This window comes from Phyllobates terribilis, unplaced genomic scaffold (assembly GCF_046119375.1).
Source record: "Phyllobates terribilis strain yellow unplaced genomic scaffold, ASM4611937v1 Scaffold_4__5_contigs__length_816908805, whole genome shotgun sequence".
Taxonomy (NCBI): Eukaryota; Metazoa; Chordata; class Amphibia; order Anura; family Dendrobatidae; genus Phyllobates; species Phyllobates terribilis.
The window spans coordinates 263179200-263251288 of record NW_027362764.1 but is presented as its reverse complement, the minus strand read 5'-3'; positions in this window follow the sequence as shown (position 1 = coordinate 263251288).

Here is a 72089-nt window from a genome sequence, read left to right as displayed (position 1 = left end):
CCCACCCACCCCCAGGCTGCAATACCATACTGCTTGCTTGCTTGAACTTGAAATTGGGTCTTTTAGGCATGTGGAGGGGGAATCTGGCCACCACGCCATGGCTGTGTTGGCGGCCTGGAATCCCTACTCAGTCCCCAGCCGCCCGGCGGCCGGGTGTCCATACTCGGTCCCCAGCCGCCCCGCGGCCGGGTGTCCACGCACGGTCCCCAGCCGCCTGGGGCAGCCGGGTGTCCATAAACGGTCCCCAGCCGCCCCTATTTCTCCTTGGAACATCCCCCCACACACTTTTCTTAGCCCGGCCTGCTTTAGGCAGCATTGGACGAGCCCACCAGAGAACCAGACTCCTCCGATGGGCCCTGACTTCTCCATCGGTGGAGTTGAGAGTGCCAAGGTGAGGAGCATGATGATGATGACAGAAGTTAGCATCTGCTATGTTTTCTTTTAATGGAAGTGTATGTGTGCAGCCTGCCACCCACCCACCAACAGACTGCAATTCCATACTGCTAGCTTTCACTTGAAATGGGGCCTTTTAGTTTGGAGGAGGCCGAAGCTGGCCACTACCTCATGGCTGCTTCGGCAGCGAGGTATCCATACTCAGTCCCCAGCTGCCCATATTTGTCCTGGTGTGCCTCATACATAAGATTAAGCGCGTATACCAAAACATTGCCTGTGCCCTCCCCAGTGCATTTAGTGGGAAGGAGAGGCTATTCCGCTGTAGTGTGTGCATGCCAAACCCCTGTTCATGGTACATGCGAAGATGCCTCCCACCTTGCACCTGTCGTTGCAGACTTGCAGCTATCCCCATTCAAGTCCTTGTCCCAGGGCAGTGTTCAATTGTACCTCTCCCATTCCTTGCAATGCAAGCGCAAGTATGCAGCCTGCCACCCACCCACCCCCAGGCTGCAATACCATACTGCTTGCTTGCTTGCACTTTAAATTGGGCCTTTTAGGCATGTGGAGGCGGAATCTGGCCACCACGCCATGGCTGTGTCGGCGGCCTGGTATCCATACTCAGTCCCCAGCCGCCTGGTGGCCGGGTGTCCCCGCTTGCTCCCCAGCCTCCAGGGGGTGGCCGGGTGGCCATACTCGGTCCCCAGCCACCCCTATTTGTCCCGGTAACCTTTCCCACACTTTTCTTAGCCTGGCCTGCTTTAGGGCAGCATTGTCCGAGCCCACCGGACTATCAGACTCCTCCGGTGGGCCCTGGCTTCTCCATCAGGGGAGTTGAGAGTGCCAAGGTGAGGAGCATGATGAGGATGATAGAAGTTAGCATCTGCTTTGTTTTGTTGTAATGCAAGCGCATGTATGTAGTAGCGGCTAGGCCTGAGGTGGTCAGCGTTTTGGCGCATATCCTACCTCCTCCGAGGATTGCTGGATGTTTTCCTGCTACTATCCAAGTTCTATGACTCCCGTTAAAACAAAGCTTCAGGTGATAAATGATGGATGAGGTAGTGGCAAAGGAGAAAGAGCAGGAGGAACAGGGACCATTCACATCAATATCAGGCCAGTCAACCAGATATGTCTTGTAGGATATGTTTCTGTAACAAAAGGAGCGGTTCGGCTACACAGTTATAGGGCATACAGTGAGTGCAATGCCTACCAAAAATTTCGAGCCACTCCAATGCCCCTTGGAAATGACATGGAGGTCAGAGGACGTTAACTAAACCTTTTTTTCCATTTATAACAACTGGGTCTCCCGTGCACTGTTGGCCTAAGCAGTGAATGGAAGGCTTTCCAAAAATTCTGAGGAACTGCAATGCCCCTTACAAGAGCCATGTGTGGCACCCCAGGGGTCTGGTCACCACAGTAATAGAGATATTACGTCGGAGAGCAAGTGGGAGGTTTCCTGGTCAGGACCCCTTAAACATGCAACATCCTCCTGCCCCAATCCTGGGAGGGGAGAATTCTGCCCTTATAAACTGGATCTGGGGCGGGGTTGAGTGAGTCAGAGAGCAGTCAGAGTCAGAGTAAGAGCAAGGGAAAGTAACAGCAAGGAGCTCTGTAGGAGCTAGGAGCTAAAGACCAGGGGCTGGAAGCTGAGCAGAGCTCGCCCTGGCAGAAGACAATAGGAACCGGACACAGGAGTCCGAAGCTGTGAGGACTTATATATCCAGCAGCAGAAACCAGCCGGCAGGGGATTTCAGGTCCTCTGGCCATAGAAGCCCGGAGGCTCAGTCACAAGCAAGGGACCAGCACCGCCGTCGTGGAGCGGAGGCTAACAGAAGGCCCCAAGTCACCAGCCATACGGGTGAGCACTACACGGTACACTCAGGGACGTGGGCTACTTCTACCCGCTTACAGCAAGGTAGCCAGGAAGAGTGCAGACAGACGGGGAGGCCTACAACTCCACCTGGCCAGGGGAACTCCTGCTTGCTCACAGACTGACCAGGCCTCTTATGCTAGCCAGTACTCCCGGGAGGGTCTACCTTATAATCATCAATAAAGACCCTGAACTGCACTGCAAAGACTCTGAGTCATTCCTGCTGCGCTCGTGCACCATCACCCCCATCATCCACACTCACTGCCCTGAGGCTATACTCCTCCCGAGGGGAGTTTTGCTATTCTATGCTGCGCATACAACACCAGCCTCAGCGGTCTGCCTCGCAGTGGTGGTACTCCCTGACCGCAATCCACGGGTGGCGCAGTCGGACAATTAACCTCAAAACCTAAGAAAGACTGCCACTGGTTTGACCAGCCTGAGCCACGGGACCGGGTCACCGCCACGTCGACTACAGACCCCAGAGAACCGGCACCGGGTATCCCACACACGTGTACACACGGCCCAGGGGGCGCGTCACATGCAGTACAGCATATTACAAACATAAGTCCCATTATTGGGGAGTGGGTGTACCATGGTATTTGCTTATGCTTTCCAAGCAAAAGCTGCCAAAAATTAGGACGGAGCAACTTGCAATGCCCCTTACAAGAGCCATGCAGAACAGCATATTACAAACATAAGCCCCATTATTGGGGAGTGGGTGTCCCATAGTATTTGCTTATGCTTTCCCAGCAAAAGCTGCCAAAAATTAGGACGGAGCAACTTGCAATGCCCCTTACAAGAGCCATGCAGTACAGCATATTACAAACATAAGTCCCATTATTGGGGAGTGGGTGTCCCATGGTATTTACTTATGCTTTCCCAGCAAAAGCTGCCAAAAATTAGGACGGAGCAACTTGCAATGCCCCTTACAAGAGCCATGCAGTACAGCATATTACAAACATAAGTCCCATTATTGGGGAGTGGGTGTCCCATAGTATTTGCTTATGCTTTCCCAGCAAAAGCTGCCAAAAATTAGGACGGAGCAACTTGCAATGCCCCTTACAAGAGCCATGCAGTACAGCATATTACAAACATAAGTCCCATTATTGGGGAGTGGGTGTCCCATAGTATTTGCTTATGCTTTCCCAGCAAAAGCTGCCAAAAATTAGGACGGAGCAACTTGCAATGCCCCTTACAAGAGCCATGCAGTACAGCATATTACAAACATAAGTCCCATTATTGGGGAGTGGGTGTCCCATAGTATTTGCTTATGCTTTCCCAGCAAAAGCTGCCAAAAATTAGGACGGAGCACCTTGCAATGCCGCTTACAAGAGCCATGCAGTACAGCATATTACAAACATAAGTCCCATTATTGGGGAGTGGGTGTCCCATAGTATTTGCTTATGCTTTCCCAGCAAAAGCTGCCAAAAATTAGGATGGAGCAACTTGCAATGCCCCTTACAAGAGCCATGCAGTACAGCATATTACAAACATAAGTCCCATTATTGGGGAGTGGGTGTCCCATAGTATTTGCTTATGCCTTGCAAGCAAAAGCTGCCAAAAATAAGGACGGAGGAACTTGCAATGCTGGCACCCTGGTGGTATAGTGGTGGTGGAGGCTGAGGATAAGGAGAAGAAGATTAAACAGCCGAAACGAGGAAGCGTATACCCATGTGTGGGTGTGAAGCCGTGCATGTGAATACACCTCCCGAAATAACACAGTGGATTTGACTTTATGTTACTCTGCTGTCATTTAGTGGTGATGAGAAGTCTGGCCCAATCCAGCCCTTGTTCATTTTGATAAGGGTCAGCTTGTCAGCATTGTCAGTTGACAGGCGAGTGCGCTTATCAGTTATAATTCCCCCAGCGGCACTAAGAACACGCTCCGATAACACGCTAGCGGCAGGGCAGGCCAGGACCTCCAAGGCGTACAGAGCGAGTTCATTCCAAGTGTCCAGCTTGGATACCCAATAATTAAAAGGCACAGAGGAATCACGGAGGACGCTGGTACGATCGGCAAGGTACTCCCTCACCATCTTTTGAAACTTTCCACTCCTTGTGAGAGTACCCCGCGCCTCAGGGCCTGTAAGCTGGGCGGGTGTCAGAAAACTGTCCCAGAACGTTGACAGTGTTCCCCTGCCTCTGCTGGATTGGAGTTGCATCTCTCTTGCCTGTACGCCTTGGTTGGGCAACGAACCGTGACCTCTGCCGCTAGCGTGTTCAGATGGGAATTTTTTTAAGAGTTCTGCAGCAAGGGCCTTCTGGTATTGCCCCATTTTTGTAGACCTCTCCACCTCAGGAATAAGAGAGTGAAAGTTCTCCTTGTAGCGGGGGTCTACAAGTGTCACCAACCAGTAATGACTGTCACCCAACATTTTGACAACGCGAGGATCACGGTTAAGGCAGCGTAACATAAAGTCAGCCATGCGTGCCAGACTGGTAACGGGCAAGATTTCCGTGTCCTCACCAAGATGAAGACTGACCATGCTCTCCTCCTCCTCCTCCTCTTCCTCCTCCCCCCTGTCCTCAGGCCACCCACGCTGAACCGACGGTATGACACTTGTACAGGTACTACCGTCTACAACGAATGATAGCAGCTCCTGTTCTTCCTCCTCCTCCTCCTCTCCCTCATTGTCCCCCAATGCACGTTGGGATGAGATGAGGCTGGGCTGTGTGTAATCGCCCGCTACGGCTTCTTGATCCATCTCATCATACTTTGGCTGCAATGCCTCCTCTTTAATTCTCTGCAGAGAGTGTTGCAAAAGACAGACAAGTGGGATGCTGACACTAATGATGGCGTCATCGCTACTCACCATCTTGGTGGCCTCCTCAAAGTTTGTCAGGATGGTACATATGTCAGACATCCAGGTCCACTCCTGAGGTCTTATGTGTGGAGTCTGACCTGAATATCGACGGCCTTGTTGCAGCTGGTACTCCACAACTGCTCTCTTCTGCTCACAAATCCTTTGCAACATGTGGAGGGTAGAGTTCCAACGTGTGGGGACATCACACACCAGTCGGTGTGCCGGAAGCTGCAAACGCTGCTGCAACACAGCAAGGGCGGCGGAAGCTGTAGCCGACTTGCGAAAATGAGCTGACAGGCGGCGTACTTTCACGAGCAGATCTGGCAACTCGGGGTACGATTTAAGAAACCGCTGAACCACGAGGTTAAGCACATGAGCCAGGCTTGGTACGTGTGTGATCTCACCTCGCCTCAGAGCCGCCACCAGGTTACGGCCATTGTCACACACGACCATGCCGGGATGTGGGTTCAGCGGTCTCAGCCACAGATCTGCCTGCTCTTTCACAGGTGTCCACAACTTGCAAGCAGTGTGAGGTTTATCACCTAAGCTTATGAGTTTCAGCACAGCCTGTTGCCGCTTGGCGGAGGCAGTACTGCAATGATTCCAGCTTGTAACTGATGTGGTGATATCTGAAATGGAGGCTGAACATGAGGAGGAGGAGGAGGATGCGCAGGAGCTGTACACTGTGGGGGCAACTCTGACTGACATAGGGCCTGCAATCCTCGGTGTGGGGAGGATGTGTTCCGTCCCAAGGTCCGACTGGGTCCCGGCTTCCACTATGTTTACCCAGTGTGCCGTCAGAGAGATGTACCTCCCTGGCCACAAGCACTTGTCCACATGTCCGTTGTCAGGTGGACTCTCCCAGTAACTGCGTTGTTGAGGGCACGGCAGATGCTTTGGGACATGTGCTTGTGTAGTGCGGGGATGGCACACCGGGCAAAATAGTGTCGGCTGGGGACCGAGTACCGAGGGACGGCCACCGCCATAAGATTGCGGAAGGATTCCGTCTCCACCAGCCTAAAAGGCAGAATTTCCAATGCAAGCAGTCGTGAAATGTGTGAATTTAGGACTGTGGCCTGTGGGGCGTTAGCTGCGAATTTCCGCTTTCTTTCAAAGGTCTGGGATATGGACAATTGAACGCTGCGGTGGGACGTAGACGTGGACGTTGATGCTGTTTCTTGAGAAACTGCCATAACAAGTAAAGACTGAGAGGAGGGGGCATCTTTACATGCAGTATGGACAGGGGATTGCCTTGCACACACAACAGGGGGTTCTATTGCACGCACAACAGTGGAAGAAGCAGTGGTGACACCCGCTGACACTGGTCGTGGACCCTGGGTTTCGCCCCACAAAGTCGGGTGCTTTGCTGCCATGTGCCTGATCATGCTGGTGGTGGTCAGGCTGGTAGTTTTGTCTCCCCTGCTGATGCTGGCATAGCAGGTGGAACATATGGCTTTTTTGGGGTTATCAGCAGAGTCTTTAAAAAAATTCCAGACTCTGGAAGACCTACCGCTTGTACTGGCAACGTCCCTCGTGTTGGTGTTACGGGGAACGGTTGCCTGCCTTCTGTCTGCGGCCACCACACTGCTTCTTCCTGCCTGTTGGGTTACTCTGCCTCCTTCCCCCTGAGTGCTGCTGGCCTCACTCTGCATGTCCTCCTTCCACGTTGGGTCAGTTACTAGATCATCCACCACCTCCTCCTCTTCCACTTGCGCACCACGATCCTCCTCCTCACTTCCTGGCAATTGTGTCTCGTCATCGTCCACCTCTTGTGACAGATTGCCAACGTCGACTTCCTGTGGCCGTGGCTGTTCAAATATTTGGGCATCGCAACATGGGATCTCCTCTTCCACCACTTCAAGCGTATCAGGCGAGGTGCCCAAATATGGAAATGGACCAGTGAACAGCTCTTCAGAGTGTCCAAGTGTGGGATCACTTGCTGTCTGACGACACTCGGCATGGTGAGAGGAAGGAGCATCAGGGTGAGGAGGAGTATGCGGTCGAGACTCACGGCTACTAAGAGTTGACCGTGTGGAAGACAGACCGGAGGTGGTGGTGCCCAGGTAACTGGAAGTATTATCTGCTATCCAATTAATAACCTGTTCACACTGATCAGTTCTCAATACTGGTGTTGTTCTGTGCTTCCCTAGTAATTCGGTCAAGAAGTGGGAGCGAGAAGATGTGGCTGTTGGTTGTGGCACATTTTCACCTTGGCCACGGCCCCGTCCTCTGCACGAACCATCACCAGAACATCCACTTCCACGTCCCTTGCCACGCGCCTTGCCCATTGTAAATGAAGTAAAATAGCTTACACTTGCACTATCAATGGAAAAAGGGTAATAAAGAGTAGATTAGAACCGTGGAAGAGAAAAACCACAGTTATTGTTTACTGGGGTATACCACACTTTTTTAAATAGAGACACTGGGATGTCGGGCCTACACAAGACTATTTTCAACAGATATATTTTTGTGTCACAACAGTCAGGAGACACTACTGTTTTTCTTTACGGAAAAAACTACCAAAACCTGAATAATAGAGATTTTTTACCGTGGGATGGCAAAACCACAGTTATTGTTTACTGGGGTATACCACACTTTTTTAAATAGAGATATTTGCAGCTGAACAGTGAGCGACACACTCAAACTGCTTTTTTTTAGATACCAAAGGCCCAAAACTGGATAGTACAGCGATTTGACCCGTGGAACTGCGAAACCACACTGGGATGTCGGGCCTACACAAGTCTATTTTCAACAGATATATTTTTGTGTCACAACAGTCAGGAGACACTACTGTTTTTCTTTACGGAAAAAACTACCAAAACCTGAATAATAGAGATTTTTTACCGTGGGATGGCAAATCCACAGTTATTGTTTACTGGGGTATACCACACTTTTAAATAGAGATATTTGCGGCTGAACAGTGAGCGACACACTCAAACTGCTTTTTTTTTCGATACCAAAGGCCCAAAACTGGATAGTACAGCGATTTGACCCGTGGAACTGCGAAACCACACTGGGATGTCGGGCCTACACAAGACTATTTTCAACAGATATATTTTTGTGTCACAACAGTCAGGAGACACTACTGTTTTTCTTTACGGAAAAAACTACCAAAACCTGAATAATAGAGATTTTTTACCGTGGGATGGCAAAACCACAGTTATTGTTTACTGGGGTATACCACACTTTTTTAAATAGAGATATTTGCGGCTGAACAGTGAGCGACACACTCAAACTGTTTTTTTTTTAGATACAAAAGGCCCAAAATGGATAATACAGAGGTTTGAACCGTGGAAGTGCAAAACAACACTTCTGTTTCTCTAGCCTACACCAGACTATTTTCAACAGTTATATTTGTGTCTGAAAAATCAGAGATACGCTTTTTTTTGGGGGGGGGGGGGCACACCAAAAGGTTAATAAGACGGGTATTTGTACAGTGTGAAGGAGGAAAAAAAAGGAGGATTTAGATGAAAAAAAAAGGATTTTTCCTGGCCCCCGACACCTGGTGCTAAGTCCAGCAATTTCAGCAACAGGAGCACACAGGACTGTAATGCAGCGTTTGCTGGTATAACCACTGTGTCTCCTATACAGCCTGCCTGCCTGCTATCTGGGATGGATATTAGTCCTGAAAAGGACTGTTTGTTTGTTCTGGCAGCCTTTACAGACCGTACACTAACTATTTCGCAGTTTATATCTCTCCCTAAATCAGCAGCGCTGTCCCTACACTGTCTAATCCGGAGCGACTGTGTCAAAGATGGCGGCGCCCCGTTTTAAATACTCGAGGTGACGCTGTGCGGCCAGCCAATCACTGTAATGCCCACAACCAACATGGCTGCAGCATTACAGTGACTGGCTGGCAATCCCTGCATGTTCATTGGCTCTGTAAAGAGCGCCAAACATGCAGGGCGGAGACCCGAGCTCCCGCCCGAGTAACCCGGAAATGCTCGGTGCTCGCCGAACATCCCGAGTAGCGTGATGCTCGGGCGAGTACCGAGCAGTGTCGAGCATGTTCGCTCAACACTAATAAATATACTTTCAACTAACTTTTTAGCTGTCCAGAGGAAATACATAAGGAATCGCATAATTTTGGACATTAAACAAGGGAGTATATATATGTATATATATATATATATATATATATATATATATATATACAGGTCTGGCAAAAATTAAGAGACGACTGCCAAATTTTCATTTTTTCTGATTTTTATCTTTATAGGTATATTTTTGAGTAAAATGTACATTGTTGTTTTATTCTATAAACTACTGACAACATGTCTCCGAAATTCAAAGCTAAAAATTTTGTATTTATTTGCAGCAAATGAGAAATTGTCAAAATAATGAAAAAGAAACAGTGCTTTCAGACCTCAAATAATGCAAAGAAAAGAAGTTCTGATTCATTTAGAAACAACAATACTCATGTTTTAACTCAGGAAGAGTTCAGAAAACAATATTTGGTGGAATAACCATGATTTTTAATCACAGCTTTCATGCATCTTGGCATGCTTTCCACCAGCCTTTCACACTGCTTTTGTGTGATCTTATGCCAATCCTGGCACAAAAATTTAAGCAGTTCTTCTTTGCTTGATGGCTTGTTACTATTAGAGATGAGCGTTGTTCTACTCGAACTGTTCGCCAATCTCAAATTCGAGCTGTTTTGGGCGGTGTTCGAGCCGGTCGGCGAACACGAACAATTTGAGAAAAATTCGGCTGTTCGAGGTTATGTTCGATAACTGTTCGTGCACCAAAATCATAACTGGATTTTTTCTCAGTAATGATGAAAATTAATGTTAATACGCAGTTTGAGTGTACAGCGGGGCGGGGGGAGGGGCAGGGGATGGATCTCTGCAGGAACAATGAAGATCTCCATTTTTTTTTCTCTTTCCCGCATTTGCAGTGGGGAGGTGCAATCTGTCAGCCTATCAGCAGCGCACACACGGAGCGAAGTGCTTTTTTTCACACAAGCAAGGGCATGTGTGATTGGCAGTGTATGTCACATGTCCTTGCCCTATAAGACCAAGCCATTTTCCCCGTCGCCACCATTTTCTCACTGCTGCAGCTGCGTGTTAGACGGCACCGCTGTTGCTGTGCGCGCTATACCTTGTTAATTTCAAGCCAATTTTCGCACAAATATACAGATAGCTTGGGAGTAGGGAATAGTTGTGATTGCAGTCCTTTTAAGGACTAGGTTACAGCATTTCCTACGACTTTTATCAGGCAGGTCTGTGCTCTTAAATAGATAGATTGTGGGAGTAAAGACTAATTGTAATTGGAGTCCTTTTCAGGACTAGGTTACATCAGTTCCTATCAGTTTTTGCCAGGCAGGTCTGTGCCAGTGCTGTGCAAGTTTTTTTCACAGCATTTGGCTGAATCTAGCAAAGCTAATCCTTTTTGGCCTATTGCAGAGTGTGTTAGTCAGTGGAGTAGCCTATCTGTGTTGCAAGATATACCACCTGTGTATAGAATACCAATTTTTTTACTGCACCTAGTGAAGTAAAATCTTTTGGGCATAGCATCATTCTATTAGTCCATCTATACTGACCTCCATCAGGTTGCAAACTGAATATAATTTTTTTCTGCATCTAGCTCTGAAAAAATATTTGGGCTTCTAGCAGTGTGTGGGACTTGGTCTATTAGTCCATCTATACTGACCTCCATCAGGTTGCAAATTAAAAATAATTTTTTTCTTCATTTAGCTCTGAAAAAATATTTGGGCTTCTAGCAGTGTGTGGGACTTGTTCTATTAGTCCTTCTATACTGACCTCCAGCAGGTTGCAAATTGAATATAATTTTTTTCTGCATCTAGCTCTGAAAAAATATTTGGGCTTCTAGCGGTGTGTGGGACTTGGTCTATTAGGCCATCTATACTGACCTCCATCAGGTTGCAAATTAAAAATAATTTTTTTCTGCATCTAGCTCTGAAAAAATATTTGGGCTTCTAGCAGTGTGTGGGACTTGGTCTATTAGTCCATCTATACTGACCTCCATCAGGTTGCAAATTAAAAATAATTTTTTTCTTCATTTATCTCTGAAAAAATATTTGGGCTTCTAGCAGCGTGTGGGACTTGTTCTATTAGTCCATCTATACTGACCTCCATCAGGTTGCAAATTAAAAATAATTTTTTTCTGCATCTAGCTCTGAAAAAATATTTGGGCTTCTAGCAGTGTGTGGGACTTGGTCTATTAGTCCATCTATACTGACCTCCATCAGGTTGCAAATTAAAAATAATTTTTTTCTTCATTTATCTCTGAAAAAATATTTGGGCTTCTAGCAGCGTGTGGGACTTGTTCTATTAGTCCATCTATACTGACCTCCATCAGGTTGCAAATTAAAAATAATTTTTTTCTGCATCTAGCTCTGAAAAAATATTTGGGCTTCTAGCAGTGTGTGGGACTTGGTCTATTAGTCCATCTATACTGACCTCCATCAGGTTGCAAATTAAAAATAATTTTTTTCTGCATCTAGCTCTGAAAAAATATTTGGGCTTCTAGCAGTGTGTGGGACTTGGTCTATTAGTCCATCTATACTGACCTCCATCAGGTTGCAAATTGAATAAAAAAATTTTCTGCATCTAGCTCTGAAAAAATATTTGGGCTTCTAGCGGTGTGTGGGACTTGGTCTATTAGTCCATCTATACTGACCTCCATCAGGTTGCAAATTAAAAATATTTTTTTTCTGCATCTAGCTCTGAAAAAATATTTGGGCTTCTAGCAGTGTGTGGGACTTGGTCTATTAGTCCATCTATACTGACCTCCATCAGGTTGCAAATTAAAAATAATTTTTTTCTTCATTTAGCTCTGAAAAAATATTTGGGCTTCTAGCAGTGTGTGGGACTTGTTCTATTAGTCCTTCTATACTGACGTCCAGCAGGTTGCAAATTGAATATAATTTTTTTCTGCATCTAGCTCTGAAAAAATATTTGGGCTTCTAGCGGTGTGTGGGACTTGGTCTATTAGTCCATCTATACTGACCTCCATCAGGTTGCAAATTAAAAATAATTTTTTTCTGCATCTAGCTCTGAAAAAATATTTGGGCTTCTAGCAGTGTGTGGGACTTGGTCTATTAGTCCATCTATACTGACCTCCATCAGGTTGCAAATTAAAAATAATTTTTTTCTTCATTTAGCTCTGAAAAAATATTTGGGCTTCTAGCAGTGTGTGGGACTTGTTCTATTAGTCCTTCTATACTGACCTCCAGCAGGTTGCAAATTGAATATAATTTTTTTCTGCATCTAGCTCTGAAAAAATATTTGGGCTTCTAGCGGTGTGTGGGACTTGGTCTATTAGTCCATCTATACTGACCTCCATCAGGTTGCAAATTAAAAATAATTTTTTTCTGCATCTAGCTCTGAAAAAATATTTGGGCTTCTAGCGGTGTGTGGGACTTGGTCTATTAGTCCATCTATACTGACCTCCATCAGGTTGCAAATTAAAAATATTTTTTTTCTGCATCTAGCTCTGAAAAAATATTTGGGCTTCTAGCAGTGTGTGGGACTTGGTCTATTAGTCCATCTATACTGACCTCCATCAGGTTGCAAATTGAATAAAAAAATTTTCTGCATCTAGCTCTGAAAAAATATTTGGGCTTCTAGCGGTGTGTGGGACTTGGTCTATTAGTCCATCTATACTGACCTCCATCAGGTTGCAAATTAAAAATAATTTTTTTCTGCATCTAACCCAGCCAATAGTTTTGGCCTAATACCACAGTTTGGCCACTCAGCTCTGCTCGGTTACCATCCATTGTTTTTTTGTGCAAACAACTCCAGAGTTGTGAATTAGTTAACCACCAAAATGAGTGGAAAAAGGCCTGCTGCTGGTGGAAAGGGGAATAGGCGTGTTGGGAAGGGGAAAAAAGGTTGTGTCCGTGGGGTAGGTGCAGAAGAAAGACCATCTTCCAGCCAAACTAAAATGTCTACTTCTTTTAGCGGACAATGTGATAAGATCCCTTTCTTACGGCCACGCCAATCGCTACAAATTCCAGATGAGGCACAAAAACAGCAGGTGCTTCAACGGATATCAAGTGCTCCTTTAAGTGGGCTCTCCTCCACATCAACTTCAACATCACAAATACTCCAGTCCTCAAAGGTGTCACCCAAATCGCACTTGCTTCCTCACAGCTCCCAAATCTCCAGCTGCCCGTCTGAGTATGAGGTAGAACAGATGGTTGAGTCTGCAGAGCTGTTTACTCATACTATAGCCTGGGAATCAGAGGTCGACTCCAGCGCTTCTGTGAATCCAGACGAGGAAATGATCTGCACTGATGCCCAGAATCTTTATGAGTCGGATCCAGGACCAGACGCAGAAGGTTCTGACCATAATGTAGACCCTCATTCCCAAACTGTAACTCCTGTTGGTGGAGACAATGAGGAAGACGATGATAAGACTCAAATACCTGATTGGAGCGACAACTTTAGTTTTTTGTCAGGGCAGGAACAGGTTGGCTCTGAGGACGACGGGTGTGATAACGCACAGGGTGATGATGATGAGGTCGGAGATCCCACTTACTGTCAACCCACAGTCAGCCAAGAGATGAGGTCAGCAGAGGAGGTGGAGGAAGATGCTAGTGACGACGAGGTCAGGTTGCGCCTTCCTGGACAGAGACGTAGTACTGGAAGCACGTCAACAACTGCATCCTCAAACACAACTCTGCCTCTCACCACAAGTCGTGGTGGCTCTTCAGGTCGCATGGGTGCTAAGCCTTGCATAGCCTGGGCATTTTTTCAGATCGATAAAGATGACCCAACTCGTGTTATCTGTAACATTTGTCAGCAAAAGCTAAGTAGAGGCCAAAAAATACATAGTTTGAGTACTTCATGCATGAACCGGCACATGGACATGAAGCATAAGTTGCAGTGGGAAGCTCAGTGTGCTACAATGCGGTCTAGCCGGCCGGGCCAACCACCGTCTGCCATATCTTGTGCATCCGCGGCCTCTTCATCCTCTGTGACTGGGGGGACAGCAGTCACACCTGTTTTGGGGCGCAGACCTGCCACCTCTTTACCCGCAACAGCCAGCGTGATTGGCAGGTCATCATTTTCTTTGGAGGTGGTAATGACGCGCCCCCTGGGCCATATTCGTTAGTGGGAATATCCGGAGCCGGATCAGATGGGGGTTGTAGTCTTCCATGTGGCTGTGACCCGGTCCGTGCCCAGGGTGTCAAACTCAGTTGTATGTGGCAGTCCTACAGATGTTAATGAGTTCTTAATGTCGACTATGCCACCCGTTGTGTTGCGGTCACTGTGGCCGCCGCTGCAGCAGGGTCCGCTGAGGCTGTTGGTGTAGGTGCAGCTTTGGTGATATAACCCCCAACGGGTGGGGTATAGCCTCAGGGGATCAGGTGCAGAGGATGGGAGTTGTGGTGATGCAGTGTAGACGGCAATCAGAGACAGAGTCGGGTTATGCAGTTTAGGATGTTTTACTCACTGCTGATGTTCTGGTCACTCCAGCTTCGAGTGACCTCCCGAGCCGTGCTGCGTCCACCAGGTTCTGGATCCAGCCAACTCCCAAATAAGTCCGGAGCGTGACTCTGAGCTCTCCTTCAGTCCTTTCTCTGGCCGTCCCCACTATTGATCCACCCAGGTCCAGCTCCCTCGGGCCTTCTGTTGGGAGACCCTTGGCCTTGGGTTCCCTGACCCTCCTCGTGGTATGCCTTCGTGGTGGATGTGGTGGGTGACCGTGGCAAACGCTGCCCACGGTCTCCGGTCTCTGGCTGGGGAGTGTTTTTACCCCCACCAGCTTGGGTTCCGGTACCCTGGTGCCGACTCTTCACCCGGGGATTTAAGTTGGGATCTTGGAGTCCTTTTCTGCTGTTTCCCCCTCTGGGTCTCTCTCTCTTCTCCTCTCTCACTCTGGGTCTCTCTTCTCCTCTGCTCCTGACTTTCTCTCTGCAACTGACCCTGTTCTTAGTTGGTGCCCACCTTATATACACCCTCTATGTGTGAGCTCAGGTGACCAGCACCCAATGAGCTCCTATCTTTACCCAGGCTGCTCCCCCTATCTGCCCCTACACTACTTGGGATGTTCCACCCCCCTCCCACTCCAGCCAGGAACAGACTCGGTCGTACCTGCACATTTCTAAGTGGGAGTACCGTCGGTCTGCTCCTCGGAAATGGGATGTGTGTAGTGCATGCAGCCTACCGAGCTCCGATCCACACTCCATCCTTACCCGGGAGTGGAATATCACACCTCTGGTTTGAGGTGCAATACCCCTGTAGCAGCCGAATCCTCAGGGTGCTACATTCCCCCCTGGTAAATCACAGCACGTGCTCGGGCTGTAAGATAAAAACAACACCAAAACATACAAAATTTTCATATAAACATATAAAACATATAAAACATTATATATATATAAAACTTTTCATATAACATTCTCGTCGTCTCTTGTTTCTGGTTCCTCCTCCGGACACTGTGCAACGTGTGTCCGGGAAAAGTGCGACAGTCTCTTAGAAAAACTGGTTTTCCTATAAAACCGGTAGGGGGCGCTTTAGGACGCGCAACTATATACAAGGGATATGGCCGCTCTCAGTCCTCGGCCAGGTAAGGAGGGAAAGGGAATGGCTGCTCACAGTCCTCAGCCTGTGGGATTAAGGGTAAACGGGTAAACAGTTCACTCAGCTGGTCCCAACGGGGACTATATTTGCAGTAACAGTTTCTTTATACCCCGATCGGGTAACTATTTACAGCACCTACTCCGCTGTACTCAACAACGTCTTCCTCCTGCTCCTTCTTTGGGGATCTCAGCTTCAGACCCGTCCGGATCCTCTTGCTCTTCCTCCTCACATCGCAGCTCCTCCTCTGTCAGGCGATGCACATGGAGGGCGTAAGGTCCTTTGGCACACTTGTGCCGGGAAAAGGTGACCTCGTCCCCGATATAAAGGTCACGACCTCTGTGCCCCTCCGGCAGATGGGACTCCACATCTCTGCGCGTGACAAAGACGTCGCCGGGGGTGTTGTGGTCTCTGATGAAGCCCCACCCATGCCGCATGTTGAACTTAATTACAGTCCCGGTGGTGCGGGGACTGTGCGCTGCACGGGGGTCCCTCCTGGTTCGGCTCTTCTGCTCGGCGCTCCTTATTTGGGCCTGTTGTTCCCGGACCCGCCTCTCTCTCCGCTCCCTCGCAAACTCCTCGAGCTGCTGTCGGCAGTACTCAGCACGCTCCGCTGCAGCTGCCCTGGTTTCTTGAGTGAACCCCATTAGGTCTTCTCCGGTGGGGTCCCACTCAAATTGGGTCTCTTCAAGCGGGGGCGAGATCCTTATCACGGGCTTCGGAGCCGGAATCAGGGGTGCACACATGGCCCCTACTCTCCTCTGGTGCTCCAGTTCATAATATTTCTGGGGCCAGATGAAAGGCTGCCCGTCCGGCCACGTGTGCTGGGCAAACAAGTCCTCTCCCAGACGCGGCACCCTTGGTTTTACGGGTGCGGGCGCGGTGGTGGTGGCGCCCAGGTTGCCCAGGCCTTGAGGCCAGGCCTGGGGCACCTGGAAGGTGAAGGGCACCGTTAGGACGGCGGCACCCTGGGCTACCTGGCCTTGCGGCCAGGCCGGAGGCTCCGCGGAGGTAGGGGGCGCTGTTGGTATTGCGGCGCCCGGGGGTACTAGGCCTTGCGACCAGGCTGGTGGTACTTCCTGCTTGGTCACGCTCGGGGTCGAGGCGTGTGACGTCACAGGGGTCGCGGCGGCGGCTTCCGGTTGGGGCCTAGTCTGCGTCGGTGACATGGCGTTTTCGGGCACAGCAGGGGGACTTTCGGGCTCTGCGACGGGGAGCTGGGGCAGGTAAGTGGTGTCCCGGCTTGGGGTATAGACGTCCCCTTTACCTGCCTCCATGCGTTCGGCTCCCTTCTCGGCGCCGTCTCCGGCCTTGGGTCCTCCCGCGCCATCCTCAGAGGCGGTCTGTCTCCTCATCTTGGCTGGCGTGCTCCGGGTCTTGGTTTGCTGGGCCATCTCTCGGCTCCACTCCGCCAATGTCTCTCGCTGTACCCGGGCCATCCTCCTGGCGAGGCCCTCCAGGGCAGTCTGTGCACACTCCCGGTCTCGGGGGAGCTGTGCGAGGACCTCCACTAGGCCTAGTGGGGTCGTGGTTTCCAGCAGGCTCCTGACCAACGGGTCGGTGCTGCTCTGCTCTTCTTCCAGCAGGCTCCTGGCCAGCGGGCCGGTGCTGCTCTGCTCTCTGGCCATCTCCGGGTGAGCTTCTCTGCTACTCCTCTCCCGGCTTCCTGCCTCCGGGTGCGCTCGCTCCAGACTGCTCCAGGCGGCACCCATCTTCGTTCTTTTTTCTCTCGTCTCCTCCCCCTTCGAGGGCGGTCCCGGGGCCACTTGGTGACTGTCAGCTCCAGGGGCTGTTCTTTCACGCTGACAGACACCTCTAACATCACAGTCTCTGTTGGTGGGGGCGGTTTCCACTTTTGGCGCCATTTTCGGTCCTGGCCCACGATGGGAGGTGGCCTCTCGCCACCTTCTGGCACGCCCATAATGGCGTCCGCTCCTCCAAGGCGGGAAACCTTTGGAAATGGCGGGAATCGCTTCCCAGTGGCGGGAAACTCTGCAGATGGCGGGAAAAAGTTGTTAATGGCGGACAACCGGCTGGAATCGACTGGTGATGGGGTCCGATGGCGGGGACCCTCCGGAACCGGCAGGAGACTTCTTTTTGAGGTAAACTCGTTCTTTTCTTCAGGCACGCAGTACCCGGGTGTTGCGGGCACGTAATCCTGCCGACTACGCCAAAGTTGACGCGCCCCCTGGGCCATATTCGTTAGTGGGAATATCCGGAGCCGGATCAGATGGGGGTTGTAGTCTTCCGAGTGACTGTGACCCGGTCCGTGCCCAGGGTGTCAAACTCAGTTGTATGTGGCAGTCCTACAGATGTTAATGAGTTCTTAATGTCGACTACGCCACCCGTTGTGTTGCGGTCACTGTGGCCGCCGCTGCAGCAGGGTCCGCTGAGGCTGTTGGTGTAGGTGCAGCTTTGGTGATATAACCCCCAACGGGTGGGGTATAGCCTCAGGGGATCAGGTGCAGAGGATGGGAGTTGTGGTGATGCAGTGTAGACGGCAATCAGAGACAGAGTCGGGTTATGCAGTTTAGGATGTTTTACTCACTGCTGATGTTCTGGTCACTCCAGCTTCGAGTGACCTCCCGAGCCGTGCTGCGTCCACCAGGTTCTGGATCCAGCCAACTCCCAAATAAGTCCGGAGCGTGACTCTGAGCTCTCCTTCAGTCCTTTCTCTGGCCGTCCCCACTATTGATCCACCCAGGTCCAGCTCCCTCGGGCCTTCTGTTGGGAGACCCTTGGCCTTGGGTTCCCTGACCCTCCTCGTGGTATGCCTTCGTGGTGGATGTGGTGGGTGACCGTGGCAAACGCTGCCCACGGTCTCCGGTCTCTGGCTGGGGAGTGTTTTTACCCCCACCAGCTTGGGTTCCGGTACCCTGGTGCCGACTCTTCACCCGGGGATTTAAGTTGGGATCTTGGAGTCCTTTTCTGCTGTTTCCCCCTCTGGGTCTCTCTCTCTTCTCCTCTCTCACTCTGGGTCTCTCTTCTCCTCTGCTCCTGACTTTCTCTCTGCAACTGACCCTGTTCTTAGTTGGTGCCCACCTTATATACACCCTCTATGTGTGAGCTCAGGTGACCAGCACCCAATGAGCTCCTATCTTTACCCAGGCTGCTCCCCCTATCTGCCCCTACACTACTTGGGATGTTCCACCCCCCTCCCACTCCAGCCAGGAACAGACTCGGTCGTACCTGCACATTTCTAAGTGGGAGTACCGTCGGTCTGCTCCTCGGAAATGGGATGTGTGTAGTGCATGCAGCCTACCGAGCTCAGATCCACACTCCATCCTTACCCGGGAGTGGAATATCACACCTCTGGTTTGAGGTGCAATACCCCTGTAGCAGCCGAATCCTCAGGGTGCTACAGTAACACCAGCTGGTCTTGAGCGCTGTCCGACATCGATAGCACCACCTTTGGATCAAGGCAACCTAACATGTCCGCCTGCATCTTCCTCACAGACCGGCAGTTTGCCGGGGACACCCTTATCAACCCCGTCTAAGCACAATAGCCAGCCCTCGGTCCCTCAGATGTGGACAAGTAAAAGTGTTATGTTCTGCTACCAGAGCTAAGGAAAGAGAGGAGATCTGTCCCTACGATAGAACTCAGCTTAATCCCTACGATGTAACAGGGGACCTGATCCTGCGATCAGACCTGCTAAAGTCCTAAGCTAGTCTGTACGAAGACCTATAGATGTGGGGAGGGAATCCCTACAAGTACTAAGGACTGGGAGGAATATGGGACACCTCCTAACAGAAATAGTAGCAGACAGACGAACAAACAAAATATATAGAACATAGAGGTCAGTAGACCAAGCAAACTAACAGAGCAAGACACAGAGCACAGGCTAGCTAGAAAGTAGATATACAATGTAGTCCAGCAAAGCCAGAAGGGCGGAGCAGGATTAAATAGGCCAACAAGGTCATGTGACCAGCAAAGGAAAAAAAACCTAACAGCAAGGTTCTAACAAAAAGACCATTTCCTCCTAGCCATGAGAAAGCTAAGAGGTTGAATTTCACCATCTGCAAGCTCTTGGCTACAGAAATGCTGCCTTTCCGCCTGGTGGACACAGAGGATTTTCGAGACCTTATGTCCGTCGCAGTGCCCCAGTACCAGATGCCCAGTCGGCACTACTTCTCAAAGAAAGGTGTGCCTGCGCTCCACCAGCATGTCGCACACAACATCACCGCTTCTTTGAGAAACTCTGTGTGTGACAGGGTGCATTTCACCACAGACACTTGGACGAGTAGGCATGGACAGGGGCGTTACATGTCGCTGACTGGGCACTGGGTAACTATGGTGACAGCAGGACAAGGGGCTGCTGTCCAAGTCTTGCCGTCCCCACGAGTTGTGCGTCAATCCTCTTTATGTCATTTTTCCTCCACTGCTTCTGCCTCCTCAACCTCCTCTCGGTCTTCCACCTGCACCCAAAGCCTGTCTGGTCATGCCACAAGCTTTCTAACTGCGCAGAAGGGATCCTGCACACCTCCTTACTATGCTGGCAGTAGGGCTCAACGTCATCAGGCGGTTTTTACATTGAAATGTCTGGGAAATGTGAGTCACACAGCTGAGGAGTTGTGGTCAGCTCTGGAGAACCAATTTCATGAATGGTTGTCTCCACTGGACCTGAAACCAGGGAAGGCCGTGTGCGACAATGCTGCAAACCTGGGTGCGGCCCTTCGCCGGGGCAATGTCACACACGTGCCTTGTATGGCTCACGTGTTGAACCTGGTTGTCCAGCAATTTTTAGCCCACTATCCCAGACTAGATAGCCTTCTGCAGAGGGCACGGTCGCTGTGTGCTCACTTCCGCCGTTCGCATCCCGCAGCTCAGCGACTTACATCTCTACAGAAGTCGTTGGGCCTGCCACTTCACCGGCTAAAATGCGATGTGCCTACCCGGTGGAATTCAACTCTGCACATGTTGCAGCGACTGTGGCAGCACCGACAAGCCCTGGTGCAATACGTTCTGACGTATAGCCTGGGCCAACGAGATTCAGAGGTGGGGCAAATCACGCTGGAGGAGTGGTCTCAGATCAGGGACCTATGCACCCTTCTGCACAGTTTTGAAATGGCGACGAAGATGTTTAGTGCTGACGATGCCATTATCAGCATGACTATTCCGGTGATTTACATGCTGGAGCACATGTTAAACAGAATTCGGAGTCAGGTGGTGGCACAAGAGGAGGTGGAGGAAGTAGAGGAGGAGGAGTTGTATGCGGAAGGGCTAACATCTGCAAGGTCCAGACGGTCGGCAGCACCAGGGCGGCAGGCATGTGAGGGTGGGGGAGATGATTTTACCAGGGCGCATGGTAGCAGCCAAACTAGTGAGGAAGGTGCAGGAGCCCAGGAAGAAGTGGAGGACGAACTGATGGAAGACTCATCAGATGAGGGAGACCTTGATCACATTTCTGTTGTGCGAGGTTGGGGGGAGAGGACAGAGGAAGGAAGCATGATTGTTACCTCGCCACCAACACAACAGGGACTTGGTGCTCCTGGATGCGCAACACACATGAGTGCCTTCTTGCTGCACTACCTGCAACATGACCCTCGAATTGTGAGAATTAGAAATAATCCTGACTACTGGGTTGCCACACTGTTAGATCCCCGGTACAAAAGTAAATTTGCAGAAATTATTCTTGCCATAGAAAGGGATGCACGCATGCAGGAGTATCAGCAGAGACTGTTGCAGAATCTTACATGTGCTTTTCCACAAAATACCAGTGGTGCACGTAGTGAATCTCACAGTTCCAACTTGCCAACCGTGGGACCGTCAAGTGTTCAGCACTCAAACCGTAACAGAACCACAGTATCTGCTGGTAACATCAATTTTGCGGAATCATTTCACCACTTTTTTAGCCCATCCTTTGCAAGGCCACAGGAGACAAGAAGTCTGACACATAGTCAACGCCTAGAGACGATGGTACAGGAGTATCTCCAAGTAAACATTGAAGCCACGACTGTGTCACTGGACCCTTGCTCTTTTTGGGCTTCCAATCTGGATAAATGGCCGGAGCTAGCCACTTACGCCTTGGAGATCTTGTCATGCCCCGCAGCCAGCGTTCTGTCTGAACGTGTGTTCAGCGCTGCTGGTGGTGTGCTGACAGATAAGCGCACGCGGCTCTCCACTGATAATGTAGACAGACTCACGTTCATAAAGATGAACAAATCATGGATCCGAAACGACTTTTCTACCCCTGTGTCATCCTGGGGAGAGTAAAAGCTTGATGATTGGTTAAAATCACCCTACCAACCGTTTTAAGCTTTCAAATTACTAATCATGTTTATCTGTATCTTGACTGGAAAATAATTTGGGCTTTGTAGCAGTGTGCAGCACTGATCCTATTAGGCCATCTATAATAAGCTTCACCAGATTTAAAATTAAAAATAATTTTTAGCTGCATCTAGCCCGGAAAATAATTTTGGGGCTCCGAGATGCGCAAGACACATAAGTGCCTTCTTGCTGCACTACCTGCAGCATGACCCTCATATTGTCAGAATTCGAAGTAATCATGACTACTGGGTTGCCACACTCTTAGATCCCCCAAACTTTTCGATCAACCTTTTCATTTTAATAAAGACCAAAAAAATGGTCATTTTTGAAATTATAAGCATTAGCAGGTTGTTAGAAACTGAAATCAAACAGTTTTCAACTCAAAACTTTATTCTAGGTGATGTTACATTTTCACATAGGACCCCTTGTTCGAAAGGAGCTTCTGAACTCTCTCGTCCATTGAATTTGTCAGGTTTTGGATGGTTTCTGCTTCAATTGTTTTGCATGAGGACAGAATACCCTCCCAGAGCTGTTGCTTAGATGTGAACTGCCTCCCGCCATCATAGACACTCCTTTTAATGATGCTCCAAAGGTTCTGAATGGGGTAGAGGTCAGGGGAGCATGGGGGTCACACCATAAGTTTGTCCCCTTTTATGCCCATATCAGCCAGAGATGCAGATGTTTTATGTGCAGCATGAGATGGTGCATTATCATGCAGAAAAATGATCTTGCTGTGAAATACACGGTTCTTCTTCTTGAACCATGGCAGGAAGTGCTGTTTGAGAAAATCCACATACATTATGGAGTTCATCTTTAGCGCCTTCAGGGATCCTAAAGGGGCCGACAATCTCTCTCCCCATGATTCCAGCCCAAAACATTACTCCACCTCCTCCTTGTTGGCGCTGTAGCCGTGTTTGCGTGGGGTGTCCATCAACCAGCCATCCTCCACTCCATTCATCTGGACCATCGAGCGCTGCACGGCACTCATCCGTGAACAAAACAGTTTTGAAATCAGTCTTCATGTAATGTTTGGCCCACTGGAGCCGTTTCTGCTTGTGTGAAGTGGATAGAGGAGGTCGACAGGATGGCGTATGCACAGCTGCAAACCTTTGAAGGACCCTGCATCTTGTTGTTCGGGGGACGTTGGAGGCACAAGCAGCTTCAAAAACTTGTCTGCTGCTATGACAAGGCTTTTTTGCCGCTGCTCTTTCAACCTGACGTAATTGCCTGTAGGAAAGAGTCCTCAATTTGCCCTTATCAGCACGCACACGTGTGTACTGTGAATCAGCTACATACTTCTTGATTGCCAAGACACTTCATCCTGATCATCGCACAATGTTGATTGTAGTCATGCCTTGACCTAAACACTCCACAATTTGTTGCTTCTCAGCAGCCGACACATCCTTTTTCTTTCCCATTTTGGCAGAAAATGTAGGCTGCTTAATAATGTGAGAGAGCCTTCTTAAGTAGTCTTGCCTTTCATTGGACACACCTGCCAAACTAATTAGCACAGGTGTCTGCAATTGCTTACAGTGATATAAAGAGCCCTGACACACATCACCATCAATGAGTTTAACTGACAAACAAACAAATTCTTCCCTTATCACTCCTAAACACTTTTTGCATAATAATTTGGAACGCGGTGTACATGTGCTTTTCCACAAAACACCAGTGGTTCACGTAGTGAATCTTACAGTTCTAACTTGCCAACCGTGGTCTGTATGGAATTGTTCAATAAAGGGCCCAAAATTAAGATAACATAGATAGGAGAGGTCTCTATGAATAGGAATTCCTAAGTATTTGATACCCTGTGAGGGCCAGGCAAAGGGAAAGTTGGACTGGATGGAATCCTATATGGATTTAGGGAGGGAGACATCGAGGGCCTCAGACTTCGCTGCATTGATTTTAAAATTTTACCATGTAACAAAGTGATCTATTTCAGCCATAACAGCAGGGATGGATATATGTGATTGAGTGATATATACTAGGACATCATCAGCAAATAGAGAGCACTTGTACTCGGTGCCTCCCACCTCAATCCACCTAATATTGGGGTTATGGCGAATTGATGAGAGCAGGTGCTCCGTCACTAGGATGTATAAGAGAGGGGACAGAGGACATCCCTGCCTTGTCCCATTGGTGATTGTGAAAGGTGATGAAAATGTTCTGACGCACCCCCTGGGCCTTGGGACACCCGGAGCCGGACCCTTTTTGGTGGATGCTGGTGGTTGTAGTCTTCGTGGCGGCGATCCGGTTCCGTGGCTTAGGGCGGTCAAACCAGTGGCGGAACTATTTATGTGGTTTTGATGTTTAAATGTCCGACTACGCCACCCGTGGATTGCGGTCAGAGTGAACCGCCGCTACAGGGCAGACCGCTAAGGCTGGTGTTGTGGGTGCAGCAGAGCGTAGCATAACTCCCCACGGGAGGAGTATAGCCTCAGGGCAGTGTATGCGGAGGATGGGGGTTATGGTGCAGGGCAGCAGCAGTAACAACACGGAGTCAGTGATGCAGTTCAGGGCCTTTACTCACAGTTCTTATTATCCAGACCACGTCTGCAGGTAACGGCTGCCCACGTCGTACTGTGCTCACCAGGTGAGGGGCTCAGACAACTCCCAGATAACTTTGGAGCGCTTCACAGGACCCCCTTTGTGTGTCCTTTGTCTGGCCTTTCTTACCAACACTTCTGTCTGGCTGCCTCGGGCCTCCTCTTGGTAAACTTGGCGCCAGTTTCCCTGACCCTATGTGGTGCCTTCCTAGCGGGTGGAGCAAGGGGCTGCGCCACATAAAATGTCAGAGCCTCCGGTTTATAGCTGAGGGTCGTTTCCTGCCTCCACTAGTTCGGGGACCGGTCTCCCCCTTTGGCCTGACCCCTCCACGCAGGTGGATTCGGGCGTGCGGTGGCGACTCGCCGGTCCGCACCCCTGGGATCCCTTCATTCCTCGTTCCTGGAGCCTTCTCCGCTCCTCTTCCTTCCTTCTCCCTCTTGCAGGCCTGGGCCTCTGTTACTAGGCCCGCCTCCGGAGCAGAGCTCATGCAGAGCCCCTGCTCCCTGCCACTTCTGCTCAGACTTCTCTGCACTGAACTAAGATGGTGCCCACCTTTTATACTCCCTTCTCAATGCACCCAGGAACTGCTTCCTCCCTGCTCCTGCACTGCAGGGTTCCCCTTCCTCAGTGTTCCCTCCCCCCACTCCAGCCAGGGACAGGGACTGTCGTGCCCATCTCAGGGGCATATTGGTCGCCCTGCCCCACGGCAATGTGGTGTAATGCATGCAGGTGTCGGGTCCTGATCCACACTCCATCCTTATCTGAGAGTGAGATATCACACCTCTGGGTGAGGTGCAATACGTCTGTAGCAACCGAGCCCTCGGTGCTACAGTTCCATTTATCTTCAGCCTAGGTGACGTATTGTGATACAGGGCCGTGATTTTGGCTATAAAAGGGTCCCCTAGACCCCTACCCCAAGCTTTTTAAGAGAACCATATATGGCGTGCCAGGAGACTCTATGGAATGCTTTCTCAGCATCCAACGAGAGTATCTACTTACAAATTTTTAACTGCATCTAGCCCAGGAAATACTTTGTGCCTAGTAGCAGTGTCTGCTAGTCAGCGGATTATCCCGGCTGTTAAGCAAGCTACACCACCTGTAGTTTGGACACTTAATTTTTTCAAAGGAAATGCTTCGGGACCACGGGATACTTAGTGAAGAGCATCAGGAGGCACCCCAAGGCATAGGGGCTGGGACTGGCACTAGGATGCCTTGCGGTGGACAGCCGAGCTCGATCCTTATAAAAGCTTTTTAACTGCAGCAGCTTTAGTGGACGCTACTGGAGCTGGAATTACGCGGCTGCTGGCATGAGACTTGCCCTCCAATAGATCCTTGTAAATGGATTTAAAGTGTATTCATTCAAATTAGAGGGACAATTTAAATTAAAAAGCTTAGAGCTGCCTCCACCACAGGGGGGCTCTCTCGACCCACCAGCGGACAGGCACCAGTATTGGGAGAGGGGGGCTGGCCGTCAGGGTTCACCGCGGCTCTGGCACAAACCCGGCGACACGGAGGTGGCACGGGCAGGAGCGGACTGGCCGTCTCGGCTTCTCACTTTTTGGATTTTAGAAGGGCATGACATGCCTATATCTGTGTCTCCCCCTCCTTTTACTCCTCCACCTCTTTTCTTTTCGCATGACTATATGTACTTGTCACTTTTCCATGTGTTAGTTGTGTCTTCTGAGCAGTTTGTCAGCTTTTGGACACCTTTGAAGGTGTTTTCTATGTGTTTCTATGTGTTTTTGTTTGCCTGCCATTGGTTTTAACGGTGTTCGAAGGTGTTCGACGAACAGTTCGGCGAACACACGGGTGTTCGACGAACCGAACCGAACTCGAACACTACGGGGGTGGCTCAACACTAGTTACTATCCATCTACCTCTTGATTACATTCCAGAGATATTCAATGGGGTTCAGGTGTGGAGATTGGGCTGGTCATGACAGGGTCTTGATGTGGTGCTCCTTCATCCACACATTGATTGACCTAGCTGTGTGGCATGGGGCATTGTCCGGCTGGAAAAACCAGTCCTCAGAGTTGGGGAACATTGCCTGAGCAGAAGGACGCAAGTGTTTTTCAAGGATAATCTTGTATGCGGCTTGATTCATACGTCCTTCACGAAGATAAACCTGCCCAATTCCAGCCTTGCTGAAGTATCCCCAGATCATCACTGATCCTCCACCAAATTTCACAGTGGGTGCAAGACACTGTGGCTTGTATGCCTCTCCAGGTCTCCGTCTAACCATTAGACGACCAGGTGTTGGGCAAAGCTGAAAATTAGACTCATCAGAGAAGATTACCTTACTCCAGTCCTCTATATTCCAATCCTTATGGTCTTTGGCAAACTTCAGCCTTGCTCTCCTTTGCTTCTCATTGATGAAAGGCTTTTTTCTGGCTTTACATGACTTGAGGACTGCCTCTATGAGCCTGTTACAAACTGTTCTTGCTGTGTACTTCACACCAGCTGCCATTTGTCATTCCTTTTGTAGGTCCTGCGATTGCTGAGTGACATTTGAATAAGATGACGGTCATCCCGGTCAGTGGAGAGTCGCTTTCGCCCTCTGCCGGTCTGTAGCTTTGTTGTCCCCAATGTCTGCTGCTTGACCTTGTTGTAATGGACTGCCGTCTTCGAAATTTTAAGGATGGAGGCAACATGACGCTCACTAAATTCCCTCTGCTAGTAAAGCCAGAATTGAGCCCTTCTTTTCCTCACTCAAGCCTTTTTTTTCAACTCCTTTGGCATGGTTAAAAGTTATTTTTTCATTCAAACTACTTTTGGGCTATTCCTAGCACTTGTTTTGACATCCAGCTTGTCCTATTGCAAGAGGATTGTGAAGACCACAGCAGTGTTTTTTATACTTTCCATCGTTACATAAGATTTGGTTCAGATGATCACCTACTCAGAAGCACATTAAGTAGAATGAGGTGTACTTTGGTTGGAATTCAACTGACACTGGAATGGAATGGCTGTCAGACAAGTAGAGATGGTAATTTTTAGAAAACTGTGCAGTGGTCTCTTAATTTTTGCCAGAGCTGTATATATACAGAACAGACTAAAAGTTTGGACCCATCTTCTCATTTAAAGATTTTGCTTTGATGACTGCTTTGCACACTCTTGGCATTCTCTTGATGAGCTTCAAGAGGTAGTCACCGGAAATGGTTTTCACTTCACAGGTGTGCCCTGTCAGGTTTAATAAGTGGGATTTCTTGCCTTATAAATGGGGTTGGGACCATCAGTTGTGTTGTGCAAAAGTCAGGTGGATAAACAGCTGATAGTCCTACTGAATAGACTGTTAGAATTTGTATTATGGCAAGAAAAAAGCAGCTAAGTAAAGAAAAACGAGTGGCCATCATTAATTTAAGAAATGAAGGTCAGTCAGTCCGAAAAATTGGGCAAACTTTGAATATGTCCCCAAGTGCAGTTGCAAAAACCATCAAGCACTACAAAGAAACTGGCTCACATGAGGACCGCACCAGGAAAGGAAGACCAAGAGTCACCTCTGCTTCTGAGGATAAGTTTATCCGAGTCACCAGCCTCAGAAATTGCAGGTTAACAGCATTAGAGACCAGGTCAATGCCACACAGAGTTCTAGCAGCAGACACATCTCTACAACAACTGTTAAGAGGAGACTTTGTGCAACAGGCCTTCATGGTAAAATAGCTGCTAGGAAACCACTGCTAAGGACAGGCAACAAGCAGAAGAGACTTGTTTGGGCTAAAGAACACAAGGAATGGACATTAGACCAGTGGAAATCCGTGCTTTGGTCTGATGAGTCCAAATTTGAGATCTTTGGTTCCAACCACCGTGTCTTTGTCACATAGAGGAGGTGCATTGAGCTCCAGACAGGAAGAGGAAGAGGAGGAGCCTGTTGGTGCTGGGAGTTTGTGCTGCTGTAGGAGCTGGGAAGGAGGGAAAAATATCTCCAGGACTTTTTCATCTGACCCCTTCCCAGCTACAGAGAGAGCACGTGACCAGAAGTGAGAGCACGCGCGGGGTGTGAGCACGTGGGCTGTGGTGTGGCTGTGGTGAGCGGCGGGCGGCGAGGTCCGACTCGGCTCGCGGCCCTCCGGCGAGGGAGCCAGGCGGAGGTGACCGAGTGGACCGAGTGGACCGGTAGGAGGCGACTGGAGGGACGAGCGCAAGAGAGCGCTGTGATAGCGTGCAGCGCCGGCCGGCGGAGGGCGCCAGGTGGTGGTGACCAGGAGGTGACCAGGAGGACCGGTAAGAGGCGACCGGAGGGGCGAGCGCGCTGTGATAGCGTGCAGCGTCCCTAGAGGAGGTGAGTGAGGGGCAGGAGGCCGCGATAAGCGGCCCTACTGAACCCGAGTGTGTACTGTACTGTACTGTATTGTATTTGTATTTGTATTGTAATTGTATTATATTTAAGTGCTCCCCCCCCGGCCTTATTTAAATTAATCCCCTGTCCATACTTGATCGATCTCCCCCTATCCATATTTAATACAACTCCCCCGGCCATCTTTAGTGATCCCCCAGTCCATATTTAATTGATCACCCCCCGTCCATATTTAAATTGATCCCCTGATCACCCCCCGTCCATATTTAACTGATCCCCCTGACCACATTTAAATTGACCCCCATCCTCATTTAATTGATCCCCCAACCACCCCCGTCCATATTAAATTGATCCCCCCGACCACATTTAACTGATCGATCCCCCCCAGCCCATAATCAATTGATCCCCCTTGTCCATATTTAAAAGATTCCCCCTGTCCACTTTTACTGATCCCCAGTCCCTATTTATTTGCTTTATCCCATCCATATTTAATTAACCCCTTGTCCTTAATTAATTGATTGATTCCCCAGTCCACAATTAATTATTTCCCCAGTCCATATTTATTGATCCCCAGTCCATAGTTAATTGACACACCGTCCATACTTAATTAATCCACCTGACCTACTTAGCTGATTCCCCCGTCCATACTTGATACTTAATTGATCCCCCGTCCATACTTAACTGATCCCCCGCCAATATCTAATTGATATACTTGCACATCCCTAATTGATCCCCGTCCATACACCTATATATAAATAATTGTGTTTTGTACTTGTATATATATAGACTGTATCCCCATATTTAGAATGACGTCCATGTTGGCCGGAGCCGTGCAGTGCATCTTGCGCAATGTATGCATTCCGTGAGCAACCGCTCGAGGATCCATACTGCTTCGAGAGATGTGAGCATATCGTGCACTTGGAAGCCCAAATTCTGGATCTAAGTGCTCAGATAGCGATACTGAGGAGCATCGACAACATGGAACGGAGTTTGCTGCTCACCGAGCAGACACTCAATGGGTCAACACTGGGGGTGGAGCATAGAGGGGAAGTGCAGGCTGAACAGGCAGGGAGCTGGATAACAGTTAGGAGGGATAGAGGGAAGAAGTATAGGAAGGCTGGTTCAGAACCGGCATTATTGGAGTACGACAGATCCTCTGACCGCCGGGGGAGTGTATGCTCCAGTAATGAGGGGGAGGGGGGAAGTGTAGGGCAGGCAAGACAGGTCCTGGTAGTGGGTGACTCTATTATTAGGGGGACAGACAGGGCAATCTGTCACAAAGACCGGGATCGCCGAACGGTGTGCTGCCTCCCTGTCGCTCGAGTCCGGCACATCGCAGATCGGGTTGACAGGTTACTGGGTGGGGCTGGCGAAGACCCAGCGGTCATGGTCCACATCGGCACCAATGACAAAGTGAGTGGTAGATGGAGGGTCCTTAAAAATGATTTCAGGGACCTAGGTAAGAAGCTTAGGGCAAGGACCTCCAAGGTAGTTTTCTCAGAAATACTACCAATCCCGCGAGCCACACAGGAGCGCCAACGGGAAGTTAGGGAGGTGAATAAGTGGCTAAAGAGTTGGTGCAAGGCAGAAGGGTTTGGGTTCATGGAGAACTGGGCCGACTTCGCGGTCGGCTACAGGCTCTACCGTAGGGACGGGCTGCACCTCAATGGGGAGGGTGCAGCGGTGCTGGGGAAGAAGATGGCTAATAGGTTGGAGGAGTTTTTAAACTAGAGACGGGGGGGGAAACCAAGGAAATAGGTGGGATGTGAGGTAAGCAAGGGGGAAGGGGAGAAGTGAATATAATGAGGGTGGAGAGGGGGGTGGGGATAGTACAGTTAGATCGTTAGAGAAGAATAGGATGCTAAATAACCCCAAAGTTTTATCTTGCATGCTGACCAACGCAAGAAGCCTGACCAATAAGGCGGATAAGCTGCGGGCGCTTATATCGGAGGAGAGGTATGACATCGTAGGTATAACAGAGACTTGGCTAGACGATAGCTACGACTGGGCGGTAAATTTATTAGATTATAGTTTATTTAGAAGGGACCGGAAACAGGGCAAAGGCGGAGGAGTCTGCTTATATGTAAACCCAGACTAAGGGAAGATATAGGAGAGGGAGAAGAGGGGGTCGAGTCCATGTGGGTAGAGATAGAGGGGGCAAAAAATAATAATAAAATATTACTGGGGGTCTGCTATAAGCCACCAAATATAACAGAGGAGAATGAGAATCTGCTATTAGGACAAATAGACAAAGTAGCAAAACATAATGAAGTGATTGTAATGGGGGATTTCAACTACCCGGATATTGACTGGGAAACAGAAACCTGTAGATCTCAGAAAGGAAAAAGGTTCTTGACAAATATTAAGGATAATTATCTCTCCCAACTAGTGCAGGAACCAACGAGAGGGAAGGCCGTGTTGGACTTAATATTGACTAATAGGCCTGATAGAATAACTGAGGTACAGATAGGGGGGCACCTAGGTAATAGCAATCATAATATTATTGACTTCAAAATGCCCTTCAGTAGGGTTATCAATAAGGGAACAACAAAAACATTAAACTTTAGGAGGGCGAAGTTTGATCAGCTGATAGAAAACCTTCAACTTATTGACTGGGACAAAGTACTTAATCAAAGGAATACGAATAGTAAATGGGAAACCTTCAAAAGAATTCTAAATACTCAGTGCGAGACGTATATACCGTATGGGAATAAAAGGGCCAGAAATAAGAGGAAACCAATATGGTTGAACAAGAACGTAAAAGGGGCGTTAAATAGCAAAAAAGAGGCATTCAAGAGATTAAAACAGGAAAACAGTAAGGAGGCACTAATGTGTTACAAGGAAAAAACGAGAACCTGTAAAAAACAAATAAAAATAGTGAAGGAGGAAACAGAGAAACGTATTGCTAGGGAAAGTAGATCAAACCCCAAACTGTTCTTTACGTATATAAATAGTAAAATGATTAAATCGGATAATATTGGACCGATAAAAAGTGAGGAAGGCAAAATCCTAGAGAAAGATGAGGATAAAGATAATCTATTAAATAATTTTTTTTCGACAACTTTCACAAAGGAAATAGAACTAACAGGAGAAATGAGAAGTAACAAGCTTAATCTTACACTAAGTATGACAAATCTAACCCAAGCTGGGGTACAGAAACGCCTCAGTAACATTAAAATAAACAAATCACCAGGACCTGATGGCATACACCCACGGGTACTAAGGGAACTAAGTAATGTGATAGACAGACCGTTATATCTTATATTTAAGGACTCTGTTGAGACTGGGTCTGTACCACTTGATTGGCGACAGGCGAATGTAGTGCCAATATTAAAAAAGGGAGCGAAAAGTGACGCCGGAAACTATCGGCCGGTGAGTCTGACGTCCGTTGTGGGCAAAATTTTTGAAAGCTTCATTAAAGAGGCAATTACGGAGCATCTTGATGCTAATAATCTTTTAATCCCGAACCAACATGGATTCATGAGGAATCGCTCCTGCCAAACAAACCTGATTGACTTCTACGAGGAGGTTAGCTCTCGAGTAGATCAGGGGGAACCAGTGGATGTCGTGTATCTCGACTTCTCAAAAGTGTTCGATAGCGTGCCACATAATAGGTTGGTATACAAAATGAGAATGATGGGGCTGGGGGAAAATGTCTGCAAGTGGGTAGCTAACTGGCTAAAGGATAGAAGGCAGAGGGTGGTTATAAATGGAATATACTCAGATTGGGTAAGCGTCACTAGTGGGGTACCACAGGGGTCTGTACTAGGCCCAATGTTATTTAATATCTTTATTAACGACATAGTCAACGGGATAAATAGTAAAATATCAATATTTGCAGATGACACAAAGTTATGTAAAACAATTAATACAAAAGAGGACAGTGCAGACCTACAGAGGGATTTGGATAAGCTGGGTAGGTGGAGCATTAAATGGCAAATGAGGTTTAACGAGGAGAAATGTAAGGTCATACATATGGGAAGGAAAAATGGAAGTCACCAGTACTCACTGAATGGGAAATCATTGGGGAATTCAGAGATGGAGAAGGACTTGGGCATCTTGATTGATAGCAAACTAAATTGGAGTGCCCAAAGTCAGGCCGCTGCTGTAAGGGCAAACAGGGTAATGGGATGTATCAGAAGAGGTATAGCTGCAAAGGATGAGAACATTGTTCTTCCACTGTACAAAGCACTGGTCAGACCACACTTGGAATACTGTGCTCAGTTATGGGCCCCAATATATAGAAAGGATATAAATGAGCTTGAAAAGGTACAAAGGAGGGCAACAAAATTAATAAAGGGAATGGAGGGACTGCAATACCCAGAGAGGTTGGCAAAACTAGGACTATTCAGCCTGGAAAAGAGAAGGTTGAGGGGGGACATAATAAATGTGTACAAATATGTTAGGGGACAGTATAGAGATCTTGCCCGGGATTTGTTCAAAAGGAGGGATATTACGGTAACAAGAGGGCATTCACTAAGACTGGAAGAGAAAAGGTTTCAGCACCAGCATAGGAAGGGGTTCTTTACGGTAAGAGCAGTGAGAATATGGAATTCACTGAGTGAGGAGACGGTAATGTCGGATTCACTACACCAGTTCAAGCGGGGACTGGATGCATTTCTAGATACCAGGCAGATTTCAGCGTATACTTAAAAATAAAATAAAATAGTAGGTTGATACAGGGATTTATTCTGACTGCTGGTTTCAGAGTCGAGAGGGAATTTTTCCTCAGGTGAAGATTGGCTAAATCATTTGGGGTTTTTGCCCTCCTCTGGATCAACTTTAGCAATTACAGAACTAACAGGTCGAACTTGATGGACGCAAGTCTTTATTCGGCTTTACAAACTATGTTACTATGTTACTATGTTTGTGCGACGCAGAAAAGGTGAATGGATGAACTCTACATGCCTGGTTCCCACCGTGAAGCATGGAGGAGGAGGTGTGATGGTGTGGGGGTGCTTTGCTGGTGACACTGTTGGCGATTTTTTCAAAATTGAAGGCATACTGAACCACCATGGCTACCACAGCATCTTGCAGCGGCAGGCTATTCCATCCGGTTTGCGTTTAGTTGGGCCATCATTTATTTTTCAACAGGACAATGACCCCAAACACACCTCCAGGCTGTGTAAGGGCTATTTGACCAAGAAGAAGAGTGATGGGGTGCTACGCCAGATGACCTGGCCTCCACAGTCACCAGACGTGAACCCAATCGAGATGGTTTGTGTGAGCTGGACCGCAGAGTGAAGGCAAAAGGGCCAACAAGTGCTAAGCATCTCTGGGAACTCCTTCAAGATTGTTAGAAGACCATTTCCAGTGACTACCTCTTGAAGCTCATCAAGAGAATGCCAAGAGTGTGCAAAGCAGTCATCAAAGCAGTAGGTGGCTACTTTGAAGAACCTAGAATATAAGACATATTTTCAGTTGTTTCACACTTTTTTGTTAAGTATATAATTCCACATGTGTTAATTCATAGTTTTGATGCCTTCAGTGTGAATGTACAATTTTCAAAGTCATGAAAATACAGAAAAATCTTTAAATGAGAAGGTGTGTCCAAACTTTTGGTCTGTACTGCATATATATATTTGGTCAAGCCTTAAAAAAAACTATATATTTTCAAAGTCACACTATTTTATTCAACATAATCACCTTTCAAATCTATATATTTAATACATCAATCAAAAATTAGTTTTAATATTTTAGTTAAGAAAAATAGTTATCCTGCTCTGAAAACCATGACTCCTCAAGAATCAATACCCATCTTCTTTGTTAAAATTGTTTGTCTTGTCAATGAATTTAGGAGTTTCAGAAAGATAGATTAATCAGATAGGACCAGATCAGGAGAATATGGTGGATGATAGACAAATTCAAAGATGATTTTATTTAGTTTTTGAAGAACAATACGAGATGTTATCCTGTAAATAACAAGCCTTATCCTGTAAAAACAAGATGCCTTTGGAAAGTTGTTGCTGAAGTTTCAATCTTCACCTGTCAAAATGGAAAAAATGTAATACAAATGTATAAGATAAATACAATAAAGGAGATATTGGTTGATATTTTGGCCAAAATAGGTAAGCTCACTTTTTTCCATTTTTATGCAGGATGCAGCTGGGCCCTTTATTGTTGGTTGGGTGAATTGGGGCATCTGTCCTTGTGGGGTGCACTCATATAGTGCTGGACAACCCACCTGATCTAAAAGTATGGGCGTCATTAATAGTCTGTAAAGCCAGACACTGTGCATTACATGTATCTGTGTGACTGGCGTCCTATGCAAGCCCCATCTGTGTGCATGTATAATACTACACAGCCACACCCTCCATAAATTGGTAGGTTAGCGAGTGGCTGTTGCGTCAGTATTTTGGACCTGCTGCATCTTGCTGGTGCATTGGTAATCTGACCTGGTGTTGATAAGGCTGCATCTTTTTTTCTGTGATGTTTTTTGAAATGTTGTTCTATGTTAGCAATTTTTAATTCTAGTGTTAGGACTATTTATCTTATACATTTTTATTGCAGTTTTTTTCCATTTGTATGCAGGATGCAGCCGGGCCCTTTATTGTTGCTGGGTGAATTGGGGCATCTGTCCTTGTGGAGTGCACTCATATAGTGCTGGACAGCCCACCTGATCTAAAAGTATGGGCATCATTAATAGACTGTAAAGCCAGACCCTGTGCATCACACTTATCTGTGTGACTGGCATCCTATGTGTTACATCCCTGGCGGCGTGCTTGCATAGTGCACCACCTCCCACTATGCAAGACCGCAATCTTACCTGTCAGTCCCATCTGCAATCCCTGCTCCAGTTCATGCTATGTGCATTTCTCTTGACTGACCGCTTAGGGCGGCGGCCCAGTTACTTCCTGATTCTTATAGCTGCTGTGGGCGCACCCCTAATGCGTCCCAGCCTATTGCTGTGAGTCTCTGGATATTTAAACCCCCTCCACCCAGTAGGAGGCGCCTAAGCAACACCTTCACTCAGTTTGCCTTTGCAACTGTATTGCCAGGTCCTGTCCTGTTATCTCTGATTTCTAGTCTTTTTCCACCACTCTGGGGGCTGCATTCCCAGACCTGTTATCTGTGACTTCTTGTCTGTCTCCGCCATCTCTGGGAGCTGCATACCCAGACCTGTTATCTGTGACTTCTAGTCTGTTCTGCCTCTCTGGGGGCTGTATTCCCAGGCTTGTTCTTGTATCTCATTTCAGTAGCAGTTCCTGTCTGAACTGTATCCTAGCCTGTTACCTGTTTTTCTCTATGTCCGTACCTTCCCTTTTCCTGCAGTATCTGAACCTGCACCTAACTCTAACTCGTTGTCTCTGTACTTCTGTTTGTGAGTTTTGTGTCCACTCGCTACTTCATAGTAAGTACCTTGTGTGTATCTGGTTCTGCTTGTCCCTTTTCCCTTCCTCCTTATCCACCTCCTGTGTTCTAGCCATCTTCCTGCATTTTCCAGTCTGGTCCATGTGAGGAGAGCCCTGTCCTCTCTGCCTGCACCTTCAGCCCTGTTCTGCTCTGCCTTGTCCACCGCACCTGCGGTTTTGCTCCGCTCTGTCTTGCCCACCGCTCCGGCGGTTTCTCTCTGCTTTGACTTACCCACTGCTCCGGCGGTTCCGCTCTGCTCTGCCTTGTCCACCGCACCTGCAGTTTCGCTCCGCTCTGTCTTGCCCACCGCTCCGGTGGTTTCGCTCTGCTCTGACTTGCCCACCGCTCCGGCGGTTTCTCTCTGCTCTGACTTACCCACCGCTCCAGCGGTTCCGCTCTGCTCTGCCTTGTCCACCGCACCTGCGGTTTCGCTCCGCTCTGTCTTGCCCACCGCTCCGGCGGTTTCTCTCTGCTCTGACTTGCCCACCGCTCTGGCGGTTTCTCTCTGCTCTGACTTACCCACCGCTCCGGCGGTTTCTCTCTGCTCTGACTTACCCACCGCTCCGGCGGTTTCTCTCTGCTCTGACTTACCCACCGCTCCGGCGGTTTCGTTTTACTCTGCTTGTCTACCGCATCTGTGGCTCTGTACCTGTCTCCCAGTCTGGACCCTATCCAGCCTGCGCTCCAACCTGCTAGTACCTACCTGTCTGCCCTCCAGCCGTGCTTGCCAGAATCTCCCTGTCTGCATACCAGCCGTGCTTGCCAGTGCCCACCTGTCTGCGAACCAGCCGTGCTTGCCAGTGCCCACCTGTCTGCATACCAGCCGTGCTTGCCAGTGCCCACCTGTCTGCATACCAGCTGTGCTTGCCAGTGCCCAACTGTCTGCATACCAGCCGTACTTGCCAGTACCCACCTGTCTGCATACCAGCCGTACTTGCCAAAACCCACCTGCCTGTATGCCAGTCTAACCTGCCTGTTCCTGCATTCCCCAGTGTGGGTCAACAACTGTGACCGGGGTCTGACCTGGAGTCGCACCTGGTCCCTCTGCTCAGTTCCTCCTTGGCCCCGGAGTCGACTAAGCTGCCGTGCGACCTTGGTCGGATCGGGTTGATACTTAGTTACGCCCCTCTAGGCACTCCTCGGTTCATGGTACAGTGGGATCACTAATCACGCTCACGCCAGTCAGTCCGGGCGAGAGCGTAACACTATGCAAGCTCCAAGCTGTTTAAATGCTACACAGCCACCCCCTCCATGAATTGATCACCAACCAACTAGCAAGAATTCTGTTTCTCACAGACCTGTTAGTTTTTCTTTAATAAGCCCTCTTACTCTGCACTCATTACCTGTATTAATTACACCTGTTTGAACTCGTTACCTATATAAAAGACACCTGTCCACACACTCAATAAATCACACTCCATATCATGACCAAGACCAAAGAGCTGTCTAAGGAAACAGGCCTACTTCACAACCCTCATATCTTCCCTATCCTGCAACCCCAAACAGCTATTCAACACTTTTAACTCTCTTCTTCGCCCTCCACTGACACTCCAACCTCCATCATCTCTGCTGAGGAGTTTGCCACACACTTCAAAAACAAGATTGACCAAACACGGCAAGTTTTTACTGTCCGACCACCACAACCCCTTTGTTTTCCACACCATTGCCCTTCCCCCATAACTTCCCTTTCCAACATCACGGAAAGAGACCTTACTCGTCTCCTCTCCAAATCACACCTCATCACTTGTGCACTCGACCCCATCCCATCCCACCTCCTCCCCAAACTTACCCCCACACTCATCCCATCTCTAACCCATCTCTTTAACCTATCCCTAACTTCTGGTACCTTCCCCGCTGCCTTCAAACATGCCACAAGCACGCCCATCCTCAAAAAGCCATCCCTTGACCCAACCACCTTGTCCAGCTACCGCCCCATATCGCTGCTCCTATTTGCCTCCAAACTACTTGAGCAACACGTTCACGCTGAACTTTCCTCCGACTTCTCATCTAACTCTCTCTTCGACAACCGACAATCTGGTTTCCGCCCCCCACTAAAATCACCAATGACTTACTTACAGTCAAAGCTAACAGACAATTCTCTGTACTCCTTCTTCTTAACCTGTCCTCTGCTTTTGATACTGTTGAGCACTGCCTCCTACTACAGATCCTTTCTTCCTCCGGCGTCAAAGACCTTACCCTATCTTGGATCTCTTCATACCTTTCTAATCGCACATTTAGCGTCTCCCACTCCCACACTACCTCCTCATCCCACCCCCCCTCTCTGTTGGAGTCCCTTAAGGCTCTGTTCTAGGACCCCTACTCTTGTCAATCTATACCCTTGGCCTGGGACAGCTCATAAAATCCCATGGCTTCCAGTACCATCTGTATGCTGATGACACCCAGATCTACCTCTCTGGCCCAGATGTCACCTCTCTGCTGTCCAGAATCCCAGCATGTCTAGCAGCCATATCCTCCTTCTTCTCCTCCCCCTTCCTCAAGCTCAATGTAGACAAAACTGAACTCATCTTCTTTCTCCCATCTCGCATATCTCCCCCACCTGATCTTTCTATCACAATAAAGGACATCACACTTTCCCCTGTACCGGCAATCCGCTGCCTCAGCGTAACCCATGACTCTGCCCTGTCCTTCAAACCCCACATCCAAGCTCTCGCCACCTCCTGTCGCCTCCAGCTCAAAAATATTTCCAGAATCCATCCTTTTCTCAACCCTCAATCTACTAAACTGCTTGTGCATGCCCTCATCATCTACCGCCTCGACTGCTGCAACATCCTCCTCTGTGGCCTATCTGCTAACACTCTCACACCCCTCCAGTCCATCCTTAACTCTGCTGCGCGACTGGTCCATCTCTCGACTCGCTACTCCCCTGCTACCACCCTTTTCAAATCCCTTCACTGGCTCCCAATTGCCCAGCGTATCCAGTTCAAACTACTAACATTGACCTACAAAGCCATCTATAACCTTTCTCATCCATAAATCTCTGAACTAATCTTCCGATACATTCCCTTACGTTATCTCCGGTCCTCCCAAGACCTCATTCTCTCCTCCACACTTGTTTGTTCCTCGCCCAATCGCCTCCAAGATTTCTCCCGAATATCCCCCATCCTATGGAATTCTGTGCCTCAACAGGTCTGATTATCCTCCACATTTGGATCCTTCAGATGGAACCTGAAAACCCATCTCTTCAAACAAGCTTACAGCCTGCCATGACCTTGCTTGCTGCCACCTCAACAACACCGGAGCTACTGCAACCCCCCCAACCTACTGTCTCCTTCCCCGTTCCTGTAGAATGTAAGCCCGCAAGGGCAGGGTCCTCTTCCCTCTGCACCAGTTTATCATTGTTAGTTTGTTTACTGTAAGTGATATCTGTATTTGGTATGTAACCCCTTCCTATGTACAGCACCATGGAATCAATGGTGCTATATAAATAAATAATAATAATAATAATAAGGACACCAGGGACAAAATTGTAGACCTGCACAAGGCTTGGATGGGCTACACGACAATAGGCGAGCAGCTTGGTGAGAAGGAAACAATTGTTGGCGCAATTATTAGAAAATGGAAGAAACACAAGATGACTGTCAATCTTCCTCAGTCTGGGGTTCAATGCAAAATCTCGCCTCATGGAGTAAGGATTATTCTGAGAAAGGTCAGAAATCAGCCCTGGACTACACGGGAGGACCTGGTTAATGACTTAAAGAAAGCTGGGAGCACAGTCTCAAACATTAGTGTTAGGCCACTGCCCCACTATCAGTATTTGATCAGCATTTGGTCAGTATTCGGTCAGTATTTTTTCTCAGGAGTGGGAGCCAAAACCAGGAGTGGGTGATAAATTCAGAATTGGTGCACTTGTTTCTATTATACCTTTTCTCTGATTGTTCCTCAAGTGGTTTTGGCTCCCACTCCTGAGAAAAAATACTGACCAAATATTAATAGTGGGGCCGAAGCCTTACTAACACACTACACCGCAATGGATTAAAATCCTACAGGGCACGCAAGGTCCCCCTGCTCATGCCAGCACATGTCCAGACCCGTTTGAAGTTCGTCAATGACTATCTGGATGAACCAGAGGAGGCATGGGAGAAGGTCATGTGGTCAGATGAGACCAAAATAGAACTTTTTGGTATTAACTCCACTCGCCGTGTTTGGAGGAAGAAGAAGGATGAGTACAACTCCAAAAACACTGTCCCAACCGTGAAGCATGGTGGGGGAAAAATCATACTTTGGGGGTGCTTTTCTGCAAAGAGGACAGGACGACTACATCGTATTGAAGGAAGGATGGATGGGGTTATGTATCTCGAGACTTTGGCCAACAACCTCCTTTCCTCAGTAAGAACATTGAAGATGGGTTGTGCCAGGGTCTTCTAGCATGACCAATGACCCAAAACACACAGCCACGACAACTAAGGAGTGTCTCCGTAAGAAGCATTTTAAGGTCCTGGAGTGGACCTTAAAATGAACTCAATAGAAAATCTTTGGAGGGAGCTGAAACTCAATGTTGTCCAGCGACAGCCCCGAAACCTGAAAGATCTGGAGAAGATCTGTATGGAGGAGTGGGCCAAAATCCCTGCTGCAGTGTGTGCAAGAACTACAGGAAACATCTGACCTCTGTAACTGCAAACAAAGATTTCTGCACCAAATATTAAGTTCTGTTTTTCTATTGTAACAAATGCTTATTTCATACAATAAAATGCAAATTAATTATGTAAAAATCATACAATGTGATTTTCTGGATTTTTTTCAAGATACTGTCTCTCACAGTGGAAGTGTACCTACGGTAAAAATTACAGACCTCTCCATTCTTTGTAGGTGGGAAAACGTGCAGAATCGAAAGTGTATCAAATACTTATTTTCCCCACTGTATACTAAGTGCAGATTGTGATAGGTTTGCGGTTACAATATTGTAAACAAAATTATTTGCTTATTTATTGCATTTTTACAACTTCCAGGAAACATCTATCCCTTTCCTGCTCTTTTCTATATGGTCTGAATACCCTCCTGTTGCAGGAAATACTTCTGGTAGTAAGTTAGTAACTGTATTCATTGGGGCCCATATGTATGAGTGTGGGAAGCAAGTCTGCATAAATCACTGGTCATATAAATGTGTCTTGTAGAGAACCTGCATATCCGATTTAAAGTAAGATAGTATTCAAGAGTTATATTAAAAGGATGCTATAGCTCAATGTGCAGTCTACATGGCATCCTAATGACCATTGATAGCCTAACTCATTGTTTGTAGCCCTAAGGCTGTATTTTTTCTTTTTTCTTTTTACCATGAAATATCTTAAAACTCCCCCCCCCCCCATGTGTCATTATTTTTTAACAGATAAAAAGCTACTAGTGTATAAAAAGTGTAAAAAATGATGTAAAGAGATTCTATAATAATAATTTTCCAGTGCTGCATGATTCTTGTACTATATATGGTAGTTATTGTGGGGTATTTGGAATTGAGCTTTAAGTTTTTTTTGGTTGCCGGATTATAGGAGCTGTGTGCAGTTGAGGATTGGCTCATATTCCCTATGGGCTTTATATTAAGAATCGATTTTTCATTTCATACTTGGAGTCTATCAGGAGCTCATGCTCTTGGTTTTATTATGACTTTTAAATCCCGGAGTTTTACAGAGGCCTAGGACTAGACCTAGATATCTCTGGGGCTCTACGATATATTTCTGTATATCTCTGATTTTCGATAGAGGCAACATTTTTTTTTTCTATATGAATCTTATGTGTCTCTTTATGACTGTTTAGTGTTTATTTAAAACTGCAATAAATGAGTTAGGCGGAATGAATATAGGGATACAATAAATAATGTTGGTTCATTACATGTCCGTCCATTGTAGCAGAAAGTGCAGTAACTTGAAGAGGACCTGGGATGCTCTGGCACTGGACTGTTTTATACCATTCTGAGTGTATGTAAAAAAATCTAAATCCCTTGTAGTTTGTGTTGGAAGTACTTGTATAGGGCAATGGCAAGCTTTCAAATAATGGGAAACAAATCTAATTACCTTAAAAATAAGTAACTACCTTATAATAATAATAATTTTTATTTAGCAGAAACATATTCCATAGCACTTTAGAAAGCAATATAAAACATGTATACAGGTAATGGTAAAAGAATAGTACTCTGCAATTACCTTTAACCAATATGATTATGAATTGTATAGGTTTTCATATGGAACCAGTGAGAAAAAAAAGAATGTCAAGCTCGAGCACATGCTGTGTTAGGCCCCCTTCACACGTCCTGGTGTTTCCGGTACTGGAAAAAACAGTACTGATGAGATCCGTGGTCGGTGTCATCCATGTGTTTGTGTGTGCTATCCGTGTGACATCCGTGTTTCCATGTGCTGTCCGTATCTGTGTGTCCATGTGCTGTCAGTGTGACACATGGAATGAAATGGAACATAAAAATTAAAGAGTGTTATGTATTAACCCCTTTCCAACCCATGATGTCTTAGTACGCACATTTGCGTACCCCCGGTTCAGTGAGGGCTGCTGCGCTGAGCCCTCACTGAACGGAGCACATATCAGCTGATTCTTACAGCTGACATGTGCCCGCAACAGCCGCGGGTGGAATCGCGATCCACCCGCGGCTGTTAACATGTTAAATGCCGCTGTCAATCTCCGACAGCGGCATTTAACGCGCGCTTCCGGGTTGCGCGTCATAAGCCCCGCCCATCGGCGACCCCGTCACATGATCGCGGGTCACCGATGGGTGGGCATGGCAACCCAGGGTCTGCAGCAGACGCCTGTGGTCATCATGATCTCGTCGCTATGAGCGCCACCTAGTGGTCAGCGCTCATAGCACAGGGCCATTTCTGCTATATGCAGGGGATCTGCTGATCCCCTGTATGTAGCAGAGCCGATCAGACAACTGCTGCTTCTAGTCTCCTATGGAGACTATTGAAGCATGCAGTAAGTGAAAAAAAAATGTTTTTAAAAATATAAAAAAAAAAAAAATTAAAATAAAAGTTTAAATCACCCCCCTTTCGCCCCATTCAAAATAAAATATAAAAAAAAAAACCCCACATACACATATTTGGTATCGCCACGTTCAGAATCGCCCCATCTATCAATATAAAAAAAGAATTAATCCAATCGGTAAACGGTGTAACATGAAAAAAATTCTAAACGCCAGAATTACGTTTTTTGGTCGCCGCAAAATTGCAATAAAATGCAATAACGGGCGATCAAAACATCGGATCTACCCCAAAATGTTATCAATAAAAACGTCAGCCCGGCGCGGAAAAAATAAGCCCTCACCCAGCCCCGGATCACGAAAAATGGAGACGCTACAGGTCTCGGAATATGGTGCTATTTTTTTTTTTTTTACCAAATTTTGGAATTTTTTTCCACCACTTAAATATAAAATAACCTATACATGTTTGGTGTCTACGAACTCATAATGACCTGGAGAATAAGAATGGCAAGTCAGTTTTAGCATTCAGTGAACGTGGTAAAAAAATAAATAAAAAACAACTGTGGCATTGCACTTTTTTTTGCAATTTTACCGCACTTGGAATTTTTTTCCCATTTTCTCGTACACGATATGGTAAAACTAGTAATGGCGTTAAAAAGTACAACTTGTCCCGCAAAAAATAAGCCCTCACACGGTCATATTGCCCAAAAAATAAAGACGCTATGGCTCTGGGAACAAGGGGAGCAAAAAACGAAAAAGCAAAAACGACAAAACCCAAGGTTGCGAAGGGGTTAAAGATGTTCAAAGATAGAGATAGATAGTGATGAGGAACATAGATGATAGATAGAAAGATAGATAAATGATAGAGAGAGAGAGATAGCTGTCAAGATATTTAATAAGTTCTGTGGAGCTCATCTGGCAGCTTTTTAGGAATCAATGTAAAAAAAAATTGCTGTAGGGTCCCCCCTATTTTAATAACCAGCAGCTGGGAGCTAGTCTTATTAGTCTGGGAAGGTGCCTATATCCATGGACCTTATTAATATCAACTCTCAGCTGTCTGATTAGCCTTTGCTGGTTATTAAAAATGGGAGGGGGGACCCTAAAAGGAAAAAAAAACTACTCGGGTTCCCCTATTTTTAATAACTAGCTAAGGGAAAGCAGACAGCTGCAGGCTGATATTAATAGGCTGGGAAGGCCAATGGATATTGACCCCTTCCCAGCCTAATAAGACAAGTCCTCAGCCACCCAAGAAATTAGATGAGGCAATTCTGATGCTTAGCCTCAGGTCTTCCCAATTGCCCTGGTGCAGTGGCAATCAGAATAATGATTTTGGGGTTGATGTCAGCTGTGTAATGTCCGCTGACATCAAGCCCAGGGGTTAGTAATGGAGAGGTGTCAGTCAGACACCCACATTACTAACCCCGTAGTCAAATGGAATAAATATACAAAATCCTTTATTTGTAAAAAGAACTCCCCGACAATCGCCCTCATTTACTCATTTATTACCAAAAAAAAATGAATCCATGGGGTCTGATGTAATTCAGACGGAGGTGACATGATGATCCCCAACTCTGCTACATCCAGAGGATGTGATGAGCTGTGACATCAGTAACGTTACCGCTCACCAAGGCCACCGACACACACAGAGTAGAGTGAAAACCAGCGACATTGCCGAGTGATGACGTCATTAAGGTTACCACAGGTCACAGTGGGCTGTTCTCACGGTAACCTCTGTGTGAGACGGCCAGCTGTGAACTGCGGTGAACTCCGTCAGGTTACCGCAGTTCACAGATGGCAAGCTCACACGCTGTCCTATTCCTGTCCTCTGTGTGTGAGCTGCCCATCTGTGAACTGCTATAACAATAAACACCCACACACAGAAGTTGCTTCCTCCCCTGCCCAGGAGATGCGGTATGATCAGTCCATGTCCCTGTATGGTCAGACACAGCCATTACACAGTACGATGCGGGGGCAAATTTAAAGGATTATTTCAGCACAGGAACATTTTTTTTACCACGTCCAATTGTGGAAATTATTATTATTCCAAGATCTATTAATAAAAATGTTCTGTGTTCTTGGCACAACCCTTTAAGACAGTTTTCTGTAAGAGAGAAAATGAAACTTATGGCATTTGCCATTTTTGCCCCATAATTTGCAACTTTTTCTGTTTTTACTGATCTACCAAATTTTTTTTTTAAAAATCGGAGGGTTGCATATTTTCTAATATAATTGGAGCATCAAACTCCACTTAAACTGTCATCTGAAACTGGCAATAATAAATACCCCAGTTTATTATCTTCTATCATAAAAGCATACAGAAATCTACTCACAAATCCCACACAATAAAAACTGCGAGCATCCGTGTAAAATCGCAGCATACAAAGCATTTTTATAACTCCTTACAAAATGAGCTGTAACATAACTGTGCTTGAGCCTTCACAATGGGAATTTTAAACCATTTAGCTCAATTCATCCTTATGTATTTTTCTCGTATTTTCATGTAGGTCAGAGTTGATGGATACATTTCATATCTAAATAAAGTGTCACACTTCACCGGACAAAGGGAAAATAAACTATGAAATGTTATGTTCAAAGCTGTTTTTGAAACAGTAAAAAATATTAAAAAACCTGAAATAGATTTTCAATGAAAGGCTGTAGTGACGATGTACAGTCTGAGAGCAGGCATACAGTAGTGATTATCAGTGGTGATTGATGACCCGGCACTTACACTGTTTTGGGTGCCCAAGCTGTAATGTGAAACCATCAATCATATCAAATTAAAAAGAATCTACTAATCTGGGAGAGCATGTTATGTCCTTGAGAGGCAGCGAGCCGACTGCATACATAAAGAGGTAGATAGTATACGCTCTAGAAGTTCTAAATATGGAGCATACATCGCCATGAATATATTTACTGGCTGAATTAACTGTCAGTTTTGGTACCAAATATGTAATGATTTTATTATTTTGTTGACTATTTATTTTTTTTCCTTAACTACATTAATCGATTTACCTGTGTTATTATAAAGTGGAACCCCATATTTTTTTTCACAGTTTGGTCTTTTTTTGGAATAGTCTGATAGGTTGCTCTGCTATGTTTTTTTCTTTAGAAACTGGATAGGTTCTCAATGGATGTTTCCCATAGTGGTGTAACCCCTTTCCCTGGACGATTTTCTGTTTTCATTTTTTCCTCCCCTTCTTCCCAGAGCCACAACTTTTTTATTTTTCCAGCCATGTAGTCGTATGAGGGCCTGTTTTCTCATGAGTTGTACTTTTGAATCACATCATTCATTCTGCCACTTAGTGTACTAGAAAACGGTAAAAAAATTCCAATCAAGTGCGGGGAAAGATATGGGTTCAGCCCGCATAAAGCGCAGGGACACGGCCGATGACGTAAATATATATGTCATTGGTCATAAAGGGGTTAAAGGGAACCTGTCACCTGATTCGTGCTGCCCAAACCACGGGTTGCATGAATCAAAGCCTGTATACTTTCTTTGAGATTCTGACGTTTCAAAGAAAATATAATTCGAAGAATCGGTCAGGGATCATAGCTGAAGATCAGACTAGTACGGCACTGCCACCAGCCGGCTTTTTCCTGCACCATTGTGGGTGATTAAAGGGAACCTGTCATGCCTTAGCTGCTAAGTAAACTGCCCCCATAGCGTTGTTAGTGGTGCAATGTGCATCACTAACACGCTTTTTTCATTAAAATTAGTGGTAATATAATGAGGATATAACATTTTATATAATAATAATCATACCTGCTCGTTCGGTCATAGGGGTGTGATTCTCACATTCAGTCATGGGCGGGCTCAGCATTCAGTCAGTGCTGGCGCCACCTACGTATTTGAATTTTGCTCCTGGCGAGCGCTGAAGTTGTGGGGCGCTTGCGCAGTATCACGGCCTGGCAGTAAAGCTTCCAGCGCTGGGAGTCGCGCATACACTATGATGAGCGGCTCACTGTGTACTTTCCAGCTTCACTGCGCATGCGCTATGACGAGCGTCTCCGGCCGCACACAGTGAAGCTGGTCTTTTAAAGTGTATTTTCTTTAAAATGCCAGAGCATTTCATGCAAAAATATACCTGCCTGTAATCATGCAGCCAGGCCTTGTTTCATGCTGTGCATTGTTTGGGCAGCAGGAATCAGATGACAGGTTCCCTTTAAAATGCTGGTTCAGTTTAAAGTAAATGTTACATGTCAAATCCTACATGACTTTTACCCTTAAAGGCTACATAAATAGACACATCGCACTAAGCTGAATACTCAGGGACATTATAGTTAAAGGAGATGGAGAGGAAACAGTAGCACCCAGACCCTGTGCCTGAAGGTGCCTGAAATGTCCCCATAACATAGAGACATTAGTAGTATAAATGACCCATTATATCTTAGAGAACTGATACATTGTGGTCCAGGAGCTTCAAGTTATGCCCATGTCAATGTGCATGTTATATACAGTAGGTTATAAAAGACATAGATCCATCAAGTTCAACCTTTTTCCACCAATTATACATTCTTTATCACTAGATTATTTATAATCCACAATGCCATTTGTAGTGAGAAAAGCATCTAGCCCTTTTTTAAATGCTCTCATAGTGTCTGCCATTACTACCTCTTGCGGTAGGGTATTCCATAGTCTGCCTGCTCTATCTGTAAAAAATTCTTTCCTATTTAGCTGCTGGAATCTCCTTTCCTCTGTAACGATTCCATCCCTCTGTACTAAGCTGTCTGTGCTGTGATTGACAGCTCAGCTGTCCAATCTGAGACTGGGAGGTGCTGAGCTCTCGCCAGGTGCTCCCAGTTCCCCTTATGTCTCAGCTATTTAACTGAGCTGGCAGTCCCAGATAGCTGTCAGCTGAATCTTCAGCTAAGTGTGGTTGGCTTACTCTGTGCCTTGTATTTTGCTTGTTGATATAATGCTGCCTGACCTTGGACCTCATTCAGACCATCCGTCTGTTTAACCCCTTTGCTCTGATCCGCTAGCCTCCTGGTATTTTGACCCAATTACCTGACTACGACTTTGTCTCTTTCCTCTGTTTATGTCGTACCCTCCTGACTCTTGACCTCAAAATCCTCGACTATCCCTACTCACGGCTTGTCCGTGAGAAGTGACTCAGCGTCCCCTGGTCCTTTGTAAGCTTTTTTGAAGGAATAAGTCATGTGCCAGTCCTTTGTTTAGACCACCCATGTATTTATACATATAAATGAGATCTCCTCTGAGACGTCTTTTTTCTAAACTAAACAAGTCCAACTTTTCCAACCTCTCATCACAGGAGAGTGCTTCCATCTCATGTAATAATCTAATTGCCCGCCTTTGAACTGACTCTAACGTCCGAATATCCTTTTTATAATGTGCAGCACAAAACTGGATCCCATATTCTAGATGTGGTGCTACAATTGATTTATAGAGGGGTAATAATACATTGAGATCACAGGATTTTATCTCTCTTTTTATGCACCCTAAAATCTTGTTTGCTTTTGCAGCTGCTGCTTGACATTGAGTACTGCTGCTCAGCTTACATGTAACCAGGATACCCAAGTCCTTCTCCTGTTCTGTAGTCCCGAGTATATTCCGATTTAATGTATATGCAGCAATAGAATTACTCCGTCCTAGGTGCATTACTCTACATTTAGCAACATTAAATCTAATCTGCCATGTATTTGCTCATGCAGAATCTTATCCAGATCATTTTATCAAAATATACTATTAAGCTCAGTTTTTATTATCTTACATAGTTTTGTGTCATCACCAGTAAAGACTGACACTTTACTCTCAATCCCATCCACAAGGTCATTAACAAAAAGATGAAAAATAATTGGCCCTAACACAGATCCTTGTGGTCCCCACTGCTGACTTCATCCCAATGTATTGTTATTTCAATAGAATAAGGAAATAAGTGTGGCATAAACATGTGGTACTGCTTATCCCTGAGGATAGCAATGAGCTACACAGGAACCTTGAACCCTAGTCGACCCTAATTGTGTTGTCAAGGGACTGTCCACAAGGCCCAGTAGAGGTCCATACCCTCATTCCTCAAATAACTGGAATGTCTATTTCTAATAGATGAGAAGCCCTCCTGCTCTTTATGACCCCTACTGGTTTTCCCAATTCAAAAGATCAAACCAAATTATTTTCTACAGGCTGCAAAAAATGTTCTTCCCCATCACTAGAACAGTCAGGAAATTCCTACCCATGAATGGTTTGCCAAAATCTACCACTTAGGCAAAGTTAAAGAATTAATAGCTGCCTACTCAGCTGCTTTATATAGATATAGGGACTGGATAGTTTGAATCCTTCGATTTCTAATGTTCAACTCGAAATGAAATCACGTGCAGTCCATACAATTTGGCCCCCTCTCTGGTCGTTTCCTTATTCCCCACAGTCAGCTTCATACATGTTTGGCCCATTTTCCTCTCTCTGTCCCCTCTGCTTTTCCCAACTCTCCTTCCCCCTTTTTGTTCTCATTTTTTAAATTCTTTAATGAAATGCATTTTTCTCTAACACATTTGTAATTGTTGAATTTCCCTTTTCCTATTTTGCAGCTTTTGAAAACCCTAATTAAAACTGGTAAAAAGCATTGTAGTGAGCAGTACATTTTTTTAGTTGCATAAATTCAACTACAGTTTGGCCTCTTATGAGTATCCATTTTTTTTCCTTGAATATAAAAAACAGCCTTTTTTATTAGTGTGCTGGATGCATTTTTGGTCGGTGCTTCAGTTTTTACAATCCGTGTAGGTATCCAATTTTTCACAGATCCATTTACTTGAATTAGTGACTTTAATCCTCAATTAGGGATCAAAATATGACACCTATTAATTATTTTTGTGAACCATCGGCATAGACATGTGTCGGTGTTCTGTCCATTTCACAAATTGATAGTGTTATGAACTGCTACAAACACTAAGGAAAGATAGGAAAACTGTCCCTACAATAGGACTAAGCTGATTCCCTACGATGCAGCGGGGGACCTGTTCCTTGTGAACAGACCCGCCAAAGTCCTCGGCTAGTCTGAACGCAGACCTATAGATATAAGGGAGGGGTCCCTACAAGAACTAAGGACTGGGATATAGTTGGACACCTCCTAGCAGAAATTGTAGCAGAGCAAAGACAAACAAACAAACAGAAGTACTAGTGGTCAAAAGACCAAGCAAACTACAGAGTAAGGTATAAGGCACCTGGCTAGCTTAAGAGTAAATGTAACACTGAAGTCCAGCAAGGCCAGGAGGGCGGAGCTGGATTAAATAGACAAAAAGTCATGTGACCAGCAAAATAGAAAAAACTAACAGGAGGATTCTAACAGATAGAACACATACATCAAAATCAGAGTTGTGAATGAGCCCTTACTCTTACCCATCCCACTTATGATACTATAAATTCAAGTTGAACTTGTTATGATTTACAGGTGAATCCTCCTGAATGATGTGTACGTCTTGTTTTTTTGCAGCTTTTCTGCAGCAAACTCTGCATGCATTATATGCTGACTTTGATTCAAATTTTTTTTGCAGATTTTCCAACAAATTTCACCCGCTGGATTGCTAACAGTCAAATCCATAATGAATTCTGCAAAAAGAATTGACAGACTTCAAATGTTCATATATGCCCACATGTCAATATGCAGACATTTTTCCATGATGCGTAGATTAGATTTAAAGCTTTAAAGATATCTCATCCAGTTAGCTGCCACTATATTACACTGCAGATTTTTTGTAAGCAAATCTGTGCTAAACATCTGTGTATTCAACTTGGAACTTTTCTCTAATGAAATAACTAACTATAAGAATATGGAAAGCTTTGGGCAAAAGGTAAGTGATTATTGATACATTTCACTCTTCTCTTCAATAATAACTAATTATGAAGATGGAACACTTTAATGCCAAGCTAAACAGAAAAGGAGATGGAAAAAACCCACAATCGTCACTTCCAAATCTCACCCCTATCGCCTGTTCAGAATTAACAAATTGAATGTCGTCAGCAGACAGGAGTTGCGGATGATATGAAGTTCATTACTAGCAGCCTGGGCTGTCTTCAAAGCTTAGTTTAAACAACTCTACTGATTAAATTCCTTGCAGGAGCCCCTGCCAGAGACGCTTACAAAATACTAACATCTAACAAAGTTTTTTTTTTCTTTCTTACATGTTCCATTTATTTGCCTCCTATCTGCAGGTGCTGGCAAATATCAGTGTTTTTGGCCCCGCTGTCTACAGCCTTATCCACTTGGCGCCTGATTGAGCCTCTCACATTACCAGAAGTAGGTTCTGGTTTGAACTGTGAAAATATAGGAGCATTACTCTCTCTCACTTTCTCCTCTGCCCTGTTCCTCCTCCCCCTTCTCTTGCAGTTCTTTAAAATAACTTAAAAGTACCAGAGTGTGGCGCTCCCTGTGCCCTACTCAAACACATTGTGAATGGAGACATTAATCTCGGCTTATCCTGCAATGAAAGAGTTCCATGTCCTGTTTGGAAAGTGATAATTTGATGATGGCTCGCTGGTTTGCAGAGACAATACATTTTAACAGTTGCGTAAGAAATACAGTTTGAGGTTAAGGGTTGTAGGAAAAAAATGCCTCAGTTACTGTAGGTAAACCAGCATATTCAACTATTGATCAAGAATAGAGAGATTCACTGTCTGCATATGACGCGCCCCCTGGGCCATGTTGTTAGGGATACCCGGAGCCGGATCAGATGGGGGTTGTAGTCTCCGAGTGGCTGTGACCCGGTCCATGCCCAGGGTGTCAAACTCAGTGTGCGGCAGTCCTTGCAGATGTTCTTAGTGTCGACTACGCCACCCGTTGATTTGCGGTCAAAAGGCCGCCGCTGCAGGATGGTCCGCTGAGGCTGGTGGTGTGTGTGCAGCTGTGGTAGTATAACCCCCAACGGGAGGGGTATAGCCTCAGGGGGTCAGACGTGGAGGATGGTGGTTGTGAAGGTGCAGCAAGGAGACTCAGAGGCATGAAATGCAGTTTCAGGGTTTTTACTCACTGGTGTTGCTCGGGTCACTCTGTACAGCAGTGACCACCCAAGCCGTGCTGCGTCCACCAGGTGCGGGACTCGGTCAACTCCCGGGCAATTCCTGAGTATGGTCCTGAGCTCCCTTCTTCTCTCTCTCTCTCTGGCCGTTCTCACCAGGGATCCACCTATGTCCGGCTCCCTCGGGTCTCTTGGTGGTTGAACCTTCTCTGGCTTCCCTGACCCTATGCTCGGTGTGCCATTCTGGTGGATTTGGTGAGGGTCGTGGCAAATCTTGCCCACAACCTCCGGTTCCTGGCTAAGGTTTGCTTTGGCCTCCGCCAGCTTGGGATCCGGTACCCTTTTGCCGACCCTTCACCCTTTTGTCCTTATTCTGGGATCTTGGGGTCCCCTCTCGTCCTGCGCCTCTGGGTCCCTCTTCCTTCTCCTCTCCTGGAGTTACTGCTGACTCACTGACTGACTGACTGACTGACTGACCCTGTCCTAAGATGGTGCCCACCTTATATACTCCCTCTATGTGTGAGCTCAGGTGACCAGCACCCAATGAGCTCCTACATTTACCCAGACTACTCCCCCTATCTGCCCCTACACTACTGGGATGTTCCACCCCCCTCCCACTCCAGCCAGGGACAGACGCTGTCGTACCTGCACATATACTGGTGGGAGTACCGTAGTTCTGTCCCCCGGAAATGGGATGTATGTAGTGCATGCAGCCTTCTGAGCTCAGTTCCACACTCCATCCTTACCCGGGAGTGGAATACCACACCTCTGGTTTGAGGTGCAATACCCCTGTAGCAGCCGAGTCCTCAGGGTGCTACATTCCCCCCTGGTAAATCACAGCACGTCCTCGGGCTGTAAAGGAATACAAACATCCAAAAACATACAATTTTTTTCAAAACATCATAAACATATAAAACACTATATATATCATAAAACTTTTCATATAAAACTTTTCATATGAAACATTCTCGTTTCTCCGGCCACGGTGCTACTTGTGACCGGGTAAAGTGCAACAGTCTCTTGTAGAAAAAACACAGTTTCCTATAAAACCGGTAGGGGGCGCTTTAAGAAGCGCAACTATGTACAAAGGGGAATATGGCCACTCTCAGTCCTCGGCCAGTGGGGAAAAGGAATGGCTGTTCACAGTCCTCAGCCTGTTAAGGGATAGGGGACACACGGGTTTAAGTTCACACTTGTCCCAACGGGGACTACACTTTGGTAGCAGCAGTTTTTGTACCCACACGGGTAACTATTTACATGTTCTATTTACAGTTCATCAGTGGCGGCGTGCTCTTGGCTGAGGGTAATCTTTAGACCCGTCCGGGTCCTCTTGATCCTCCTCACCCCGTAGCTCCTTCTCAGTAAGTCTATGCACGTGCAGGGCATACGGGCCCTTGGCGCACTGATGCCGGGTGAAGGTGACCTCATCACCCAGGTATAGGTCACGACCTCTGTGTCCCTCCGGCAGATGACTTTCAACGTCTCTGCGGGTGACAAAGACGTCGCCGGGGGTCTTGTGGTCCCGGATGAAACCCCACCCGTGCTCCAACTGGAATTTTATTACAGTCCCGCTGGCACGGGGACCGTGGGCAGCACGGGGATCTCTGCGGGCTCGGCTCTTCTGCTCGGCGCTCTTCACTTGGAGCTGCTCCTCGCGGACCCGCCTCTCTCGTCGCTCTCTAGCAAAAACCTCCAATTGTTGCTGGCAGCACTCTGCACGCTGGGCTGCGGCTGCCCGGGTCTCCTCGGTGAACCCGATGAGGTCTTCTCCGGTGGGGTCCCACGCAAACTGCGCTTCCTCCAACGAGAGTGGGGTGATCTTGGCGGGCGCCGGAGCCGGGATCAGGGGCTCATCCAGGGGTTTTTCCTTCCGGAGTCGGGGATGGTAATACTCCGGTGGCCACACAAAGGGCTGCCCATCCGGGCATGTGTGCTGGGCAAATAGGTCTTCACCCAGGTGTGGCGCTGTGGACGTTGAGGGCGCTGTTGGCACTGCGGCGCCCGGGGGCACTCGGCCTTGCGACCAGGCCGGTGGCGTCTCCTGCTTGGCCGTGCTCTGGATCGAGGCGAGTGACATCACAGGGGGCATGGCCGCGGCTCCGGCCGCCTGAGGCCTAGCTTGGAGCGATGACGCAGCGGCTACGGGAACGGTGAGTGGGGCTTCGGGCTCTGCGACGGGGAGCTGGGGCAGGTTTACGGCTTCTGGGCACGGGATATTGTCGTCCCCATTACCTGCCTTCATCTCTTCGGCTCCCTCCGCGGCGTCGTCTCCGGCCGTCGTCCCTCCTTCGCCGTCCTCAGAGGTGGACTTGCTCCTCGCTGCGGGTGGCATGCTTCGCTGGCGGGCTCCAGCCTGCAGGGCCATCTCTCGGGTCCACTCCGCCAGTGTTTCCTGCTGCACCCGGGCCATCCTTCGTGCGAGGCCCTCCAGCGCGGTCTGTGCACGCTCCCGATCTCCGGGGAGCTGCGCCAGGATCTCCAGCAGGCCCTCCGGAGTGGCGGCCTGCAACAGGCTCCTGACCACAGGGTCGGTGCTGCCTGACTCTCCCTCCATCTCCGGGTGCGTTCTCTCTGGACTCCCCCAGGCTGCTCCCATCTTCTTCCTTTTGTTCTGTATCCGCCCACATTGGGGGTCGTCCTGGGGCAACTTTGTGATTGCCAGTTCCAGGGGCAGTTCCCTCACACTGATGGACATATCAATCATCACAGTCTCTGCTGGTGGGGGCGGTTTCCACTTTTGGCGCCATTTCCGATCCTGGCCCACGATGGGAGGTGGCCTCTTGCCATCCTCTGGCACGCCCATAATGGCGTCCGCTCTGCCAAGGCGGGAAATCTTCTCAGATGGCGGGAACCGCTTCGCATGTGGCGGGAAACACTGCAGATGGTGGGAAAAGACTGCAGATGACGGGCAAATGGCGGGAACTGATCCGAGATGGCGTCCGATGGCGGGGACCCTCTGGAATTGGCGGGAGACTTCGTTTTGAGGTAAATGCGAATTTTTCTTCAGGCACACAGTACCCGGTTGTTGCGGGCACGTGATCCTGCCGACTACGCCAAAGTTGACGCGCCCCCTGGGCCATGTTGTTAGGGATACCCGGAGCCGGATCAGATGGGGGTTGTAGTCTCCGAGTGGCTGTGACCCGGTCCGTGCCCAGGGTGTCAAACTCAGTGTGCGGCAGTCCTTGCAGATGTTCTTAGTGTCGACTACGCCACCCGTTGATTTGCGGTCAAAAGGCCGCCGCTGCAGGATGGTCCGCTGAGGCTGGTGGTGTGTGTGCAGCTGTGGTAGTATAACCCCCAACGGGAGGGGTATAGCCTCAGGGGGTCAGACGTGGAGGATGGTGGTTGTGAAGGTGCAGCAAGGAGACTCAGAGGCATGAAATGCAGTTTCAGGGTTTTTACTCACTGGTGTTGCTCGGGTCACTCTGTACAGCAGTGACCACCCAAGCCGTGCTGCGTCCACCAGGTGCGGGACTCGGTCAACTCCCGGGCAATTCCTGAGTATGGTCCTGAGCTCCCTTCTTCTCTCTCTCTCTCTGGCCGTTCTCACCAGGGATCCACCTATGTCCGGCTCCCTCAGGTCTCTTGGTGGTTGAACCTTCTCTGGCTTCCCTGACCCTATGCTCGGTGTGCCATTCTGGTGGATTTGGTGAGGGTCGTGGCAAATCTTGCCCACAACCTCCGGTTCCTGGCTAAGGTTTGCTTTGGCCTCCGCCAGCTTGGGATCCGGTACCCTTTTGCCGACCCTTCACCCTTTTGTCCTTATTCTGGGATCTTGTGGTCCCCTCTCGTCCTGCGCCTCTGTGTCCCTCTTCCTTCTCCTCTCCTGGAGTTACTGCTGACTCACTGACTGACTGACTGACTGACTGACCCTGTCCTAAGATGGTGCCCACCTTATATACTCCCTCTATGTGTGAGCTCAGGTGACCAGCACCCAATGAGCTCCTACATTTACCCAGACTACTCCCCCTATCTGCCCCTACACTACTGGGATGTTCCACCCCCCTCCCACTCCAGCCAGGGACAGACGCTGTCGTACCTGCACATATACTGGTGGGAGTACCGTAGTTCTGTCCCCCGGAAATGGGATGTATGTAGTGCATGCAGCCTTCTGAGCTCAGTTCCACACTCCATCCTTACCCGGGAGTGGAATACCACACCTCTGGTTTGAGGTGCAATACCCCTGTAGCAGCCGAGTCCTCAGGGTGCTACACATACATTTTTAGATGTATTAGGATATGATTGTGTTGAGCACAGTCAATTTGTACACAAGTTGGATATATAGTAATATATCACCAAATTCCAAAGAAAAAATGAACTATCTTTACATATATAATAATAATCTTTATATAGCGCCAACATATTTCGCAGTGCTTTACATACATTATCATCGCTGTCCCCATTGAGGCTCACAATCTAAATTCCCGATCAGTATGTCTTTGGAGTGTGGGAGGAAACTGGAGAACACAGAAGAAACACATGCAAACACGGGGAGAACATACAAACTCTTGCAGATGGAGCTGACTCGCCCCCAGGGGCCGGTGGCTGATCACTGGGGTTATCACGGTGGCTGGACCAGGGCGGTCAGTGCACAAAGGGGTATCACTTATTAGTGAAAAGTTCAGAGAGTTCGTGACGCCACCTGTGGTGTCTGGTGAGGATCACCAGCGCTGCAACAGTCCTCTGAGGCAGATGTCAGGGCAGCTAAAGATGGTACGGCTCCCCACAGGCAGAGCGGGCCTCAGGGCAGTGTAAAGATAGATGAAAGGTCCGCTGGGCATTGTAGTGCGGTGAGGATTAATGGCGCCGGTGAAGAAACAGACAGAGGCTGTTCGATGCAATCGTCCAAGGCTTTACTTACAGTTCTTAGGCAATTCACAAGTGCACTTTACAGGTGAAGGCCTACCTCGTCCCGCTGTGTGCACCAGGCAGGGGTTCAGTCCTCCTTCAAGCAGCTTAGGAATGCCTGGCGAAACCCCACTTTCTCGTGTTCCTACTTTGACCGTTTTCTTAATTAGTCCTTCTCACCGCCGCCCTACGCTGCCCACTCTCAATCCCGCTCAGGTATGCTGAAGTCCTTCCTGTACATCGGATCCGGGACCAACCTGACCCCCTGGAGATTAGAATGAAGCAACCGATCCCTCCTGACACCTGGCAGGAGCGGGGCGTACGGGTGCCATCCTGCACGCGCCGTACCCCCTGGGATCCTCTTGAATAACAGAGCCTACTCCCTGCTCCCCTCCGGGGCCTCTATCCTGGGCCCTAACTTGCGGAGCAGAGCTCTGACTGAGCCTCTGCTTCCAGACTGTTCCTCTGAACAGCCATCACTGAACTCCACTCACTCCACCTCTTACTAGTCTGATCTGAACTAAGATGTCTTCCTTTTATATCTACTGTATCAGTGCTTCCTGTATCTGCTTCCTCCACCCACACCCACTATTGGTTCCCCCTACCTTTGGGTTCCCCCCTACTCCAGCCAGGGTTAGGGCTCAGTAGAAAACTACATTGCGTTTTGCCCCTTCTGCTGGCCTGGAGCAGTGTGGTGTTGGATGTAGGTGATTGGGGTTCCGTGCAGCACTCCCATCTTACCTGAGAGAAGGGAGACACCAAACCTCGGGGTGAGGTGCAGTATCTCTGTGGCGACTGAACCCTCAGGGGCGCCACAGAGCCACCGTGCTGCCCCTATATATATACATATACTGTATATGTGCATATACACTCCTCAACATTCAAAATACAACACGAAGAGAAGGAAAAGTAGTGGAATTATAGAAATCACAGGATGGACAGACATGCTAATGAAATGCTAATAAAAAAATGGGAACTAAATTTTTAAAACATCTTAATTTTTTCAGTTTCGAACATGAGCGCCACACAAACTTACACCTTGGCTGCTATCAATGTAATTATGGTTGTCTGTGGAATGTTCTGCCATGCTGAATGCACTTGGGCATGAAAATCATCAAGATCCGCTGCTGGCAGCTACCTGCTGACTTGCCAACTAATGACGTCCCAGATGTGCTCGATGCTGGGGATGTGCTCGGGAGACAAGTCTGGAGACACTGCAGGCCATGGTAGAACTTTCAGGCCACACAGGCTGCTCACAGTAGCATGAGCAACAAGCAGCCTGGCATTGTTGTGTTGAAAAGAGAGCACAGATTAGGTAAGCGCTCCTCTTAACTGTATCAGTGTCCATATTATGCCAGCACAGTTAAAGGAGATATCCGGGACTTTGTAAAAAACAAAAAATGTGCCTAAGCACTAACAGGTTGGTGCTTGCTACCTACCTGCAATTCTGCTGACGTCATGTCGACAGAGTGGCGGCTTCTTTTTAACGTCATGCTGATTGACAGGCGATTTCCCCCAGTTTGACAGTTGGATCCCAGCTGCCTATCAGAATGATGTCAGCAGTATCACCCTGTCAGAGCACAGCGGAAAAGAAGCCGCAGGTTTGTCGACGCAACATTAGCCGAAGCAACTGAATCGCCGGCAGGAGCGGTCTGTGACTGCTCTGTGCCGGTGATGAACGGTGCCGGGCACAACAGGCAGGTAAGTAGCAATTGCCTGCCTGTTAGTGCTTAGGCACATTTTTTTGTTTATCACAAAGTCCCAGATATCCCCTTTAACACCTGGGGGAGAGCAGCAAGCCCTGGGCTCCTTGCTCTGTCACTTTCCGCCTTATAGACCATAGATCACAGATCACTTTGGGCCTGCAGATCAGCAGCGATATGGATAGGATATCAGTGTCCTGGGGCAGACGGCACAATTACCTCACTGCCATGCTCCACCTGTGCTTGGGAGTTAAAAGAATAAAACTTGATTTGTGGGCTCATCAGGAACTTGGGGTAAAGTCAATATAAATTTAGTTATTTTTTTTGGTGTGTGGAACATTTTTAGTTTCAAAAAGGGATGCAGGGGCATTATTATTTTTTTGGGGGGGTACTCAGAGGGCATTAACAACGTTTAATGGAGCACCTGGTGCGTTATTGCAAATGGGCACTGAGAGGGAATTATTTCTTTTAGGGTGCACTTAGGGCATTATTACTTTTTTGGGGCTTCTCAAGACATTATTATTTGTTAAAATGTTACTTTTGGGACATCATTACCATATAAGTACAGTCATTAAAATATTAATTCATAAGAATCAATTGGGACATTATTATTGGTTAAGAGGGAACATGCTGCGGATTTATTTGCGCTGCAGAAACGCTGTGGAAAAATCCGCAGCATGTGCATTGACATTGTGGAATGCCATTGGGGACCATGGGGTGCGGATTACCATGCGTTTTTGATGCGTTTCCGCTGCGGAAATTCCGCAGCATAAAGGCATGAAAAACGCATCGTGTGCACGCAGCCAAAAAAAACATTTAAATCAAGTGTGATAGCATTCTGGTGCAGTCTGGCGCTTTTATCAGTGGGACAAATTTATAAAGTGCTGTGCGCCACATTAAATAATCATCAAATTAAAGTGTATCTACCAACCTTCCTAAGCCGCCTATATGGGCATGTAGGTCAAAGTAAGCTGAATAAAATGACATCTGCGATCTGATGTCTTAGTCCAAAGATATGCACGATTTTCGTAATATTTAAATTAGCTGTTAAGAACTGTGCACCCGATACTGATCTGCAAGGGAATCTGCCTCCAAAGATTTTTTACATGATGGAAAGGAACCTCCTTACCTCTTGGGCCCCTGTGCGAATGCACAGGTTGCATCAATGATATGTCCGCCCTTGAGAGCTGGCATAAGTGTGATTACTTACACTTCTAAAACTTTCATGATGTTTTTAACCATTTCATGTTTCCAAAGGCGTTAGTGGGCAGACCATTCTTTGAGTGTTTTTCAAAAGGCGCCTGGAAGTCATCAGTAAAAAGAGACCAAAAAAGAGCTATAAAAACACTAAAAAAACCTCTTGAAACACTTGGCGGGTTCGACCACCTGAAAAAGACATTGTGTGCACATACCTTAGCAGTGTGTAATGTACACACTGTTAGCATTCAGCTCTGCTAGTCTGTCTCTGCATTTGTCAAATAAATGCATACTTGTTATTTGGCAAGCTGCAATTCTTGCCGAAAGCTTGCCCTGCAGTGGGAAGCCCCGTTATGAAAGTATCCCTGCCCCATTATCTAAAGTCTATGAACATAGCATTTAATTGATAACTAGTGACAAAAATGAAATAATTCCTGTGCCAGTTATGACAGCTGGAATCAATTTCAGTTGGATTGAGCCAACTATTTTATTAACTAAGACCTAACTATATGTAATATTAAAGCATTACTCCAGCGTTTTTTTTATTGCACTGCTGGAGTGGTGCTTTAAATGTAAGTCCCCTCCCCCCTTTCTCATGGTCACCTGCTGCCGCCTTCATCGTTTTCCAGCATCGTTCCTGTCGGGGCGAAAAGTGACCTGTCAGCAGCTCCAGTGTTTCATGGAGCTGCGCGGAGGTCACTTTTCAATACAAGTCTATGAAAGCCTTGTTCTGGCTGCTATAAACTTGCATTCAGAGCTTGTGACGTAGCTTCTGACGCTCGACCAGTCAGAAGATACTGTCACAAGATGGCGTCGCGGGACCGGAGCAGCACCGAAAAACGGTGAAGACACCGGAGGATGAGCATATGACTGGGGGCAAGGGGCTTATATTTAAAGCGCTACCCCAGTGCTGAACAAAAACCCGTTGTAGTGGTGCTTTAATGTTTTTCTGGTCAAATCATTATTAATTGTTTTCACTTACACATTATTACTAGGTTAACCTTGATAATACCCAAGTTCTAGTTTTAATTCCAAAAATACCTGTAAATACACAAACCAAGATCACCTAATGTCCAATGTCTAAATCATAGACACACTTGCATAGGCTTCATTAATTTTTAGCACCCTTGTAGGACACATGTCATCTTAGTGTGACTGTGCCGTTTAATGCAGATAAGTATTTAGTAGCTATACGGCATGACCTATATTTATTATGCGCCAGCATTTTATGTAAAGAAACATGTTTAGAAAATTGTCAGAATGAAAAAAAAACAGCAAATTGCCTAATGGTTTCATCTCTTATAGGATTAAATAAGACCTTCTCCTTTAAGTACTGTCCCCTTCCCTCCTGAAATAGCAGCACTAATTTCAGTAATGGAGCATTAATAGAGTAATGGGCCGGTGAAGCTAGCCTGAAGGAACTGTAGTGCTCAGCAGAAATTGAGTAAATAAACTATATATTAGATTTTTATACAATACTTTTAGCCTAGCCTCATGGGAATAGAGCTTCGTCAAGATTTACTTATGTTAGCCCTATGAAATATATGCAAAATAAAAAACTGTATTTGCTCTTATTGAGGGAACTTGTATATGGCTGAGTTACTATCACATAATTCACATGGATATGAAGAGTATGTTGTCTAAATGTCCATTTCAATTCATCTTGCTTGCATGATTTACCAGCCTTGCGAGCCTTGATGGCTATGACTATCTCTCTTAATCAAAGCTCTGTGCAGTGCAAAACAGAGATGCTTATTCTCTGCATTGTTAACTGGCTTTTCTGCATCCTGACAAGCTTAAGGGCAAATACGAAAGGTGGCTAGTTGTATCGCTTGAAGAAATGATCCAACCATCAGTATGGCAGGCTAAACTAGCAGAGGAGGAACATATTTTAAAAAAATGTAGCCTTGTCCAAGTGGCCAATGATCAGCTGTACTCAGTCAATCATTCCCCACACGTGCAGTGTCAGCCAAGGATGGCCAAAAAAATCCCAAACTGCAGATTGCATTTTCATGTCTTCATCAATCGTGAGTAAATGTTTGCATACCATTTTTAAACCATAATAGCATAAAATGGTGGAAATTAGCTGTTATAGACAACTTTTATATTATGTGTATGGCCTGCTTAACAAAGATTATGTTTGCAATATATGGATAGGTGTTGTCTAATCTCAAAAATCCTGCTTTTATATGCCTGTTAGGTAGAGATGAGTGGATTTTTTAAAATTCGAACTCACGGACTGTGACAAATTTTCCTCAAAAATTAGATTTGTAGCAAATAAGTTTGTGCAAATCTCAATACTTAAAAGCTTAAAATAACAATTTATTTAGCGCCAAAAAATTCTGCAGCACTTTTCAATTAAGCAGGGACATGTGCAGACAATAAAAACAATAGAAAGTAATGCATAGTTCAACCAGGAGGAGTTAGGACCCTTCTCTCAAGCTTAAAATCTATTGGGAAATCTATGATAAAATTGGGGGGACATGTGACATGCAGAAGTAGTGCTGTTGCAGAGTGTGACATACAGAAGTAGTGCTGTTGCTTTAAAAGCATTCAGCAACTATTAGAAGTAACACAAGCACATGAGACAGGAAGTGTTGTGCTCCAGAAGCATTCATCAACTAGAGGGGTTAACACAGTCATAGGAGAAGGGGAGTGTTTTAGCAGAGCCCCAGGGAAATTGTGGGGAAGTTGTTTACTGTCTGTCTGGAGCCGAAGAGAAAGGTGGTGTATGTGTTCTGTATCTCACAGAAGTGCCCCTGCAAGTGAAAAAGATTTAAGTCAGGAGTGAAGCTAAGCACAGGTCAGGTAGAGTTCCTGAACTAGCAGTGGAGAGTATTGTCAGGCAGAAAGATAAGGACTGGAAGATATGGTGTCACAGAGATCATCTCCCTCAGCAAACCCTCCCCCCCTCCTCCTTTTCACTGTGCTGTAAAGAATGCTGTGCTCGTTAATGTGCCTTTGCATTAGAACTGTCCTGTCCTGTACTACTGAGAAGACTGTGAACTGCTGTGCTGCTAAGGAAACGGTACTGTTTGTCACTGGAGCCTGTTGCTCATAAGACTTAACTTGCAATGGCTGTGCAGCTTCTTATTAAATGCTACTGTTCTACCATTTATGAGGACTCTTGTCAGGTGTGTCTGGTCAGCAAGTGAAACAACCTACGTGTCTGTGCCTGAGGGTCAATACCCCTGTGTGCCTGAGAGAAGCTGCAGCACATGGTCTATGGTCGCCCTGAGTAACGGTTCCCCCAGGATTCCAAAGAATTAATGTAACCTGTTTCGCCCCTATCTGAACCTAGCAGGGTGCATGTAGCAGACACAATAGGTAAAAAGTGTTTGTCATGTATGGTCCAGCCATCATTATGATAAATGGGGCATTTCAAATAAACTGCACGATCCGGTCATCAGCAAGTCTCTGTGTAAGCACAATTACCAAGTGGTATTGGGTGCATTGAGAAAGTGAAGACAGATGAATACGAGGAAGCAGATTCTGAGGAAAATTTAGAAAGAGGGAACGGAGAAGAGTTAGATTAGTGAAGTGAGGTGATAGACTTGTCTAAAGAGAGACTTGTCTAAAGAGATATATTTTTAAAGCACGCTTAACCCCTTTTCTGACGTGAGCTGTAATAATATGTCCCTGGGCCCGGGGCCTTAAGGACCAGGTATGTATTCTTACGTCTCACGTTTAATGCGGCACAGTCACGGTGATCGCATTAAAATTCCAGCGCCATCTTACCTCAGGGTAGATGGCGTCATCATCCTGGGGGTGGCGACACCCCCCCGCAACTACGATCGCTGTGATTGGCTGTTAAATTACAGCATTTCTCAGTGTTTCAGGTAATCAAATTTCCTGAAACACTGATGTCCAGCCTAGGATCGGTGCTGCAAGATAATTGGCTGGTGCTTGGCAATGGCAGACCTCGCCTGAGCCCGCTCTGACTAGTGCGATCAACGATGACATCGATTGCACCAATCACAGAACACAGACTCGCTGTGACCTAGCGGTGACCGCTCTGCACTTCCTCATAGTAGGTACAAGAAGCTGGCCATGCTCATCGTACAGTTGGCAATGCACAACGCTTTCCTGCTATCACGACAGGACAGACCGCTATGTCGTACCTTCAGTTCCAGGAGGTAGTGATCAAGTCCCTGATATTTGGCCGTTAGGAAGGAGCGGGCCCCAGTACTTCCGAAACTGACGGTGCTCGTATTGTACCAGGCCACATTTACCGGGGAAGGTCCCTCAAAGATAAGTCAAAAGAGGTGCCGAGTGTGTTACAGAATGGGGATACTTAAGGACACCATTTATCAATGTGACACCTGCCCCAGCAAACCTGGCCTGTGTATGAAAGAATGCTTCGGACTGTACCACACATCCATGGACTACTAAATTAATTTCTGACTTGCACAACTGACGTATGACAACCTGACAAACACTACACAGCTGACGTATGACAACCTGATGAACACTACATAACTGACATATAACAACCAGACGAACCCTACACAACTCATGTATGCCACTACATTATAAAATTCACTTATCAGGAAACAGTAGATCAGTTCCAAAAAGGGGGCACTTGTTGTGCATTTCCACTGTTTAGGCACATCAGGGGCTCTGCAAACGCGACATGACACCTACTGACCATTTCATCAAAGTCTCCATTCCAAAACGTCACTCATTACCTTCTAAGCCCTGCCGTGTGGCCAAACAATAGTTTTCCTCCACATATAGGGTATCAGTGTACTCAGAAGGGTCCAATTTCTCCTGTTATCCTTGTAAAAATGAAAAAATTGTGACTAAAAGATCATTTTTGTGGAAAAAAAGTGATTTTTTTATTTTCACAGTCTTTGTTCTAAACTTTTGTGAAACACTTGGGGGTTCAAAGTGCTCACCACACATCTAGATAAGTTTCATAAGGGGTCTAGTTTCCAAAATGGGGTCACTTGTGGGGGATTTCTACTGTTTAGGCACATCAGGGGCTCTCCAAACGTGACATGGCACCTGCTCTCAATTCCAGCGAGTTTTGCGTTGAAAAAGTCAAACAGTGCTCCTTCCCTTCTGAGCCCTGCCGTGCGCCCAAACAATGGTTTTCCCCCACATATGGGGTATCAGCATACTCAAGATAAATTTCACAATAACTTTTGGGGTCCATTTTCTTCTGTTACCTTTGTGAAAATAAAAAAAATTGGGTCTAAAATAAAATTTTAGTGAAAAAAAGTTAAATGTTCATTTTTTGCTTTCACATTCCATTAATTGCTGTGAAGCACGTGAAGGGTTAATAAACTTCTTGAATGTGGTTTTGAGTACCTTGAGGGGTGCAGTTTTTAGAATGGTGTCACTTTTAGGTATTTTCAGTCAGATTGATGCTCTCAAAGTGACTTCAAATGTGATTTGGTCCCTAAAAAAATGGTTTTGTAAATTTTGTTGGAAAAATAAGAAATCACTGATCATCTTTTAACCCTTATAACTTCCTAATAAAAACAAATTTTTGTTCCAAAATTCTGCTGATATAAAGTAGATATGCGGAAATGTTATTTATTAACTATTTTGTGTAACATATATCTCTCTAATTTAGGGGCATGAAAATTCAAAGTTTGAAAATTGCTAAATTTTCACCAAATTTCAGATTTTTTCACAAATAAACGCAAGTCATATTGAAGAAATTTTACCACTATCATGAAGTACAATATGTCATGAAAAAACATTCTCAGAATCAGTGGGATCCATTGAAGTGTTCCAGAGTTATTACTTCATAAAGTGACACTGGTCAGAATTGTAAAAATTGGCTTGGTCATTAAAGTGCAAATAGCCTTCGGGGGCAAATGGGTTAAAAATGTGGGGGCTAGGTATTATTTTTATTGTCCGGGGTTGTGCATTCCAGAAAACTGGCACAGTACAAGAGAAGTTTTGGAGACGGAGGTGCGAGGTTTGGATTATGAAGGATGTTAGTCTTAGATCATTTGCAGAAAGGAGAGCATAGGTAGGATGAGCGAGATGAGGGAGGAGACATAGCGTGGTGCGGAACTGTGGAAAGCTTTGATAGCGACAGAGATAAGGTAGTATTGTATTCGGTAGCGAACGAGCAACCAGTGTAATAACTGGCACAAGGTGGAGACATCGGAGTAGCAGCTGGACAGAAATACGACCCTAGCTGCCGCATTCTGAATGGAAGTTTTTGCCGTTTCAAAGGTGAGAAAAGGTTGGATCCTGGAGATATTTTTAAGATGCAGGTATCATGAACAAGTGAGTGATTGGATGTAGGGAATAAAGGAAAGTTCTGTGTGAAATATGACTGTCACGCACAGTGTGGGAAAGACTAAGTGAAACACGAAGGGATGAGGGGAAGGAAGCCCAGACACTAGGGAAAGGGGGAGTGGGGACCCGTAGGCAGATCTAATAACACCCTGCCTACCCTACCGTCCCTATATTGGTTCCACACCAATTCAGACCGGGGTGTGTCAATCAGAGCAGGAGGGAGGTTGCTGCTGTGTCCAAAAGTCAGAAGTATTAAGAAGGCATCTGCAATGCCAGACGCAGTGACCTTCTGCAGCCAGATGCAGAGCGCCTGTCTGTTAAATCTGACACACCCATAACAATGACCCCAAGACAGCAAGCGTGCTGCTCGGCAGTTATAGTTAAGTCACCCAAGGCAATTGCAATATCGGGTATAGGTAGGTTAGTAGAATGAGGAAACACGAGAAGTTCAGTTTTGATGAGATTCAGTTTCAGATAGAGGGGGGACATGATGTTAGAGACAGCAGCCAGACAATCCCTGGTATTTTATATTAAGGTGGGGGTAATGTCAGGAGAAGATGTGTAGAATTGGGTGTCATAAGCATAGAGATGATACTTGTAACCAAACTGGCTGATGGTTTGTGCAATAGGGGCAGTATATGGAGAGAAGAGGAGAGGGCCTAGGACTGAACTTGTAATTGCTTGTAAAATAAAGGTAGGGAAGAGGAGAGAGAGCTAGAACACCACTGACCATAACAGCTTACATTTTACAGACGAGAGAGAGAGGATGATGGTATTGCATGATGGGTGAGTATCTGTCTATATTTGTCAGGATTGAGGACACCATTAATATACTTGACCAAATTTGATTCACCATGCCTCACTGTTGCCTCTAGACACTCATTATTGCACCACTCTTCAGCCCTTCAGCAAATAAACAGCCTTATGTTACAGCCAAATATTTCCATTTTGACTAATCAGTACAGAGCATCTGCTGCCATTTTTCTGTACTCAAGTTGCTGCTTTCGTTCATAGTTGAGTCACTTGGCATTGTTTCCAAGATATGACTTTTTGACTTCAATTCTTCAATGAATACCACTTTTTTGCCACACTTCTCCAAACAGTAGATGGGTATAACTGGCTGCTACTGGTTGCTGCAAGTTCTGAGCTGATAGTGTAATGACCCAGAAGGGGCCATTACAAACGTTTATGCATTCCTGGGAGCCTGTGGAATAATTCATGCTTTGATGTATTGCTTGGTGTCATTCTGTCAGATTAAATGTAAATTGTTGCTGTGTAATACCACTGGAGACAAGCAGGTGGTGGTATAAGGGTCGGCAAGAAACTGTATTGGAGGATGTCTGATCAACATCCTCTATTGTCTGGTCACTATGGTGACAAGAGGTTGTTGGCAGTTAGCAGTTGGAGAGGGTCAGGCCCGACTAGTGGTGAGGAGTAGTGTACAGTCATGGCCAAAAGTATTGAGAATGAGACAAATAGTAATTTTTCCAAAGTTTACTGCTTCATTTTTTGTAATGGCAATTTGCATATACTCCTGAATGTCAAAGAGTGATCAGCTTAACAGCAATTACTGTACTTGCAAAGTCAATATTTGCCCAGAAAATGAACTTTAACCCCCAAAACACATTTCAACTTCATTGCAGTCCTGCCTTAAAAGGAGCAGCTAGCATCGTTTTAGTGATTGATCCATTAACACAGGTGTGGGTGTTGATGAGGACAGGGCTGGCGATCAATCAGTCATGATTAAGTAAGAATGACATCACTGGACACTTTAAAAGGAGGCTGGTTCTTGGTATCATTGTTTCTCTTCAATTAACCATGGTTATCTCTAAAGAAACACGTGCAACCATCATTGCACTGCACAAAAATGGCCTAACAGGGAAGAGTATCGCAGCTACAAAGATTACACCTCAGTCAGCAATCTATCGCATCATCAAGAACTTCAAGGAGAGAGCTTCCATTGTTGTCAAAAAGGCTCCAGGGCGCCCAAGAAAGACCAGCAAGCGCCAGGACCGTATCTTAAAACTGTTTCAGCTGCAGGATCGGACTACCAGCAGTGCCGAGCTTGCTCAGGAATGGCAGCAGGCTGGTGTGAGTGCTTCTGCACGCACTGTGAGGCGGAGACTCTTTGAGCAAGGGCTGGTTTCAAGGAGGGCAGCAAAGAAGCCACTTCTCTCCAGAAAAAACATCAGGGACCGACTGATATTCTGCAAAAGATACAGGGAGTGCACTGCTGAGGACAGGGATCGGCTCACTCACAGTCTTGCCTAAAAACACAGCCATGAATAAAGAATGGTACCAGAATGTCCTCCAAGAGCAACTTCTCCCAACCGTCCAAGAGCAGTTTGGCGCCCAACAATGCCTTTTCCAGCATGATGGAGCACCTTGCCATAAAGCAAAGGTGATAACTAAATGGCTCATGGAACAAAACATAGAGATTTTGGGTCCATGGCCTGGAAACTCCCCAGATCTTAATCCCATTGAGAACTTGTGGTCAATCATCAAGAGACGAGTGTACAAACAAAAACCAAAAAAATCTGGCAAAATGCAAGCATTGATTATGCAAGAATGGACTGCTATCAGTCAGGATTTGGTCCAAAAGTTGATTGAGAGCATGCCAGGGAGAATTACCGAGGTCTTGAAGAAGAAGGGGCAACACTGCAAATATTGACTTGCTGCATTAACTCATTCTAACTGTCAATATAACCTATTGGTACTCATAATATGATTGCAATTATATTTCTGTATGTGATATAAACATCAGACAAACACTAATAAAAACCAGAGGCCAGCAGATCATGTGAAAATATAATTTTGGTGTCATTCTCAAAACTTTTGGCCATGACTGTACAAATGCTGATAGGACTGAGTACCTTTCAGAGCCCTGACAACCAAGAGCTGACAACAGAAGAAATATAAAGGCACATTTCTCCTTTATGCAGAGAATCTAAATACCCAAACAGATCTGGACACTGGCCAGTGGCTCTCAGCATTCTGCCCGCCATAGTAGGTAGTCCAAGAGACCGAGGGTATAACCCAAAAAACCCTAAAGCTACAGACGTAGCTCCCAAATTGGTGCACGTCAGAGCTCATGTTCACTCTGCCATCACCATTACAGTCTATGTCCCCACCGGCGCATATGTCCTAACTCCGTTTTGTGGGGGAGGTTGGACATATGCCCTGATGGGGCCCACAAACGCAATGTGAAAGCTCTCTTATCACGTAAACATCCTCTAGATGTATCCTGGGAACCGGTCTGGAGCGCCAGGAATCAGGAGCACTGTGACACCCCAAACTACACCACACTGGGCCTAGTAGTGCCTCCTGGCCCTACTGCTCAGGTGTGGCATACATTACATCTGAAATTTTTGGTGTCACGAACAGGATTTTTACTTCTGTGCCTTATGTTCACCTAGGGCTGAATTCACCTGGTCGTAACTTAAAAGAACTTTATTTGCCTGAGAATAGGGGAAGAGCCTGCCGCTGTGGGTGCTTCAGTACGCACCAGGGTCATCCGCCATTTTGCAGTTTCCTACGCACCACTGCGGTTCCTGAATCCTTGGAGGTTGGAATGTTGTGCTACAGAGGCCTGAATGAGTACCGTTGGGGAAACCAAAGGAGGGAGAGACTGTCTGAACCTTTATCTGTCCTCTGATATAACCCACTTTGCAAAAGCAAGTTGCCGTTGCAACTCTTAAAGGGGCCATGCTCCCATTTACCAGCTGTAGCAACGCCTCTCAAAATTTCGAGTTAGTTCAAATTGACCCATCTCGTCTGCTGAAGGATATTGAGAGCAATTTCTGGCAGTGAAGATAGCAACATCATGGAGTAGGAGGACTCATTAACAACCCAAGTGATATGGCCACAGAGAAGTACCTAGTAGCCCAGTGAATTCTAATCCATGCCCAGCAGCCACAGCAGCCAGCTGTATCATGCCTCTGACCATGCCATATTATTTTGGGGCCCCCTGGCTTCCCCGCTATGATGGAGTGCCTCACACACACAGAGAGTTCAGAGTCTCTCAGAGACTTTGCTCTGTCACTGCAGAAAGCCTTGAGGGCGATCATTCATGTTGACCCTCGAGAAGCTGAGGGTCAAGATCAGACTCTTTGAGAACAATTTATAGAAGGTGTGTAGGACAAGACTCTGATGTGTCAAATAAAAATGCTGTCCATCCAGCGTCCGGGTACCTCTTTTCTGGAATTCAAGGAACTGGCCATAGAGGTTCTGAAGGAGAAGCCTCAGTCTGAGACCCAAGAAGATGGAAGGGTTAAACCTGCCTCCGAGTTCCCCCTTTAAAGTCATATTGCTGAGTAAGGAGCACGGGTCCCACCTTCAGAAGATGAAGCCACCCTGGCTGGTCAAGTCTCTCATCTCGCTGCAAACCTGGAAAAGGCGATTAAGCAGTTGGAGCAACTGGAGTATCACTCTAGGTGGGGAAGAGAAGATCCTCCAAGATTAGAATGGAAACAGTCAACTCCAGGACCAAAATAGAACAGATGCCGACCCCCAGAGAGGTCTTCGGATATCTGGTACAAGAGTAACAAAGGGCTAGAATGTGGATACTGCCATTGATGTGGGCACCAAGAAGAGGATTACTGGCAGTTAAACGATTATCCCATGAGGCAGCGGGACACCCCTCAGGAGGAGAGCCCTTAAGTCCCATAGATCCAGCCTGGATGCCAAAGTAAGTGGGTGCTCGCCCCATGGTTGAAGTCAGCATTAATGGAGGGAGCTTCCCTGCCTTGATTGACACTGGGTCTGAAGTGACAACTATAAGGCATATGGCATTTGAAGAGTGCCGAAAAGGAGCCCAGCTGACACAACCTCTAAAGGCCTGATTCCACATCATAGCTATCAATGGAAAGTCAGTAGGCATAAGTGGCTACTGGGATCCCACGCTTCAAATTGGAGAGACTGAACTCCCACTGCAAGGGGTAGTAGTGATCCAAGTTCCAGAAAATGTCAACTTTCCTGTGCTAGAAGCCCTACGACAGACCCTGCCAAATGTACCCAAAGACTGTCAGAAGGCTATCCATGATACCATGCAGGAGTTGGCTGCTCAACAGAAGTTTACCAACAAAAAAGGGGAAATATGCCGCACCCGCCTCAAGGATGCCCAACCTGTCCGGTTACAACCTGGAACAGAGACTCTGGTGTGGTGCAGAGCCTGGATGGGAGTGTAGGGACAAGACTACCAGGCCCTTGTAGAGCCTCTCTTGATGAGGGATGAACTACCTGTCCTAGCCACAAGAAGCCTAGTTACAGTGTCCAGAGGGCAAGTACCCATTCGTCTCATCAATTTAGGGGACCAACCAATGGACCTGAAGAAATGTAATGCCGTAGCCGCTCTGTTAGGCCACATTGAATGTTGGCGATGATATCACTCCAGACGAACAGATCCAAGGAGTACTAGATATAGCCATACAGCACCAACAAGCCTTCAGCCAACACCCTATGGACTATGGGCAGACCAGTCTAATCCAGCATACCATCCTGATGGGTGACCATCTCCCCATTAAGGGAAGGTACAGGCCAGTACCCCCTGCCATGTACCAGTAGGTGAAGAAAATGGTCTAGGACATAAAGACATCAAATGTGATTCGGGATAGCCACAGTCCGTGGACCACCCCCTTGTCCTAGTGAAGAAGAAGGATGGGACCATATGGTTCTGCATGGGCTATCACAAAATCAACAATATCACGCATAAAGATGTCTGTCCATTGCCTGGGATAGAGGAGTGTCTTGCAGCTTTAGGGGCCGCAGCCTACTTCTCCACTTTAGACCTGACTAGCGGCTACTGGCAAATCCCTATGGACCCTGAAGACAAAGAAAAAACTGCCTCCACAACACCAATGGGCCTCTTCGAATCCAGCTATATGCCGTTCATGCTGTGTAACGTCCCAGGGATGTTTCAGAGACTGATGGATAGGTGTCTTGGGCACCGGAATTTTGAAACAGTTTTTCTATACCTGGATGATATGATATTGTACTCCAGGACGTATGAGAAACATCTGCAATATCTGGCGGAAGTTTTTCAGACCCTGGCCCAACATGGGTTGAAGATAAAACCTTTCAAGTGCCCCCTCCTGAAGCCCCAAGTGAATCT